General features: G+C 46.2%; 2 long non-coding RNA genes and 1 pseudogene across 6 annotated transcripts; all 3 read left to right on the top strand.

The window, feature by feature from the left end:
* Positions 1-959: 959 nt before the first annotated feature.
* Positions 960-25,354, top strand: LOC140598297 (uncharacterized). Of its 2 annotated transcripts, XR_012000590.1 has the most exons (4): positions 960-1,277; positions 20,390-20,572; positions 21,001-21,050; positions 22,910-25,354. It is a non-coding gene; the product is annotated as an uncharacterized lncRNA (long non-coding RNA). The 2 variants fall into 2 exon arrangements; XR_012000589.1 differs by lacking the exons at positions 20,390-20,572; positions 21,001-21,050 and having other exon boundaries at positions 994-1,277; positions 22,910-23,677.
* A 4,633-nt stretch (positions 25,355-29,987) lies between these two features.
* On the top strand, positions 29,988-55,661 carry LOC140598298 (uncharacterized). Of its 4 annotated transcripts, none has more exons than XR_012000594.1 (4): positions 29,988-30,291; positions 52,388-52,570; positions 52,999-54,196; positions 54,895-55,661. It is a non-coding gene; the product is annotated as an uncharacterized lncRNA (long non-coding RNA). The 4 variants fall into 4 exon arrangements; XR_012000591.1 differs by having other exon boundaries at positions 52,999-53,048; XR_012000593.1 differs by having other exon boundaries at positions 30,008-30,291; positions 52,707-54,196.
* Positions 55,662-62,213: 6,552 nt separating this feature from the next.
* LOC112931562 (cell adhesion molecule CEACAM3-like) overlaps positions 62,214-71,931 on the top strand; it is an 18,481-nt pseudogene continuing 8,763 nt past the window's right edge.

Below are 71,931 nucleotides of genomic sequence, written 5' to 3' on the forward strand. Positions count from 1 at the left end.
TGACTTAGACGTTTAAACAACTGAGCCTAAGAACTCTTTAAAAAAGATTTATTTATTTATTTATTTATTTATTTATTTATTTATTTGAGAGAGAGACAGAGAGAGAGAGAGAGAGAGAGAGGCAGAGACAGAGGCAGAGGGAGAAGCAGGCTCCATGCCAGGAGCCCGATGCGGGACTCCATCCCTTGGGCCAAAGGCAGGCGCCAAAGTGCCGAGCCACCCAGGGATCCCTGTTTTTTTGTTTGTTTGTTTGTTTGTTTTTGTTTTTTAATGAGTTCTACTTGGGGCCTGAGCCCACCATCCTGAGGAAAGAGTTTCATGCTCTGGGTATTCAGCAACCCGGTCGCTCCCTTTTCTTCTTCTTCTTTCTTCCTTTCCTCCTTAATTTCTTTCTTTCCTTCCTTTTTTTTTAATGTCACATCTTAGACTCTTTGGCTGTCCTGAATCCCTCAATCTGCCCCCTCCCACACAGCTGCTCCTCTACCCATCTTTCCATCCCTGCTCAGCCCTTCTCCTCCCACCTTGGCCCCTCAACTCCTGAGAATCCCTGGAGCCTCGAGCCTCTTCCCCGTTATGGACTCTGGAGGGGCTCAGAGCCCCATGAGCTGCCATGGGAGGCTGAAACGGGCTGGCTGGGAACACAGAATGAACCTCACCCACCAACACTTTGTATTGGTCACACCCAGAGCTTCCTCTTGGAAGGCAGGAAGGTTACAAGGGCCCCAGGGATCTTCACCCCAATTTCTTCCTTAAATCTGTGAAAAATTATGGGGAAAAACTCATAACATTACATTCCCTACCATTCACTGGGAACCAGGATACAGATGAGCAGGGGTATCAATATTCTCAGGGGCGTACAATGCATCTCTAGCACCTGCTCATTTTGTAACAGAAAGTCTGCACCCACAGTTTCCTGTTTGCTCCTCCCTGCCCCCACCGGCCCCACATGTCTTCTTTCTGTTTCTATAAATTTGACTATGACGGGCAGGACATACAAGTGGAATCATAGGGTATTTGTCTTGCTGCGACCTGCTCATTTCATGTGGCAGCGGGTCCAGAACTCACTTCTTCCTTAGGATCCTTCCAGCTCGTTCCACTGGAGCTGGATGCCGCATGATCTTTCTCTGTTCCTCTGTGCGTGGACACGGGGGCTGCTTCTACATCTTGACTCTTGTGAACAACACTGCGATGAACAGGGATGAGCGGGGATCCCTTCGTACTGTTGGCTTTCAGTTCTTACAGATGTAAAATGAGTAAGGAGATGGCTCCATCACACGGTAAGTCTATTTCTTAATTTGGAGGAAACCCGGCACCGTGTTCCAAGCTGATGTCTGATGTGCCATTTTACTTTTTCACTAACATTTGCCAGGGTTCTGATTTCTCCAGATCCTCACCAACACACATTAATTTATGGTATTTGGGTTTGGGGTCCTTTTGCTTATTGTTTTTTTTTTTTTAATTTTTATTTATTTATGATAGTCACACACAGAAAGAGAGAGAGAGAGAGAGAGAGAGAGAGGCAGAGACACAGGCAGAGGGAGAAGCAGGCCCCATGCACCGGGAGCCCGACGTGGGATTCGATCCTGGGTCTCCAGGATCGTGCCCTGGGCCAAAGGCAGGCGCCAAACCGCTGCGCCACCCAGGGATCCCTTGCTTATTGTTGTTGATGGTGACTATCCTGATGGGTGTGACTTGATATATATTTGTGTTCGATTTGCTCTGTGTAATGATTAGCGATGTTGAGCGTTTCCTCAGAAGCTTGGTGGCCACTGTATACCTTTGGAGAAATGTCTCTTTGACATTTTTGCCCATTGTTGATTTTACTGATTTTTTTGTATACCTTTTTATTGGAGTTCCATTTGCCAACAATAGTATAACACCCAGTGCTCATCCTGTCAAGTGCCCCCGTCTTTACTGATTTTTTATGTATTAAAATATTTATTAAAAATTGTATTTATTAATGAGTGCCTGGGTGGCTCAGTGGTTGAGTGTCTACCTTGGCTTCATGTCATGATCCTGGCATCCTGAGATGGAGTCCCAAATCGGGCTTCCCACGGGGAGCCTGCTTCTCCCTCTGCCTAAGCCTCTGCCTCTGAGCATGTCTCTCATAATACATAAATAATCTTTAAAAATATGTTATGTATTTATTTGTTAGAAAGAGGGCACGAGAGGGCGATGAGCAGAGGGAGAGGTAGAAGCCAACTCAATGCTGGGCACAGATCCAAATGAGGCAGGCTCAAACTACCAGGACAGCCTGAGGACCTCCGAGGTGCTCTGGGGAGGGTCATTCCACTCACATCCTTTCCCCTCCGCAGGGTTTCTCCTGACCCAAGGGGCGCGTTCTCATGAGCCCTCTGAATTTCACCATCACCCATCCCAACATGGGTCCCTTGAAGATGAGTTTGCGGGGAGCTGTCCCTACCCCCAGCTCAGTCCTCAAGAGGCTGGCTCTACCCTGGTCAAATGTGGGATATATGCCTTACAAGTGGTAGAGATGCTTTCAACCAGTTCAGAGTTCTCTGTGACTGACTTTGAACTTCTCCGGGAAAGATGACACATCCCCAGAGCCTCCTGGGCTGCCGTGTCCCAGACCATCAGCCTTGGAAACCACCTCCACCCCCATCCTCCATTCAGCAAATATCACCCAGGTTGCGTACCCATCCCTCCCCAACCCCTGCCAAGCCATGGAGCTCTCTATCTAATCACCCTGGTTTTCCCTCCTCTTCTTCGGTGCCTTGCAACAGACCCTAAGCCACACAGGGTTAGAAGGAAATCAGCCTAGGATGGAGCAGTAAGGCTGCAGACATGCCATTGTCTGAAAGGAACTTTATTTGCTCAGTATGTGAAAAAAGAAAGAATCGAGGCTGCGAAAACAAACACGCAAACAAACAAATAAAAAAAAACAAACTGTACTGAAATCAAGGGGGCAGCCCGGGTAGCTCCGCTGTTTAGCGCCCGCCTTTGGCCCAGGGCGTGATCCTGGACACCCGGGATCGAGTCCCACGTTGGGCTCCCTGCATGGAGCCTGCTTCTCCCTCTGCATGTCTTTGACTCTCTCTCTCTCTCTCTCTCTCTCTCTCTAACTCTCTCTCTGTCTCGGATGAATAAATAAAATCTTGAAAAGAAAAAAAGAAATCTGGGAGACATAGATTGAAGAAGAACCAAATGTGCTCTGGGGGCTGTGGGGGTGTGGGGCTCAATAGATGAAGGTAACACCATAGGCTTGTAGAAGTTCTTCTGAAACAATTAGGATCGATGCAGCATAAATAACCGGCTTTGCCACATAGAGATGGTGTCACTGGGTGGAGTTCAGCGAAATAAGCTTCCTTGTGACAACTGTGGCCGAACGGAGCTGTGTGTCGGTTGGTACAGGCTGCAAGTTCATGTGACATCCAGACGTGGTAGCGGATAGGATCAACTTGTACATTGGTCTCCGGCCTCCATGTCAGGCTGCTGAGCATTAGGGTTTCAGTATCAATGTTTGCACCCACAGTTGTGAGCCAGTGTTGTTTGTGAGAGGATAGAATGGGCCAGGCTCGATGAGAGCGGAGCGTGCACACAAGCCCCCAGTGGCAGGAGATAAGCGAGGAAAGTCCTTTGCTCTCCTCCGGGTGCCAAGTATCCCCCCAACGAATGCAGGGTGAGTAGGTGTAAGAGTAGCTAAACGACAACCACAGCTGTGGGCTCAGAAACCATCTTTTTGTGCAGAAAGTAATATAGCTTATTGAGGAAGACTTCAACAATGAGATTGTGTATAATGGACGCAAGAGAACTCAGGACATAAATAAGGGTCTTCTTCACCATAAACTGGCACATCTTTTTGAAGCAACCCAGGAGCTTCCATTGGTTCTCCAGTAATGTCAAGGACAATGCAGGAACATAACTTCTTATCTTGGCCAGGACAAAGGTAGCTACAACTTCCACCATTAATTCTGTGAACCACAGTTTGATATTGAGCATAACTGACCTGTTACAGAACATAGGCAGTGTCCCCTTGTGTTCTTCGGTCCCAAGGAGGATGTGAAGCCTCGAGACCAGCCTTTAATAGTCACTGCTATAGAGTAGGAGCTGGGGACGAGTTCTCGGTGTCTCTTTTCTAGAGGAGTCGTGCCAGTTTAGAATTATCCTTTCCGTTTATAAAGCTTGTGAGCCCTCTGAAAATAGGTTGAAATAGGTCCTAAAAGTAGTACAAATCAGTTTATTGGTAAATTCATATGACTACAAATAATTTACAAATGATATGAGAAATCAATGACCCTGTGGCCTTTTTATAGGCTCCACAAATGAAAAGAAAATCACTCCACCAATAAAAATAACCCCATAAAGTTTGAAATCGGATATTTTTTCTTTTGAAATCGGATGTTTTTTATCTCAAACATCTCAATCGGATGTTTTTATCTCAAACATCTCAATCGGATGTTTTTTATCTCAAACATCTCAATTTGCTATTTTTTTAATCAGATGAGTTTTATCTCAAACATCAATTGGATGTTCTTTATCTCAAACATCTTGGATGGTCTTTTTTTTCTTTTTTTTTTTTTCTTGGATGTTTTTTATCTCAAACATCTCAGATGTTTTTTATCTCAAACTTCTCAATCAGATGTTTTTTATCTCAAACATCTCAATTGGATATTTTTTATCTCAACAAAAGCCATTGTCTTTTTTTCCCCTTATGCCTCCTAATATTGCTTCTTGTGAGAGGGTTGAAAAAAACCCCTTGTCCTCTTGTTTATACATATTTTGGCAAAATGTAGGTATTTTCAGTTTCAATATTTTGTGAAAAACTTCAAAAAACCCTGTTCTTTATCACACACACAAGCTGGCCAAATACAGGATTCATCGTGACAATATTTTGTGAGAAGCTTCAGATAACCTTGTCATTTTTATACATATCATAGTGATACATAGGTACCTTTTGTTCCAATATTTTGTGAAAAGCTTCAAAAAAAAAATCCCTCTCCTTTTCTACACATATCCTGGCCAATATAGGTATCTTTTGTGACAATATTCTGTGAAAGGGTTCACAAAACCCTGTCCTCTTTTTTCCGCATATCTCGGCTGAACCTAGGTATTTTTTTAATACCATTTTGTGAAAAAGATTTCAAAACCTTGTCCTCTGTTTTACACGTTTCCTGGCTGAACCCAGTTATTTTTTGTGACAATTTTTATGTGTGACAGGCTTTCAGAAACCATATCGTCTTTTATACATGTATCCTGGTCTAACATAGACATTTTTTTGTGACAAGATTTTGTGAAAGGCTTCGAAAACCCAGTCCTCTTTCCTACACATATCCTGGGCGAACGTAGATATTTTTTGTGGCACTTCTTTATGACAGGTTTCAAAATCTCTGGCCACATTTTTACGTATATCCAGTTTTTAAAAATTGAGATTTTATTTATTTATTTATTTATTTATTTATTTATTTATTTATTTATTTATTTGAGACGGAGAGAGACGTAGTGGGAGATGCACTGTCCCTGTGGGGAGCCTAATGGGGACTCTTTCCCAGAAGCTCGGGAACAGGGCCTGAGCGTCTCCTCAACCACTGAGCCACACAGGTGCCCCACATACATCTCTATTGTTACATGTCAGTCTCCTTCACTTTAACTGCTGGCTAGGATCCCACCGTAGGAGTAAACTCGTTGCACTCCTGAAAGGCTGCGAGTTGAAACCAGTGGTTTGGGGCATCCCCGGTGGCGCAGCGGTTTAGTGCTGCCTGCAGCCCGGGGCGTGATCCTGGAGACCCTTGATCAAGTCCCACATCAGGCTCTGCATGGAGCCTGCTTCTCCCTCCGCCTATGTCTCTGCCTCATTCTCTCTCTGTGTCTCTATGAATAAATAAATAAAATCTTAAAAAAAAAAATAAACCACTGGTTTGACTATCACAGCTAGATTTCCGCATCCTGGAACATGTTTTCTTCCACACGGGCTGAAGAGTTTCCCTAGGAGATGTATTCATGCCCCAAAGTAAGAATAGTTGGGCAGGCCGGGTGGCTCAGCAGTTTAGTGCCACCTTCAGCCCAGGGTGTGATGCTGGAGACCCGGGATCGAGTCCCTCGTGGGGCTCCCTGCATGGAGCCTGCTTCTCCCTTTGCCTGTGTCTCTGCCTCTTTCTCTTTCTGTGTGTGTGTGTGTGTGTGTGTGTGTCTGTTTCTGGTGAATAAATAAAATCTTGAAAAGAAAAACGAAAGAAATCAAGGAGTTACAGATTCAAGAAGAACGAAATATGCTCTGGGGACTGAGGGGTGAGGAGCTCAATTGATGAAGGTAACACCATAGGCTTGTAGAAGTTGTTCTGAAACAATTAGGATGGATGCAGCATAAATAACCGGCTTTGCCACATAGAGATGGTGTCACTGGGTGGAGTTCAGCGAAATAAGCTTCCTTGTGACAACTGTGGCAGAACAGAGCTGTGTGTCGGTTGGTACAGGCTGCAAGTTCATGTGACATCCAGACGTGGAGGCGGATCAGACCAGCTTGCACTTTGGTCTCCGGCCTCCATGTCAGGCTGCTGAGCATTAGGGTTTCAGTATCAATGTTTGCACCCACAGTTGTGAGCCAGTGTTGTTTGTGAGAGGATAGAATGGGCCAGGCTCGGGGAGAGCGGAGCGTGCACACAAGCCTCCAGTGGCAGGAGATAAGCGAGGAAAGTCCTTTGCTCTTCTCCGGGTGCCAAGTATCCCCCCAACGAATGCAGGGTGAGTAGGTGTAAGAGTAGCTAAACGACAACCACAGCTGTGGGCTCAGAAACCATCTTTTTGTGTAGAAAGTAATATAGCTTATTGAGGAAGACTTCAACAATGAGATTGTGTATAATGGACGCAAGAGAACTCAGGACATAAATAAGGGTCTTCTTCACCATAAACTGGCACATCTTTTTGAAACAACCCAGGAGCTTCCATTGGTTGTCCGGCCATGTCACGAACAATGCAGGAACATAACTTCTTATCTTGGCCAGGACAAAGGTAGCTACAACTTCCACCATTAATTCTGTGAACCACAGTTTGATGTTGAGCATAACTGACCTGTTACAGAACATAGGCAGTGTCCCCTTGTGTGCTCCGGTCCCAAGGAGGATGTGAAGCCTCGAGAGCCTGCCTTTAAGAGTCACTGCTATAGAGTAGGAGCTGGGGACGAGTTCTCGGTGTCTCTTTTCTGGAGGAGTCGTGCCAGTTTAGAATTATCCTTTACGTTTGTAAAGCTTGTGAGCCCTCTGAAAATAGGTTGAAATAGGTCCCAAAGTAGTACAAATCAGTTTATTGGTAAACTCATATGACTACTAATAATTTACAATTGATATGAGTCATCAATGACCCTGTGGCATTTTATACCTCCACAAATGAAAAGAAAATCACTCCAGCAATAAAAATAACCCCATAAAGTTTGAAATCGGATATTTTTTTTTTGAAATCGGATATTTTTTATCTCAAACATCTCAATCGGATATATTTTTAATCAGATGAATTTTATCTCAAACATCAATTGGATGTTCTTTATCTCAAACATCTTGGATGTTTTTTTTTTTCTTTTTTTTTTTTCTTGGATGTTTTTTATCTCAAACATCTCGGATGTTTTTTATCTCAAACATCTCAATCGGATGTTTTTTATCTCAAACATCTCAATTTGATATTTTTTTAATCAGATGAGTTTTATCTCAAACATCAATTGGATGTTCTTTATCTCAAACATCTTACATGTTTTTTATCTCAAACATCTCAATCCGATGTTTTTTATCTCAAACATCTCAATCGGATGTTTTTTATCTCAAACATCTCAATTTGATATTTTTTTAATCAGATGAGTTTTATCTCAAACATCAATTGGATGTTCTTTATCTCAAACATCTTGGATGGTCTTTTTTTTCTTTTTTTTTTTTTCTTGGATGTTTTTTATCTCAAACATCTCGGATGTTTTTTATCTCAAACTTCTCAATCGGATGTTTTTTATCTCAAACATCTCAATTGGATATTTTTTATCTCAACAAAAGCCATTGTCTTTTTTTCCCCTTATGCCTCCTAATATTGCTTCTTGTGAGAGGGTTGAAAAAAACCCCTTGTCCTCTTGTTTATACATATTTTGGCAAAATGTAGGTATTTTCAGTTTCAATATTTTGTGAAAAACTTCAAAAAACCCTGTTCTTTATCACACACACAAGCTGGCCAAATACAGGATTTATCGTGACAATATTTTGTGAGAAGCTTCAGATAACCTTGTCATTTTTATACATATCATAGTGATACATAGGTACCTTTTGTTCCAATATTTTGTGAAAAGCTTCAAAAAAAAAATCCCTCTTCTTTTCTACACATATCCTGGCCAATATAGGTATCTTTTGTAATAATATTCTGTGAAAGGGTTCACAAAACCCTGTCCTCTTTTTTCCGCATATCTCGGCTGAACCTAGGTATTTTTTTAATACCATTTTGTGAAAAAGATTTCAAAACCTTGTCCTCTGTTTTACACGTTTCCTGGCTGAACCCAGTTATTTTTTGTGACAATTTTTATGTGTGACAGGCTTTCAGAAACCATATCGTCTTTTATACATGTATCCTGGTCTAACATAGACATTTTTTTGTGACAAGATTTTGTGAAAGGCTTCGAAAACCCAGTCCTCTTTCCTACACATATCCTGGGCGAACGTAGATATTTTTTGTGGCACTTCTTTATGACAGGTTTCAAAATCTCTGGCCACATTTTTACGTATATCCAGTTTTAAAAAATTGAGAGTTTATTTATTTATTTATTTATTTATTTATTTATTTATTTATTTGAGACGGAGAGAGACGTAGTGGGAGATGCACTGTCCCTGTGGGGAGCCTAATGGGGACTCTTTCCCAGAAGCTCGGGAACAGGGCCTGAGCGTCTGCTCAACCACTGAGCCACACAGGTGCCCCACATACATCCCTATTGTTACATGTCCGTCTCCTTCACTTTAACTGCTGGCTAGGATCCCACCGTAGGAGTAAACTCGTTGCACTCCTGAAAGGCTGCGAGTTGAAACCAGTGGTTTGGGGCAGCCCAGGTGGCGCAGCGGTTTAGTGGCGCCTGCAGCCCGGGGCGTGATCCTGGAGACCCTTGATCAAGTCCCACATCAGGCTCTGCGTGGAGCCTGCTTCACCCTCCGCCTATGTCTCTGCCTCATTCTCTCTCTGTGTCTCTATGAATAAATAAATAAAATCTTAAAAAAAAAATAAAGAAACCACTGGTTTGACTATCACAGCTAGATTTCCGCATCCTGGAACATGTTTTCTTCCACACGGGCTGAAGAGTTTCCCTAGGAGATGTATTCATGCCCCAAAGTAAGAATAGTTGGGCAGCCCGGGTGGCTCAGCAGTTTAGTGCCACCTTCAGCCCAGGGTGTGATGCTGGAGACCCTGGATCGAGTCCCACGTGGGGCTCCCTGCATGGAGCCTGCTTCTCCCTTTGCCTGTGTCTCTGCCTCTTTCTCTTTCTGTGTGTGTGTGTGTGTGTGTGTGTGTGTGTGTGTGTGTGTTTCTGGTGAATAAATAAAATCTTGAAAAGAAAAACGAAAGAAATTAAGGAGATACAGATTCAAGAAGACCAAATGTGCTCTGGGGACTGTGGGGGTGAGGAGCTCAATTGATGAAGGTAACACCATAGGCTTGTACAAGTTCTTCTGAAAGAATTAGGATGGATGGGATCCCTGGGTTGCGCAGTGGTTTGGCGCCTGCCTTTGGCCCAGGGCGCGATCCTGGAGATCCGGGATCGAATTCCATATCAGGCTCCTGGTGCATGGAGCCTGCTTTCCCTCTGCCTATGTCTCTGCCTCTCTCTCTCGCTCTGTGTGACTATCATAAATAAATAAAAATTAAAAAAAAATTAAAAAAAAAAAGAATTAGGATGGATGCAGCATAAATAACCAGCTTTGCCTCATAGAGATGGTGTCACTGGGTGGAGTTCAGCGAAATAAGCTTCCTTGTGACAACTGTGGCAGAACGGAGCTGTGTGTCGGTTGGTACAGGCTGCAAGTTCATGCGACATCCAGACGTGGAGGCGGATCAGACCAGCTTGCACTTTGGTCTCCGGCCTCCATGTCAGGCTGCTGAGCATTAGGGTTTCAGTATCAATGTTTGCACCCACAGTTGTGAGCCAGTGTTGTTTGTGAGAGGATAGAATGGGGCAGCCTCGGGGAGAGCGAAGCGTGCACACAAGCCCCCAGTGGCAGGAGATAAGCGAGGAAAGTCCTTTCCTCTCCTCCGGGTGCCAAGTATCCCCCCAACGAATGCAGGGTGAGTAGGTGTAAGAGTAGCTAAACGACGACCACAGCTGTGGGCTCAGAAACCATCTTTTTGTGTAGAAAGTAATATAGCTTATTGAGGAAGACTTCAACAATGAGATTGTGTATAATGGACGCAAGAGAACTCAGGACATAAATAAGGGTCTTCTTCACCATAAACTGGCACATCTTTTTGAAACAACCCAGGAGCTTCCAGTGGTTGTCCGGCCACGTCACGAACAATGCAGGAACATAACTTCTTATCTTGGCCAGGACAAAGGTAGCTACAACTTCCACCATTAATTCTGTGAACCACAGTTTGATATTGAGCATAACTGACCTGTTACAGAACATAGGCAGTGTCCCCTTGTGTGCTCCGGTCCCAAGGAAGATGTGAAGCCTCGAGACCAGCCTTTAATAGTCACTGCTATAGAGTAGGAGCTGGGGACGAGTTCTCGGTGTCTCTTTTCTGGAGGAGTCGTGCCAGTTTAGAATTATCCTTTACGTTTGTAAAGCTTGTGAGCCCTCTGAAAATAGGTTGAAATAGGTCCTAAAAGTAGTACAAATCAGTTTATTGGTAAATTCATATGACTACTAATAATTTACCTATGATATGAGTCATCAATGACCCTGTGGCCTTTTTATACGCTCCACAAATGAAAAGAAAATCACTCCACCAATAAAAATAACCCCATAAAGTTTGAAATCGGATATTTTTTCTTTTGAAATCGGATGTTTTTTATCTCAAACATCTCAATCGGATTTTTTTTTAATCAGATGAGTTTTATCTCAAACATCAATTGGATGTTCTTTATCTCAAACATCTTCGATGTTTTTTATCTCAAACATCTCAGTTGGATGTTTTTTATCTCAAACATCTCAATTGGATGTTTTTTTATCTCAACAAAAGCCATTCTTTTTTTTCCCCTTATGCCTCCTAACATTGCTTCTTGTGAGAGGGTTGAAAAACCCCTTGTCCTCTTGTTTTGTTTTTTTTTTTAATTTTTGTTTATTTATTTATGATAGTCACACAGGGAGAGAAAGAGAGGCAAAGACATAGGCAGAGGGAGAAGCAGGCTCCAGGCACCGGGAGCCCGACATGGGATTCGATCCCGGGTCTCCAGGATCGCGCCCTGGGCCAAAGGCAGGCGCCAAACCGCTGCGCCACCCAGGGATCCCATTGTCCTCTTGTTTATACATATTTTGGCAAAATGTAGGTATTTTCAGTTTCAATATTTTGTGAAAAACTTCAAAACACCCTGTTCTTTACCACACACACAAGCTGGCCAAATACAGGATTTATCGTGACAATATTTTGTGAGAAGCTTCAGATAACCTTGTCATTTTTATACATATCATAGTGATACATAGGTACTTTTTGTTCCAATATTTGGTGAAAAGCTTCAACAAAGAAAAACAAACCCATCTTCTTTTCCACACGTATCCTGGCCAAATATAGGTATCTTTCGTGACAATATTTTGTGAAAAGTTCAAAAAATATGTCCTCTTTTTTCCACATATCTTGGCTGAACATATGTATTTTTAATACTATTTTGTGAAAAAGACTTCAAAACCTTTTCCTCTGTTTTACACGTTTCCTGGCTGAACCTCGTTATTTTTTGTGAGTATTTTTGTGTGTGACAGGCTTTCAGAAACCATATCCTCTTTTATACGTGTATCCTGGTCTAACATAGACATTTTTTTGTGACAAGATTTTGTGAAAGGCTTCGAAAACCCAGTCCTCTTTCTTACACATATCTTGGCTGAATGTAGGTATTTTTTTGTGACAATAGTTTGTGACAGGTTTCAAAACCTCTGGCCACATTTTTACGTATATCCTCTTTGAAAAAATTGAGATTTTATTTATTTATTTATTTATTTATTTATTTATTTATTTATGAGAGACGGAGAGAGAGAGGTAGAGGGAGAAGCAGTCTCCCTGTGGGGAGCCTAATGGGGGACTCTTTCCCAGAAGCTCGGGAACAGGGCCTGAGCCCTGCTCAACCACTGAGCCCCCCAGGTGCCCCACATATATCCCTGTTGTTACATGTCAGTCTCCTTCACTGTAACTGCTGGCTAGGATCCCACCGTAGGAGTAAACTCGTTGCACTCCTGAAAGGCTGCGAGTTGAAAGCACTGGTTTGGCTATCACAGCTAGATTTCCGCATCCTGGAACATGTTTTCTTCCACACGGGCTGAAGAGTTTCCCTAGGAGATGTATTCATGCCCCAAAATAAGAATCGTTGGGCAGCCCGGGTTGCTCAGCAGTTTAGTGCCGCCATCAGCCCAGGTTGTGATCCTGGAGACCCGGGATCGAGTCCCACATGGGGCTCCCTGCATGGAGCCTGCTTCTCCCTCTGCCTGTCTCTCTGCCTGTCTCTTCTCTCCCTCTCTCTCTCTCTGTGTCTCAGAAATAAATGAATAAAATCTTAAAAAAATAAACCTACCAAACCAAGGAAGGCTATTTCTGGTTCTGGAGCAAGGGCATCCTTCATGAGAATAGATATTTCCAGATTCTCTCTCTGAGGGGTTCTACTAATTCACCCATCTACAATGAAAATAGAAGAATTTTAGTTTCCTAGATCCTCACCACACTTGGTCATGTAATAAGGCCCTGGATACTACACACTCTTTGCCTTGCCTTAGGAGAACAAGTTCCCGGAATACAAAGTGTGAGGGGGACTCCTGGGTTGTTCAGCTGTTGAGCCCCTGCCTTTGGCTCCGGGAGTGATTCTGGAGTCCCGGAATCCAGTCCCACATCGGGCTCCCTGTATGGGGCCTGCATCTCCCACTTCCTGTGTCTCTGCCCCTCTCTTTGTGTGTCTCTCATGAATAAATAAATAAAATGTAAAAAAAAAAAAACAAAGTGTGAGGACAACTATATATTGCTGTAGGAAACAAAAATTCAGTAACTTTTGATGGCTCTCATTTCACTATAGAATTTTTGCAGCCTTCAGGGGGAAAACATGGAGTGGGTAAGTACCTCTCTTGAAAAAGCCACTTGGAATCCACTCTTCTTGTGAAGATTTAAGCCCATGTCTCTCAGTAATTAGAGGGCAAGCTACACAAGAAGGGTATAGAATATTGGAGCAGTGCAAGCAGCTTGGCCTGTATATACATAAAATGCTGCAATACAGTTTTTCTTTTTTTTTCTTTTTTTTTCTTTATTTTTTTATTTTTTTTCAATACAGTTTTTCCAAGCAAACAAGGCAACTTTATGAATATTTGCCACATACTACACCAAAGAGCAACTTTCAGTAAATACTCATAGATGTAATGCTCTGTAAACTCTGTGCTATGAAGTCAGAAGTCCGATTACAAGGATGTCTAGAACATCACCATCTGAATGGAAACCACCTTTTAAAAAACTTGTGCTTGAAGGAGAAATTATAACGGCCATTTCAAAATTTGTAGAACTCAAAGTAAAAATACTTTCCTTAGGGACACCTGGGTGGCTCTGTGGGTTAGGCGACACTTGATTCCAGCTCAGATCTTGATCTTAGGCTCCTAGATTAAGCCCACCATTGGGCTCCACACTGGCCATGGAGCCTACTTAAAAACAAAACAAAACAGCTTTCTTTAGAACACATAGGATGCAACTGAGGTGGGCTTCTGAGCAAATTTAAAACACGAAATTGCTTAATAGGAAAGGATGAAAGGTTGGTTGTTTTTGAGATAATGATCCACTGGTTGAAGTAAGAGAAGGAACGAAGTCAAAGGAAAAAGAACGTAAGAGGTGAGCAAGAAATACAAAATTCTAGATATGGTTCTTCTGACCGCGTGATCAGGAAAAAAAAAAAAGAAGCAATGTGCAGGAAGCAATGTTAGGAATCAAAAAGGGAAAAAAAAGACAATGGCCTTGAAAGAGATGATGAACATTTTGATTTCAAGCTTTGGTATCCATTTGTGGAGTGATTACCTACAAAAAAGGACCAAACTGGGTCAAAATGGAAGAAAAGCATGAATAGCCGTATGAGACATCCAACAAACTGAGTTTTACTATTTTGGAACTGTTTCAACTGGTAGGAGAGATTTTTAAACATTCATGACTCCATTCTACTCTGACGCATACTCCTCCAGAAAAGAGAAAGAGAAAACATGTCCCCAGCTCTTCCTGTGGGGTACAGTAACTTTGAACCCCAAACCAGAAAAAATACAGCAAGGAAAATACCAGGCCCAAGTCAGCACATACAAACATCCTTCAGGACTCGGAGACACAATGCAGAAATGAATGAAACAGATAATGTGCATGGAAATGTAGGGTTTATTCTAGGAATATAGTAGTTTCACAGGAGAAAATCAGTGTCATTCATGGCATTAATGGTTTAAAGGAGGAAAACCATGTGAGTTCTTTGAAGATGCATTAAAAAAAAACAAATGCCTCTACCTAAAATTCTAGTTCCATTGATGGTAAAACTCAGTAAACCTGAAATTAAAAGGAATTACCTTCATCTGATATAGGGTACGTCCAAAATGTTACAGCAAATGTGGTATTAAGATCAGGGGCAAGGCTCGGGGACTGCCATCTCCAGGAAGGGTGTTTAGGGGGACTTGCCATACAGCAAGACAGAAACAGAAAAGGAATGGCTTGAGAAGGAAAAATGCAGAAACAGTGTCCTAATTCACAGGTGGGATCGTTGCCTAGATCAAAAACTCAGAAGAATGAGACAAATTATCAGAATCAAAACTGAAGTTTACCATGAATGCCTCACCATGTGTGAGGCTCAATGGCATGGCTTTATAAGAGCACCTGTGATTTCTTAAAAAAGATTTTATTTGTTTATTTGAGAAAGAGAGTGAGCAAGAGAGAGTGAGAGAGCACAGCAGGGGGAGCAGCAGAGGGAGAAGGAGAAGCAGGCTCCCCACGGAGCAGGGAACCCAATGGAGGCACGGAGGGGCTGAAGGGAGTCGTGCGATCATGACCCGAGCCTAAGGCAGTTGCCCAACAGATTGAGCCACTCACATGCGCCCCGCACATGTGATTTTAAATAATATTTGTAATGGCAATCTGAGAAGAAACAGATTTATTCTTTATTTAGAGCAGGAAACTTAGCTGAATGTGAAAGCTTGGCTGTGAATTAGCAATAGGTAACAGATGACAAATAACAGAAAAGAAAGGAAGAGAAACCAAAGAGTATCAGTAAAGGGAGGACTTAGTTGGGTGGAATAGCTGTTCTCCCCAAATTATCTGGACAATTATGAATCTCCAATAGCATTGTAGTTGCTTTCTTTAAGTGGGCAAGCCAATTCTAAAATTAAATAGCATAACAGAGGGCCTCAAAGAAGAGTAATGAGGTGGCAACTGCCCTGCTAGGTGTCAAGATGGACCACCAAGAGCCACACTGTTTCAAACTGGTGCTGTGTCTCCACTGGCGAAGGGAATACAAACTCAGGCACCCCTCCTACACGGACAGAGAAACTTCATAAGGGAGATTGTTTGACAGGTAAGGTGTGCAAAGGAGGCATTTTTCTCAAAAATGATTCTGAAAAACCGGTCTCACACACACGGCCTTGGGAAAATATTCTAAAGTAGGGTGAAAATGCACTAATGCAAAGGTAGAAGAAATGATTTCCACTATATAAAAATTCGTATCTACTTAAGAAAGGACACTCTAAGGAAAGAACAAAGACCAGCCAGACTGGAAGAAGGGTAGAACACATGGCTGGCAAAGAATGACATCCAGAATATATAAAGACCCTTACAATGCAACAAGGAAAAGGCAACGCAAGAGAAAGGCTGCAATTGTTACCCCCAGGAATGTGTGTGTGTGTGTGTGTTTGTGTGTCTGTGTGCATGTGTGCAGGCAGACATGTACAGAGGAACATTCGTAGAGGCAGTATTGATACAACAAAAGAAAACATTTTTTTAAAATCCCAAATGTTCACAAGTAGCCAATAGGAGGGAAAGAGAATGTGCCAATAAGTTCATTCAATGGGAACCATATAGCAATGAAAATGCCCAACTCACATCGAGGCACCTGCAAGAGTGATTCTGGGGAACATAGTTTTTTAAAAAAGATTTTATCTATTTATTTGGCAGAGAGAGAGAGAGAGAGAGAGAGAGCAAGCAAGTACAAGCAGGGGGAGCAGGAATTGGAGAAGCAGACTCCCTGCTCAGCAGGGAGCCCGATGCGGGACTTAATCCCAGGACCCCAGGATCTGGACCTGAGCCCAAGGCAGATGCTCAACCAATTGAGTCACCCAGATGTTATGGGGAACATAATTTTGACTGAACAGAGCAAGTAGCAGAAAATCCAATGTAATTTCATTTTTATGAAAGTCAAAAACACTCAAAATGAAATATATGGTTTTTAAGAAGATAGGGTGTGAAAAAAAATCAACTGTAGGGATGGGGCATATTTTGCACAATGCAGCTGCAAGTGGGGTGGATTGGGGGTGGGGCTGGCTGGGAACACAGGAATGGTGGGGTGCGGGTTCTCTTCTTCCTTAAGCTGAGTGAAGACACAGAGTGAGGCCTTTTCTTTAAATTATTGCTCTCCACACCCAGCACAGCTGGTATAAGCAATTACTTTGAATATCTCCAATACTCAAGAGGAAAACAAGAAAAAGTTTGTAGGTTTTTGCTGTTAAGAAGGAAAAGCTCCAGTATAGATTCCTACAAATACTGAGCAAACCTTGAGCCTACACTCATGATAATCAACCGAATTCTACTAAACATGTGCTTTACAACCAAGAATCATAACATTTGAGAAGAATCCATAAGGAGATAGGAAAAGGGGGGAATGGAGGAGAAAGTAGGTGGCCAGTGCACACACATCTGAGGAGAGCCAGCTGAGGCAGGTCCCGGAGCAACCGCCCGAGGTAGAAATGGAACCCGTGAGTGCTGGAAACCTCGTGTAAAAGCGTAGATGGAAACTTCTCAACATCCTTCTGACACCCAGGGATTCAGGCAGATGGCTGATGAACTCCCATGGAAAGGGTGCAGTCAACTGAAAAAAGACTTCCCAGAAATTCACACACACACACACACACACACAGAAATGGAATGTGTCTGTTAAATAATTGGACTGTAACTGATGAAAAAAATAAATGATCTGGAAGATACAACTGAGGAAATCAACCATGAATCCGGGAACAAACATGGGGTTGTGAAAGAGAAGTGCTTGGGGAGATGCACCCATTTGTTTAGTGCCTGACGGGTGCCAGGTGGTATGCGCGGGACTGATCCCGGCTACTTTAGTCTTTAGGCAGCCTAGGAGGATGTGAATGTGCCCCTTTCCCAGTTTCCTCTGCGTGTCAAAGGATTTTTATATTTTTTTAGAGTTAGGGTTGACTTTTATCAAATAATTTTATTAAAAAATTTTTTTTAAAAATAATTTTATTAAATCTATGGAGGTAAGTAATTTTCTCCTTTATACTGTTGATGTGGATTGCTACATTCTGATATTGAAACACATCTGCATTCTTTTTTTTGCTTTGTAGAGAGAGAATGAGTGCAGCAGCGGAGGGGGCAGAGGTAGAGAGAGAGAATATGAAGGAGGCTCCACGCCCAGTGTGGACCCAAAGTGGGGCTTGATCTGATGACCCTGAGATCATGACTTGAGCTGAAATCAAGAGTCAGATACTTAACCAACTGTGCCACCCAGCTGAGCACCTCCACTTTTTAAAAAAACACACTTAAAAAATAAAATAAAAAATAAAAAAACACACTTGCATTCCTGATAGATATCCTATTGGTCATGGTAACTTTTTTGTCTCTACGTTTTTTTATTATTAATTCTGCACTTGGTTTTCTAATGTTTCCTTTGATTTTGTACATGTATTTGTAAGTGAAATCGGCCTATAATTTCTTGCCTGGTTTTCTAACCTCATACACCGAATTGGGAATGATCTCCTTTTACTACTTTTTATTCCCTGTTGGGATTTGTTGAGGATTATTTTTACTTGAAGATTTATTAACTCACCCATAAAACCATTGGGTCCTGATATTGTTCTTTTTTGGTGGAGGCTTATTAGTGGCTCTCATTTTAATTTCTTTAATGGTTATTGCTCTACTCATATTATCCATTTTGTTCTGAGGTCAGTTTAGGTAATTTACATTTATCTAGAGAACTGTTCATTCATCCATATTTGTAAATACATTGGCATAGGTTTTGTGGTCATCTCCTGATAACGTTTACAATCTCTTTCGTATCTCTGTGATAAGTCCTCAAAGATTTTTATCAATATATCAATAGATCCCTTTCTTTTTAACTTTTTATTTACTTTTAAAAAGATTTTTATTTATTTATTCATGAGAGACAGAGGGAGAGAGAGAGAGAGAGAGAGAGGCACAGGCACAGGCACAGGGAGAGGCAGGCTCCATGCAGGGAGCCTGATGTGGGACTCAGTCCTGGGTCTCCAGGATCATGCCCTGGGCTGAAGGCGGCGCTAAACCACAGAGCCACCCAGGCTGCCCCCCTTTCTTTTTTTTAAATATTTACTTATTTATTTGAGGAGGATAGGGGAGAGAGAGAGGAAGAGAGAATCTCCAGCAGACTCCATGCTGAGTGGGGAGCCCAACATGGGGCTCTATCTCACAACCCTGAGATTGTAACTTTAGCCAAAGCCACGAGTTGGGCACTTTTTTTTTTTTTGAGTTGGGCACTTATCTGCACCATCCAGGTACCTCTCAGTTGGTCCCTTTCTCTGTTTTTCTCTCCTTCTCTCTCTGTCTCTCTGAACACCGTGATTTAGTGGTGAATGGTACATGGTAGAGGAAAACTCCCAACGAAGATTCTCTCCTGGACAGACTTTAGTCAGGTTCTCTGAGTCTCTTCCTTGACTAGGCCTGACCATGTGCTTTAGGTTCAGACTGAACGAGAAACCTGCTAAGTCAGTTGAGCCAGAATCCTCCACCCTTGCTATCTGACCAAATTCCTCATGTCCCAGCATCCCATAGGTAGTCTGTGATCACTCTGGCCTGTCTTCAGTAAAAGCCCTGTTGGGTCAGTTTAGCAAGAATTACTCTACCTTCCCGGTAACTTTCCATCCACTGACCATCACTCGGTGCTGCCCCTTGGCTCTAATTCCCCACTCTTCTTGTTTTTGAAGTGGTGTCCAATCTGTCTCCCCCACTGCAAACTCACTGTAGTAGGCTGCCTCAACAAAGTGTGCCTCACTGTCCTAATGAGTGTTGGAATACTTTTTTTGGTAACACATGGAAACAAATAATGACAATATGATTGATGAGGGCTAGAAGAAAGTGCATGACAGGAGCTCTGTGGTTTCTAGGTAATCACTCAGGGGCATTTAAAGGTTTCAGAATTTGGAAAATATTGAGAATAGTGAGAAGATGTTATTTAGAGTGGACCAAAAGACTGGGGAAATAACAGGTGGGGGAAACTGAGAGAAATTACCCCATCAGCATGGGCAAAGCAAGTGAGGACCCCACAGAACAAGTGTCAGAAGAGCTGAGATCTAATAAGCATTTCAACATTTCATGTCCAAAAGGTAGCTCTTTGGTAAAATTTCTCCCAAGTGTTTTCCCCTAAAATACTCAGTTTCCCAGGTCACAAACTGGAATCAATATTCCCTCTGTGTTGAACAAGCTCAAAGCTTCAGAAAGAGCAGTGAGGGCTTGCATTCTGAATGCACTTTTCTTCCTTTTCTTTTACTTTTTTAGTTTATTTTAAGGAGAGAGCTCACGAAAGTAAGTAGTGAGGCAGTGTGAAGGGACAGAGGGAGAGGGAGAGAACCTAAAGCAGACTCCCTGCTGTATATGGAGCCTGACGTGGGGCTGGATCCCATGACCCTGAGATCCTGACCTGAGCTGAAATCAAAAGTCAAATGCTTAATGGTCAGGGCCACTCAGACGAACCAATGGATGGACTTTTCAAGTGTGTGGAGGGACATGGGGGGCTCGATGGATGCCTTTCCAGAACTCTGTGGCCGGTGAAGTTTGTCCTGGGAGTTCTGATTGCTGTATTAGCAGGAAACCCGTCAGTGGGAGATACTTTCAACACAGCAGGGGCTGTTCCAAAACAGGAGTGATAATATTTTTGATCAAAAGCGAGAGTTCTGGGTGAAGCAGTGCAGTGGATGTTCCTCATAGCTAACTGTGGTGGAGGAAATAGGATAATTCATTCACTGTTCCAGTGTTTCCATGAATTAGTTGACAGGAAAATCCAAACCTTTAAACTTTGTTTCAGAAGCGACAAGTGAACATCATCAACAGAAAGAAGGCAGCTGATGGTCCGTTGTCAGCATGACTCTTTGGTCCAGACGAAGCTTCCAGTCTCTCGGGGTATGACCCCTGCCAGTGGGGGCGCAGTAACCTAGACTTAATTCCACTCATCAGAAGGAACATTGTACACTAGGACCCCCAGAGTCAGGTAGGTGCCCTGGAGGTGGGCTGTGTTCAAAATCTGAGCCCAACCATTTTTCTGGTTTGCTGGTCACCAGAGAAACCTGACCATGTTCCCTAGGCCCTGGCACTGCCCTGTCAGCTGTATCTTTCCATCTGTGCAGGATCCCATCATGAGCCCAAGGGTTCCGGAGGACGTGGTTGGTCACAGGGCTTCAAGGAGGAGCCACCACTGACTCTGTGAGCTGGCAGCTGTGTGCCGGGAGGCGGCACATGGACTGGGATCACCCCAACAGATGTTACTGGTTCCTGTTCTCCTTCCTGATTGTGTGAAGACAGATGGTGTTTACAGGGAGAAGGGGGGATGAGTCTTCTGACTACAGGAGTGTTTGCTTCTGTCGCTCCCCTGGTGGTGGTGGACCTTGATTTGTGTTTCTTGTGGTTTTGTTCTTTTAGTATCTTCAAGCTCCACGAGGAAAGGAAACAAAAGATCCTTGGGACAAAATGTAGGTTGGATTACTACTGTCTTTGTAGTTGGGCCCGTGAAGCACAGACATGCCAGTAATCTTGACGGCACACAATATACAAGCAAGACCGAAGGATGTGGGTGGTGAATGTGCCCCAACCAGTGACTCTGTGACTCTGTAGCTGCAACATCCAGGCTGTTCTGGCCACCAGCAGGGCTGTGGTCACACAGCACCACAGGCTGCAAGACAGAAAGGTGTTGCTCCAGCTGGGGCCTCACTCTGGTCCATGCATCTTGTCAGCACAATTTGTGAATCCTAGAGTTTCATAGATCAGAAGCCAATGATATAGCCAGTGATCACCCAAAATAATGTATTTATTTATTTATTTATTTATTTATTTATTTATTCATTTATTTAGGAGAGCGAGAGAGGGAGAGAGCATGGGCATGAGGAGGCGGAATAAGGGAGCAGAGGCAGAAGGAGAGAGAGAATCCCAAGCCGACTTTCCACTGGGGGCAGAGCCTGACACATGGCTCCATCCCAGGAGCCCTCAACCATGAGCTCAACACCCAAGTGCTCTGATAATCTCCCCATTTCAGGGCCAAATTAACACCTTTAATTCCCCATTGCCATGTCCAGTCACGCATTCACAGGCTGGGGAGCAGGCATGGACATCTCTGGGTGTAACTCTTCTGCCTACCGCACTCAGTTTCCACTGTCTCCTCCCTGGGGCCCTCTCCACCTGGTAAGCAGAGCGATACCACTAGAACAGCACCATGTAAGATAGATTATGTCACTTCTGGAAAATCAATAAATCCAAAACCAGTCTCTTTACGGACTTCTAGTGGCCCCATCAAATAAGGCACAGAGTCCCTCATGTGGCCCCCGGAGCCCTGCATGATGGGTCCCCAGGCTTCAGGCACACTGGCTGCTCCAGGATTGGGGGCAGGTGGGTGTGAATAGGGAGGGTGGGTCTCCCCAGCCTTTCACTCATGGAGGGATATTTCATTTCTTTTTATTGTGTGGTGAGGTCGTGAAGAGTTAAGCCTCCGGGTCATTTTCTCCCTGAAGACCTCCTCCATGTAGCTCTTTAGACGTTGTGCTAGCCTTCCTGTGATCATCGGCTCAGCACGTGCCAGCAGCTTTATATACTCGGCCTGTACCTTAGTGAAACAAGCCTGTGAGTGGTTGATCCAGCTGGACCAAAGAAGAACAGAATCTGGGATTACACCCTTGTCTGAAGTCCCCACTGTGGGAGGATGGCGAATAGTAGCTATTACCATATTGAACTATGATCCTTTTCTGCTATATTTTGAGGGGGGCTCAAAACCACAAGTAGTATTTTTGTCTCTAGGATTCACCTCTACATAACTGATGCCATATTTTGGTTTCGTTTTTTAAATTGTGATATAATTGACACACAATGTTATTGTAGTTTCTGGTACAACAGAACTAGTATTGAACAGAAAGCCTAGTTAATACCTGTTACCACACATTACAAAATTTATTTTTCTGTGATAAGAACTGTTAAGATCTACTCTCTTAGCAACTTTCAAATATGCCAAAAAGTGTTATTAACTGTAGTCCTCATGCTGTGCATTACATCCCCAAGACCTTTCTTATATTATAATCAGGTGTTTGTACCTTTTGAGGATCTTCACCATTACGTTTCCCATCCCACTCTGCTTCTGGCAACCACCTGTTTATTCTCTGTATCTGTGAACTTGTTTTTTTTATTTTTGTTTTTATGATCCACATATAAGTGAGGTCATATGGTATTTGGCTTTCTCTAAATTATTTCATTTATCATATAGTTCTGAAGGTCTATATATGGTGTCACAATTGGCAAGATTTCCTCCTTTTAATTAATTAATTAATTAACTTATTTATTTATTTAGAGGGAGCACGTGTAAGCAGGGGTGCCACAGAGCCAGGATAGTTGGATGTGAACATATGAAGAAAGACTCAGAATCTCACTGAATTTTCATCCGAGACCTGGACTCAGACCCTGAGGCTGCGGCAGGAGGCGCGGGAGCAGCAGCAGCGGCAGGCAGAGGAAGAAGCCCGGCGGGCCCGAGAGGCCCAGGCCTGGGCGCAGCTCAAGGAGCAGGAAGTGCTGCAGCTGCAGGAGGAAGCAAAAAATTTCATTACCCAAGAGAACCTGGAGGCACGGGTGGAAGAAGCATCGGACTCGCCGCCGAAGAGCTACAATTGGGCCATCACCAGGGAAGGGCTGGTGGTCAGACCACAGCATAAGGGCTCGTAAGGGTCCAGTAAGGACAGTGCCCACCCAGGGACCATGTGTGTATGGGGTAGGAGGGTTGGGCCTGATCTGGCATAGATCTGTTGATGCTGCTTAGGAAGAAGGAGGCTCAGCCTATTCCAGTGTCCTCCTCACATTCTGCCCTGCACCCACCACCTGGTTGGCAGTTCCCATACATACTGTCCTGTTCTACACCCATGTACGACTCAGCAAAGCAGCAGACCTTAGAGGTTTCCAGCTCGCAGTGGCGCGGAATGGACCACATTCCCCTCGATCAACTAGGTCATTTACCAAGTGTCATCAAGGACATGGACAGAGGTTGGCAAATTATAGTCCTTTGGCCCAATCTGTCCTACTGCCTGTTTTTGTAAATAAATTTTCTTGGAACACACACACACAAAAATGGACTCAGACGCATTGCTTTGTCACTTCCAGCTTTATTAAGAGAGCTAGCACATTGGCTATAGGAATGATTAACTTTGGGAAGCAGAGAAAAACACTTTAACTTCAAAGGGTGAAAGACTAGGCTATTGACTCAAGGAGGGGGAGTGGAGGAGCTGTATCTGGAGACAATGTAGCCAAGAGTCAGTGTGCCAACTCAGATCGTCACGTGTCCCCAGGGTGCCCAGGACTAGAGAAGCTCCGCAGCTGGTTCCCCATGCAGGGCGAAGGGCAGAGGGAGACAGGGAGAGAATCTCAAGCAGACTCCGAGCTGAGCTGAGCTGAGCTGAGCTGAGCACAGAGCCCAATGTGGGGCTCAATTTCAAGATTCCGAGATCATGACCTGAGCTGAAATCACGAGTTAGACATTTAACCAACTGAGCCACCAGGTGCCCCCAAATATCCTTCCTTTAAATAACTGAATAATATTCTGGGGCACCTGGGTGGCTGAGTCGGTGAAGCATCTGCCTTTGGCTTGGGTCATGATCCTGGGGTCCTGGGATCCACCACTGTGTGGGCTCCCTGCTCAGAGAGGCTTCTCCTTCCTCTTCTCCCCCTCTCCCCACTCGAGCTTTCTCTCTGCCAAAGAAATAAAATCCTTTAATAATTATTTAAAATAGCTGAATAACATTCCATTTTACAGACATACCACATTATCTTTATCGTTTCATCCATGAATGGACACTTGGAATTCTTTGCTTTAGTTTTACAGGTTAGGATAAAGAGGACTGATTCGCAAAGCTCCTGTAAACCGCAATGTGGCAACGATCTGTCCTACTGGTGGAATCAGTAGAATTATACTATTTTGGGAAATGTTTCTCAGATTCCCAGGGTTCTTGTAAATGACATAGGGCGAATTTTGGGAATAGAGATTTCTGGCGTGTATGTTCCTGTGGCCAAGTCTGCAATAAACACTTTCCTCTGAGTGGGAGGAGCTGCAGGGGTGTGGGCAGAAGGTGTGGGTGGGTCACTCTAGCACTGCGCAGGCAGGAAGATTAAGAAGAGGGATTCAATACAACAGGAACCCTCGCTTACTTGATATGGAGTCCTACCATGAATCCTTGAATGTAAAATAAGTATTCACTGAATGAGTCTCAAATTCCCTCAACCTCAGATATCGCATATGTGCAGGGGCTTCACACACACACACACACACACACACACACACACACACACACACCTCTCAGAACCTCCAGGATCCTGGACAGCTCCAGGCAGGCAGCTGCAGTGTAGGAATGGCCCATATGATGTCCCTGGGGCAGGTGTCTCTGAGGAGTGGGGACCTGCATGGAGGCTGGAGGGCACCGTGGAGCTGGGTGCTGACACGCAAGGGGGAAGCAGCATTGTGCCCGACAGAGCACATCTCTCTGCAGCAGCTGTGCACACAGGGTCCCCGGGGCCAGGCTGCCAGTGTCTTGGCCCCGATAGGAAACCTGTACTAGGGGATCCCTGGGTGGCGCAGCGGTTTGGCGCCTGCCTTTGGCCCAGGGCGCGGTCCTGGAGACCCGGGATCGAATCCCACGTCGGGCTCCCTGCGTGGAGCCTGCTTCTCCCTCTGCCTGTGTCTCTGCCTCTCTCTCTCTCTCTCTGTATCTCTCATGAATGAATAAATAAAATCTTTAAAAAAAAAAACCCCAAACAACACTTGTTGTTGTTCCTCTGCTCAAAGCTCTTCTGTTGCTCACCTGTGAATCACATCAAAACCCAAAGTCCTGAAAAAAAAAAAAAAACCCAAAGTCCTCCCCGCAGCCCACAGGTCCTACGTTGGAGCTACTAGGAATGCTGGTTTGCAAGAAGACGCCAGCAGGTCTGTCAAGTCTCGCCTGAGTCGAGAAAGTCTTGCAATGAAGAAAATGTCAGCGGAAATCAACAGGGCGCTTAGTGACGTGGACCGTCCGCCTTCTGGGCCAGGCTCCTCCCCTCCTTGCAGACAACCCTCTGAGTAGCACTGCCCCTACCCAACCTGGCTCCTGCCCATACTGTGCTGTCCTCCTCACCCCATGTGTTCCGGCCACAGGGGCTTTCTGACCCTTCCTCAACTCTCACGCAAGCTCGGGTCTCCCCCTGCTCCCCGGCATCTATTCCCTTTCCAGGAAATCATCTTTGTCTGGAGACTCGCAGGACTGCTCCCGCCCTCTCTTCCCATCTCAGATGTCACCCCACCATGAAGGATTTCTTTTTTTTTTTAAGATTTTATTTATTTATGCATCACACACACACACACACACACACACACAAACACACACAGACACAGAGGCAGAGACACAAGCAGAGGTAGAAGCAGGCTCCACGCAGGGAGCCCGACGTGGGATTCGATCCCGGGTCTCCAGGATCGCGCCCTGGGCCAAAGGCAGGTGCTAAACCGCTGAGCCACCCAGGGATTCCTCCAGTGAAGAATTTCATTGACTTTCCTATAGAAAGGAACAGGATCTCCCCGTGAAACCCTCACTCTATGTTCTTCACCCTATTTTGGTTCTCTGTTCAATGGCTTTAGAGGACAGAAATTCTGCCTTTTATATCTTTTTTCCCAGATAAAATTGACATGTAACGTTGGATTAGTCTAGGTGTACTGCACACTGATTCGATATATGTATACACTGTGAAGTGACCACCGCAATAAGCATAGTTAATGTCCATGACTTCGTGTAGTCATACTTTTTGCTCTTAGCAAATTTCAAAAATGCAATGCAGTATTTTTTTTAAAGATTTTATTTATTTATTCATGAGAGACACAGAGAGGGAGAGGCAGAGACATATGCAGAGGGAGAAGCAGGCTCCATGCAGAGACCCCGATGCAGGACTCCATCCTGGGACCCCAGGATCATGCCCTGAGCCAAAGGCAGACGCTCAACCACTGAGTCACCCGGGTGCCCCTGCAATGCAGTATCCTTAACAGAGTCACCACGCTGTGCATTACGCCTCTAGGACTTCTGCATCTGGAAGATTTGATCTTTTGATCACCTTTACTCATCCCCACCGCCCCCTGCCCCTCAGGCAAGGCAACCGCGGACAGTTCTCTGTCAGATTCCACCTGTAAGCAAGATCATAGAGTATCTGTCTCTCTTTGACTCGCTGGCTGCTCTTAGCACAATATCCTCATCCATGTTGTCCATCCATGTTGTCACAAAAGGCAAGAGTTTCTTCCTTTTTGTGGCTGAATAATATACCATCGTATGAGATCCCACCTTTTCTTTACCCATTTATTCCTCAACAGACTTTTAGGATGTTTCTGTCTCCTGCCCTTTGTGAATGATGCCGCAGTAAACCTGGAGGTGCAGGTATGTTTTTCAGGAGGTGATTTCATTTCTTTTGGTCATATACCCAGAAGTGGAACCGTTAGATCAGATGATAGTTCTATTTTTAATATTTGGAGGACTCACCGTATTGCTTTCTGTGGGTTTTTTTTAAGTTTATTTATTTATTTGAGAGAGAGCAAGAGAGTGAGCATGAGTGAGGGGGAGGGGCCGAGGGAGAGAGAGAGAATCCTAAGCAGACTGTCTCCACAATCAGTCCGGAGCTCAACTCTGAGCTCAGTCCCAGGAAGCTGAGATCATGACCCTGAGCTGAAATCAAGAGTCAGATGCTCAACTAATTGAGCCACCCTGGCACCCCCAACTCCGGGCACCCCTCTTTCTATATTTTTGGGTATTCCAAATTTTGGATATTAATCCCTTACCAGACATATGATTTAAAATGTCTCTCCCACTTGGTGGGTTGCCTTTTCATTTTCTCATGGTTTCCTTTGCTGTGCAGAAGCTCTTCAGCTTGATGAGGTTCCACTTATTATTTTTGACTTTCATTGCCATCCAAAAAACTCATTGCCAGGTCTGATGCCAAGGAACTTACTGCTTGTGTTTTCTTCTGGTAGTTTCATGGTTTCAGATCTTATATTCAAGCCTTTAATCCAATTTAACTGAATGCACATGGTGCTCCTGATGGAGCTCTCTCTCTCCTGGATCCACTGCTCCAAAATTGTTGACACGTTGTCGGGTGGTTGTAACAGGAGGGCAGTGCATGCTCTTGAGGGTGAAAACTCTTTACAATTGATCTAATTTGAGCCCATTGAATTCATACATCATTTCTGAATCTGAGTACTTTCACACCAAAGCAACTGATGGTGGGAGAAACATGTCCTCACCAGGGAAATTTGAGTTTATATTTCAAATAGTACATAGGGGCGCCCGGGTGGTTGAGCGTCTGCTTTTGGCTCAGATCATGATCCCAGAGTCCTGGGATTGAGTCTTGCATCGGACTCCCCACAGGGAGCCTGCTTCTCCCTCTGCCTGTGTCTCTGCTTCTCTCTGTATCTCTGATGAATAAATAAATAAAATCTTAAAAAGAAATTTACAGGGCAGCCTTGATGGCCCAGCGGTTTGGCACTGCCTTCAGCCCGGGTTCTGATCCTGGAGACCCGGGATCGAGTCCCACATCGGGTTCCCTGCGTGGAGCCTGCTTCTCCCTCTGCCTCTCTCTCTCTCTCTCTGTCTGTCATGAATAAATAAATAAATAATCTTTTAAAATAAATAAATAAATAAATAAATAAATAAATAAATAAATAAATAAATAAAAAATTTATAGGAAAGGATCCAAGAACATACAGTGGAGGAAGGGCATGTAATATCTTCAGAAAAGGCAAAGGTTTTCTTAAACACAAGGGAGCTTCAAAGGCCACACAGAACACCAGACTCAGGAATCTTCCAACCTGCTCATCTAAGTTGTCGCCCTCATCATCTCCTGTCCTCATTCTTTTTTTTTTAATTTTTAATTTTATTTATTTATACATTTTATTTATTTATTCATGAGAGACACAGAGTGAGAGAGAGAGCAGAGACATAGGCAGAGAGAAACAGGCTCCATGCAGGAAGTCCAATGTGGAACTTGACCTGGGACCCTGGGATCATGCCGTGAGCCAAAGGCAGATGCCCAACTGCTGAGCCATCCAGCCCTCCCCTCATTTTATTTATTATTATTTTTTAAAATATTTTATTTATTTATTCATGAGACCCACACACACACACACACACACACAGAGGCAGAGACATAGGCAGAGGGAGAAACAGGCTCTATGCAGGGAGCCACACGTGGAACTCGATCTTGGGACTCCAGGATCATGCCCTGGGCTGAAGGCAGGTGCTAAACTGCTGAGTTTTAATGAGTATTCGTATTTATTTTATTTTTATATTAAAAGAGTATTTTAAATTAGGCTCCATGTAAGCATAGCACCCCACAGGGGGCTTGAACACACAACCCTGAGACCAAGACCTGAGCTGAGTTCATGACTTAGACGCTTAAACAACTGAGCCTAAGAACTCTTTAAAAAATATTTATTTATTTATTTATTTATTTATTTATTTATTTATTTGAGAGAGAGACAGAGAGAGAGAGAGAGAGATAGAGAGAGAGAGAGAGGCAGAGACAGAGGCAGAGGGAGAAGCAGGCTCCATGCCAGGAGCCCGATGCGGGACTCCATCCCTTGAGCCAAAGGCAGGCGCCAAAGTGCCGAGCCACCCAGGGATCTCTGTTTTTTGTTTGTTTGTTTGTTTGTTTGTTTTTGTTTTTTAATGAGTTCTACTTGGGGCCTGAGCCCACCATCCTGAGGAAAGAGTTTCATGTTCTAGGTATTCAGCAACCCGGTCGCTCCCTTTTCTTCTTCTTCTTTCTTCCTTTCCTCCTTAATTTTTTCTTTCCTTCCTTTTTTTTTAAATGTCACATCTTAGACTCTTTGGCTGTCTTGAATCCCTCAATCTGCCCCCCTCCCACACAGCTGCTCCTCTACCCATCTTTCCATCCCTGCTCAGCCCTTCTCCTCCCACCTTGGCCCCTCAACTCCTGAGAATCCCTGGAGCCTCGAGCCTCCAGCCTCTTCCCCGTTATGGACTCTGGAGGGGCTCAGAGCCCCATGAGCTGCCATGGGAGGCTGAAACGGGCTGGCTGGGAACACAGAATGAACCTAACCCGCCAACACTTTGTATTGGTCACACCCAGAGCTTCCTCTTGGAAGGCAGGAAGGTTTCAAGGGCCCCAGGGATCTTCACCCCAATTTCTTCCTTAAATCTGTGAAAAATTATGGGGAAAAACTCATAACATTACATTCCCTACCATTCACTGGGAACCAGGATACAGATGAGCAGGGGTATCAATATTCTCAGGGGCGTACAATGCATCTCTAGCACCTGCTCATTTTGTAACAGAAAGTCTGCACCCACAGTTTCCTGTTTGCTCCTCCCTGCCCCCACCGGCCCCACATGTCTTCTTTCTGTTTCTATAAATTTGACTATGACGGGCAGGACATACAAGTGGAATCATAGGGTATTTGTCTTGCTGCGACCTGCTCATTTCATGTGGCAGCGGGTCCAGAACTCACTTCTTCCTTAGGATCCTTCCAGCTCGTTCCACTGGAGCTGGATGCCGCATGATCTTTCTCTGTTCCTCTGTGCGTGGACACGGGGGCTGCTTCTACATCTTGACTCTTGTGAACAACACTGCGATGAACAGGGATGAGCGGGGATCCCTTCGTACTGTTGGCTTTCAGTTCTTACAGATGTAAAATGAGTAAGGAGATGGCTCCATCACACGGTAAGTCTATTTCTTAATTTGGAGGAAACCCGGCACCGTGTTCCAAGCTGATGTCTGATGTGCCATTTTACTTTTTCACTAACATTTGCCAGGGTTCTGATTTCTCCAGATCCTCACCAACACACATTAATTTATGGTATTTGGGTTTGGGGTCCTTTTGCTTATTGTTGTTGTTTTTTTAAATTTTTATTTATTTATGATAGTCACACACAGAAAGAGAGAGAGAGAGAGAGAGAGAGAGAGAGAGGCAGAGACACAGGCAGAGGGAGAAGCAGGCCGCATGCACCGGGAGCCCGACGTGGGATTCGATCCTGGGTCTCCAGGATCGCGCCCTGGGCCAAAGGCAGGTGCCAAACCGCTGCGCCACCCAGGGATCCCTTGCTTATTGTTGTTGATGGTGACTATCCTGATGGGTGTGACTTGATATATATTTGTGTTCGATTTGCTCTGTGTAATGATTAGCGATGTTGAGCGTTTCCTCAGAAGCTTGGTGGCCACTGTATACCTTTGGAGAAATGTCTCTTTGACATTTTTGCCCATTGTTGACTTTACTGATTTTTTTGTATACCTTTTTATTGGATTTCCATTTGCCAACAATAGTATACCACCCAGTGCTCATCCTGTCAAGTGCCCCCTTCTTTACTGATTTTTTATTTATTAAAATATTTATTAAAAATTGTATTTATTAATGAGTGCCTGGGTGGCTCAGTGGTTAGTGTCTACCTTGGCTTCATGTCATGATCCTGGCATCCTGAGATGGAGTCCCAAATCGGGCTTCCCACGGGGAGCCTGCTTCTCCCTCTGCCTAAGCCTCTGCCTCTGAGCATGTCTCTCATAATACATAAATATTCTTTAAAAATGTTTTATGTATTTATTTGTTAGAAAGAGGGCACGAGAGGGTGAATGAGCAGAGGGAGAGGTAGAAGCCAACTCAATGCTGGGCACAGATCCAAATGAGGCAGGCTCAAACTTCCAGGGCAGCCTCAGGACCTCCGAGGTGCTCTGGGGAGGGTCATTCCACTCACATCCTTTCCCCTCCGCAGGGTTTCTCCTGACCCAAGGGGCGCGTTCTCATGAGCCCTCTGAATTTCACCATCACCCATCCCAACATGGGTCCCTTGAAGATGAGTTTGCGGGGAGCTGTCCCTACCCCCAGCTCAGTCCTCAAGAGGCTGGCTCTACCCTGGTCAAATTTGGGATATATGCCTTACAAGTGGTAGAGATGCTTTCAACCAGTTCAGAGTTCTCCGTGACTGACTTTGAACTTCTCCGGGAAAGATGACACATCCCCAGAGCCTCCTGGGCTGCTGTGTCCCAGACCATCAGCCTTGGAAACCACCGCCACCCCCATCCTCCATTCAGCAAATATCACCCAGGTTGCGTACCCATCCCTCCCCAACCCCTGCCAAGCCATGGAGCTCTCTATCTAATCACCCTGGTTTTCCCTCCTCTTCTTCGGTGCCTTGCAACAGACCCTAAGCCACACAGGGTTAGAAGGAAATCAGCCTAGGATGGAGCAGTAAGGCTGCAGACATGCCATTGTCTGAAAGGAACTTTATTTGCTCAGTATGTGAAAAAAGAAAGAACCGAGGCTGCGAAAACAAACACGAAAACAAACAAATAAAAAAAAACAAACTGTACTGAAATCAAGGGGGCAGCCCGGGTAGCTCAGCTGTTTAGCGCCCGCCTTTAGCCCAGGGCGTGATCCTGGAGACCCGGGATCGAGTCCCACGTTGGGCTCCCTGCATGGAGCCTGCTTCTCCCTCTGCATGTCTTTGACTCTCTCTCTCTCTCTCTCTCTCTCTCTCACTCTCTCTCTGTCTCGGATGAATAAATAAAATATTGAAAAGAAAAAAAGAAATCTGGGAGACATAGATTCAAGAAGAACCAAATGTGCTCTGGGGGCTGTGGGGGTGAGGGGCTCAATTGATGAAGGTAACACCATAGGCTTGTAGAAGTTCTTCTGAAACAATTAGGATGGATGCACCATAAATAACCGGCTTTGCCAAATAGAGATGGTGTCACTGGGTGGAGTTCAGCGAAATAAGCTTCCTTGTGACAACTGTGGCAGAACGGAGCTGTGTGTCAGTTGGAACGGGCTGCAAGTTCATGTGACATCCAGACGTGGTAGCGGATAGGATCAACTTGTACATTGGTCTCCGGCCTCCATGTCAGGCTGCTGAGCATTAGGGTTTCAGTATCAATGTTTGCACCCACAGTTGTGAGCCAGTGTTGTTTGTGAGAGGATAGAATGGGCCAGCCTCGGGGAGAGCGGAGCGTGCACACAAGCCTCCAGTGGCAGGAGATAAGCGAGGAAAGTCCTTTGCTCTCCTCCGGGTGCCAAGTATCCCCCCAACGAATGCAGGGTGAGTAGGTGTAAGAGTAGCTAAACGACAACCACAGCTGTGGGCTCAGAAACCATCTTTTTGTGTAGAAAGTAATATAGCTTATTGAGGAAGACTTCAACAATGAGATTGTGTATAATGGACGCAAGAGAACTCAGGACATAAATAAGGGTCTTCTTCACCATAAACTGGCACATCTTTTTGAAACAACCTAGGAGCTTCCAGTGGTTGTCCGGCCATGTCACGAACAATGCAGGAACATAACTTCTTATCTTGGCCAGGACAAAGGTAGCTACAACTTCCACCATTAATTCTGTGAACCACAGTTTGATATTGAGCATAACTGACCTGTTACAGAACATAGGCAGTGTCCCCTTGTGTGCTTCGGTCCCAAGGAGGATGTGAAGCCTCGAGACCAGCCTTTAATAGTCACTGCTATAGAGTAGGAGCTGGGGACGAGTTCTCGGTGTCTCTTTTCTAGAGGAGTCGTGCCAGTTTAGAATTATCCTTTCCGTTTATAAAGCTTGTGAGCCCTCTGAAAATAGGTTGAAATAGGTCCTAAAAGTAGTACAAATCAGTTTATTGGTAAATTCATATGACTACTAATAATTTACAAATGATATGAGAAATCAATGACCCTGTGGCCTTTTTATAGGCTCCACAAATGAAAAGAAAATCACTCCACCAATAAAAATAACCCCATAAAGTTTGAAATCGGATATTTTTTCTTTTGAAATCGGATATTTTTTATCTCAAACATCTCAATCGGATGTTTTTTGTCTCAAACATCTCAATTGGATATTTTTTTAATCAGATGAGTTTTATCTCAAACATCAATTGGATGTTCTTTATCTCAAACATCTTGGATGGTTTTTTTTTTATTTTTTATTTTTCTTGGATGTTTTTTATCTCAAACTTCTCAATCGGATGTTTTTTATCTCAAACATCTCAATCGGATGTTTTTTATCTCAAACATCTCAATTGGATATTTTTTTAATCAGATGAGTTTTATCTCAAACATCAATTGGATGTTCTTTATCTCAAACATCTGGCATGGTTTTTTTTTTTCTTTTTTTTTTTTTTCCTGGATGTTTTTTATCTCAAACTTCTCAATCGGATGTTTTTTATCTCAAACATCTCAATTGGATATTTTTTATCTCAACAAAGGCCATTGTCTTTTTTTCCCCTTATGCCTCCTAATATTGCTTCTTGTGAGAGGGTTGAAAAAAACCCCTTGTCCTCTTGTTTATACATATTTTGGCAAAATGTAGGTATTTTCAGTTTCAATATTTTGTGAAAAACTTCAAAAAACCCTGTTCTTTATCACACACACAAGCTGGCCAAATACAGGATTTATCGTGACAATATTTTGTGAGAAGCTTCAGATAACCTTGTCATTTTTATACATATCATAGTGATACATAGGTACCTTTTGTTCCAATATTTTGTGAAAAGCTTCAAAGAAAAAAATCCCTCTTCTTTTCTACACATATCCTGGCCAATATAGGTATCTTTTGTGACAATATTTTGTGAAAGGGTTCACAAAACCCTGTCCTCTTTTTTCCACATATCTCGGCTGAACATAGGTATTTTTTTAATACCATCTTGTGAAAAAGATTTCAAAACCTTGTCCTCTGTTTTACACGTTTCCTGGCTGAACCTAGTTATTTTTTGTGACAATTTTTGTGTGTGACAGGCTTTCAGAAACCATATCCTCTTTTATACTTGTATCCTGGTTTAACATAGACATTTTTTTGTGACAAGATTTTGTGAAAGGCTTCGAAAACCCAGTCCTCTTTCTTACACATATCCTGGGCGAACGTAGGTATTTTTTGTGACAATTCTTTATGACAGGTTTCAAAACCTCTGGCCACATTTTTACGTATATCCAGTTTTAAAAAATTGAGATTTTATTTATTTATTTATTTATTTATTTATTTATTTATTTATTTATTTATTTGAGACGGAGAGAGACGTAGTGGGAGATGCACTGTCCCTGTGGGGAGCCTAATGGGGACTCTTTCCCAGAAGCTCGGGAACAGGGCCTGAGCGTCTGCTCAACCACTGAGCCACACAGGTGCCCCACATACATCTCTATTGTTACATGTCAGTCTCCTTCACTTTAACTGCTGGCTAGGATCCCACCGTAGGAGTAAACTCGTTGCACTCCTGAAAGGCTGTGAGTTGAAACCAGTGGTTTGGGGCATCCCCGGTGGCGCAGCCGTTTAGTGGCGCCTACAGCCCGGGGCGTGATCCTGGAGACCCTTGATCAAGTCCCACATCAGGCTCTGCATGGAGCCTGCTTCTCCCTCTGCCTGTGTCTCTGCCTCTCATTCTCTCTCTGTGTCTCTATGAATAAATAAATAAAATCTTAAAAAAAAAAAATAAAGAAACCACTGGTTTGACTATCACAGCTAGATTTCCGCATCCTGGAACATGTTTTCTTCCACACGGGCTGAAGAGTTTCCCTAGGAGATGTATTCATGCCCCAAAGTAAGAATAGTTGGGCAGGCCGGGTGGCTCAGCAGTTTAGTGCCACCTTCAGCCCAGGGTGTGATGCTGGAGACCCTGGATCGAGTCCCACGTGGGGCTCCCTGCATGGAGCCTGCTTCTCCCTTTGCCTGTGTCTCTGCCTCTTTCTCTTTCTGTGTGTGTGTGTGTGTGTGTGTCTGTGTGTTTCTGGTGAATAAATAAAATCTTGAAAAGAAAAACGAAAGAAATCAAGGAGATACAGATTCAAGAAGAACCAAATGTGCTCTGGGGACTGTGGGGGTGAGGAGCTCAATTGATGAAGGTAACACCATAGGCTTGTACAAGTTCTTCTGAAAGAATTAGGATGGATGGGATCCCTGGGTGGCGCAGTGGTTTGGCGCCTGCCTTTGGTCCAGGGCGCGATCCTGGAGATCCGGGATCGAGTCCCACGTCGGGCTCCCGGTGCATGGAGCCTGCTTCTCCCTCCGCCTGTGTCTCTGCCTCTCTCTCTCTCTCTGTGTGACTATCATAAATAAATAAAAATTTAAAAAAAATTAAAAAAAAAAGAATTAGGATTGATGCAGCATAAATAACCGGCTTTGCCTCCTAGAGATGGTGTCACTGGGTGGAGTTCAGCGAAATAAGCTTCCTTGTGACAACTGTGGCAGAACGGAGCTGTGTGTCGGTTGGTTCAGGCTGCAAGTTCATGTGACATCCAGACGTGGAGGCGGATCAGACCAGCTTGCACTTTGGTCTCCGGCCTCCATGTCAGGCTGCTGAGCATTAGGGTTTCAGTATCAATGTTTGCACCCACAGTTGTGAGCCAGTGTTGTTTGTGAGAGGATAGAATGGGCCAGCCTCGGGGAGAGAACCGAGCGTGCACACAGGCCCCAGTGGCAGGAGATAAGCGAGGAAAGTCCTTTGCTCTCCCCCGGGTGCCAAGTATCCCCCCAACGAATGCAGGGTGAGTAGGTGTAAGAGTAGCTAAACGACAACCACAGCTGTGGGCTCAGAAACCATCTTTTTGTGCAGAAAGTAATATAGCTTATTGAGGAAGACTTCAACAATGAGATTGTGTATAATGGACGCAAGAGAACTCAGGACATAAATAAGGGTCTTCTTCACCATAAACTGGAACATCTTTTTGAAACAACCCAGGAGCTTCCATAGGTTCTCCAGTAATGTCAAGGACAATGCAGGAACATAACTTCTTATCTTGGCCAGGACAAAGGTAGCTACAACTTCCACCATTAATTCTGTGAACCACAGTTTGATGTTGAGCATAACTGACCTGTTACAGAACATAGGCAGTGTCCCCTTGTGTGCTCCGGTCCCAAGGAAGATGTGAAGCCTCGAGAGCCAGCCTTTAAGAGTCACTGCTATAGAGTAGGAGCTGGGGACGAGTTCTCGGTGTCTCTTTTCTGGAGGAGTCGTGCCAGTTTATATTATCCTTTACAAAAAAAAAAAAAAGAAAAGAAAAAAAAAAAGAATTATCCTTTACGTTTAAAAAGCTTGTGAGCCCTCTGAAAATAGGTTGAAATAGGTCCTAAAAGTAGTACAAATCAGTTTATTGATAAATTCATACGACTAGGGATCCCTGGGTGGCGCAGCGGTTTGGCGCCTGCCTTTGGCCCAGGGCGCGATCCTGGAGACCCGGGATCGAATCCCACGTCGGGCTCCCGGCGCATGGAGCCTGCTTCTCCCTCTGCCTGTGTCTCTGCCTCTCTCTCTATCTCTCAGTGACTATCATAAATAAATAAAAATTAAAAAAAAATTCATACGACTACTAATAATTTACAATTGATATGAGTCATCAAGACCCTGTGGCCTTTTTATAGGCTCCACAAATGAAAAAAAAATCACTCCACCAATAAAAATAACCGCATAAAGTTTGAAATCGGAAATTTTTTTTTTTGAAATCATATGGTTTTTATCTCAAACATCTCAATTGGATGTTCTTTATCTCAAACATCTTGGATGTTTTTTATCGCAAACATCTCAGATATTTTTTATCTCAAACATCTCAATCAGATGTTTTTTAACTCAAATATCTCAATCAAATTTTTTTTTCAATCAGATGTTTTTTATCTCAAACAGCTCAATGGGATGTTTTTTATCTCAAACATTTCAATTGGATGCTTTTTTATCTCAACAAAAGCCATTGTCTTTTTTCCCCTTATGCCTCCTAACATTCCTTCTTGTGAGACGGTTGAAAAAAACCCCTTGTCCTCTTGTTTATACATATTTTGGCAAAATGTAAAATATTTTCAGTTTCAATATTTTGTGAAAAACTTCAAAAAAACCCTGTTCTTTATCACACACACCAGCTGGCCAAATACAGGATTTATCGTGACAATATTTCTGAGAAGCTTCAGATAACCTGGTCATTTTTATACATATCATAGTGATACATAGGTACTTTTTGTTCCAATATTTTGTGAAAAGCTTCAAAAAAAATCCCTCTTCTTTTGTACACATATCCTGGCAAAATATAGGTATCCTTTGTGACAATATTTTGTGAAAGGGTTCACAAAACCCTGTCCTCTTTTTTCCACATATCTTGGCTGAACATAGGTATTTTTTTAATACTATTTTGTGAAAAAGATTTCAAAACCTTTTCCTCTGTTTTACACGTTTCCTGGCTGAACCTAGTTATTTTTTGTGACAATTTTTGTGTGTGACAGGCTTTCAGAAACCATATCCTCCTTTATACATGTATCCAGGTCTAACATAGACATTTTTTTGTGACAAGATTTTATGAAAGGCTTCGAAAACCCAGTCCTCTTTCTTACACATATCCTGGGCGAACGTAGATATTTTTTGTGACAATACTTTGTGACAGGTTTCAAAACCTCTGGCCACATTTTTACGTATATCCTCTTTTAAAAAATTGAGATTTTATTTATTTATTTATTTATTTATTTATTTATTTATTTATTCATTTATTTATTTATGAGAGACTGAGAGAGAGAGGTAGAGGGAGATGCAGTGTCCCCTGGGGAGCCTAATGGGGACTCTTTCCCAGAAGCTCGGGAACAGGGCCAGAGCGTCTCCTCAACCACTGAGCCACACAGGTGCCCCACATATATCCCTATTGTTACATGTCCGTCTACTTCACTTTAACTGCTGGCTAGGATCCCACCGTAGGAGTAAACTCGTTGCACTCCTGAAAGGCTGCGAGTTGAAACCAGTGGTTGGGGCAGCCCCGGTGGCGGAGCGGTTTAGTGTTGCCTGCAGCCTGGGGCGTGATCCTGGAGACCCTTGATCAAGTCCCACATCAGGCTCTGCATGGAGCCTGCTTCTCCCTCTGCCTGTGTCTCTGCTTCTCATTCTCTCTCTGTGTCTCTATGAAAAAATAAATAAAATCTTAAATAAAAAAAAAAAAAAGAAACCACTGATTTGGCTATCACAGCTAGATTTCCGCATCCTGGAACATGTTTTCTTCCACACGGGCTGAAGAGTTTCCCTAGGAGATGTATTCATGCCCCAAAGTAAGAATAGTTGGGCAGCCCGGGTGGCTCAGCAGTTTAGTGCCACCTTCAGCCCAGGGTGTGATGCTGGAGACCCGGGATCGAGTCCCACATGGGGCTCCCTGCATGGAGCCTGCTTCTCCCTCTGCCTGTCCGTGTCTCTGCCTCTTTCTCTTTCTGTGTGTGTGTGTGTGTGTGTGTGTGAATTAATAAAATCTTGAAAAGAAAACCGAAAGAAATCAAGGAGACACAGATTCAAGAAGAACCAAATGTGCTCTGGGGACTGTGGGGGTGAGGAGCTCAATTGATGAAGGTAACACCATAGGCTTGTAGTAGTTCTTCTGAATGAATTAGGATGGATGCAGCATAAGTAACTGGCTTTGCCACATAGAGATGGTGTCACTGGGTGGAGTTCAGCGAAATAAGCTTCCTTGTGACAACTGTGGCAGAACGGAGCTGTGTGTCGGTTGGTACAGGCTGCAAGTTCATGTGACATCCTGACATGGAGGCGGATCGGACCAACTTGCACATTGGTCTCTGGCCTCCATGTCAGGACTGCTGAATGTTGTGCCCAAGATCGCAAGTGCCAGAAACCACCAAGGAGCCAACCCCGATGCCACTGCTCGAGGGTTTGTTAGCAAGCTCGAGCTTGGGTCCAAGTATACCTATCACAGCGGAGCAGGGACTTGGACCCCAAAGGTTGGTTACAGCTGGGTTTTTGGGCTGGTCCAGGGGATTTCCAGAAGGGGTGGAGGAATTTTTTTTCATTGTGATATGGGACTTTCTATCAAGAGCCTTCTGCAGTTTTTCCTATAAGTGAAGTGTGGTAATGTTCAGCCCTTGGTCTCAGAGGCCTGAGATGCCTGCCGAGGCTAAGGTGGCTGTACTGGTGCTAACGCTAAACTTGAGGTGGAAGGGCCTTAATTTTCTCGGCTTCCATATTTCCCCCTCTCAGAGGAACCTAAGGAAGGACCCAATCATGGGTCCAGGTTGCTCTCAGTAACAAGGTCCATGGTTGGTATTGCTGTGTGAGTACCATGATGTGAAGTGTGCGGACTCTGTCTTGGACAAAAGTAACTAATCTATTGATAACGCAGGGCCCGAAGGTAAGGAGAAGGAGGATAGTGAGGGGCCCGGCTCGGGTGGACAGCAAGGTCGTGAGCCAGGGGGAATGATCGAACCAAGATTCGAACCACCTTTGTCGCTGTTCTCGTTCCCGTTTACATCTAGCCAAACCTTCTCTGACTTTTGCCATAGATTCCCGGACTATTCCTGAGTGGTCAGTAAAGAAGCCACATTCCTCGTTTAAGGCAGCACATAACCCCCCTTGTTGTAAGAAGACTAAGTCTAATCTCCTTCTGTTTTGAAGGACAACCTCAGACAAAGATGTTAGGGAGTCTTGGAGGTGGGAAATAGAGGTTTCTACCCATTCTATGCCTAGATGGACTGCTGCTCTGAGGCTGTCATAGTGGGGGTTGGGTACGGCGAGTGAAGCAATCCCTGTCCCTGCACCTGCTAACCCGATTCCCAACAGCGATGGTGATAGCCGAGATGGGCTCTCCTCTATCCGTCTGTGGGTACCGGCTCATCTGAGTGGTAGATAATTGTAGGAAGTAGCTGAACTAGCACACAGAAACCCTTTGTCAGATTTAGAATCTGACCATGAAAACAGGGGGTTAGGCCTGTAGAACATGCCCACCGACCGTCTTGAGGAGGTAGGTGGTTGTCTAGGCAAGATATAGATTTTGTCTCATTACATATGGACTGGTATTGGGGTGATGGGGTGCCTATACAGAGCCCCTGGCCTGACATTGCTTGTAAAGTGAGTCCTAGAGTCTTTTGATGCCATCTCCAGGCATTAGGGCCGGAGGTTGTACTGACAGAACATCGCAATTCCCTCATAGAAGAGAGGCCGGATGTCAGAGCAGAGCCCGCAAGATCGGGTAAGATTGGGCTGGTTGCATGAGGAACCTGTAAGCTTGGAACATCAGGTCCCAAAGTGGATGCTGAGAGGGGCTGAGGAAGGGAGGGTCTTGTGGGAAGGAGGCCGGGACGGGAGTGATAGTGTGTGCGTCAGGGCTTTTTGGTCCTAGAGTCAGTGTCCTTCTCGGCCTTTCGCAGGGCTAGAATCTTGGTAGGTCCTGCTTTGGGGGGTGAAAATGGTTTTAGCCAAGGAGGGGGATTCTCGATCATGTCCTGCCCGGTCAGGATGTAGGGCACCTGGTTAGGGTGGTCATCAGATTTATTCCTGAAGTTCACGGACTTAACCTGTAAGATAATAGGAGCTGGAAAGTTCCTTGTAGGGGCCACCCCACCGCAAAGGTTGGCCATTCTGACATGCAGCAAGCTTGAAAGTCTTCTCTCCGCATGTCTGTGCTCAGGTGATGAGCTCTTTCCCTAACGTGGGAGGAGTGGGAGAGCTTAAGAGACAGGGGGGTGGTTTGTGTCTGCCCCATTATGTCCCCAGTCCACACCAAGGCCCAGACATTATGACAGTTAACAAAGACACGGCCAGACAGACAAGCGCACACACAGTTAACAAGGACACGGTACAAACGTTCCGGGGCGGCCGCGGAGACAAACAGAAGGTAAACCGAAGGGCTGGCAGCCGGCCCTCCTCACAGATGGGGACTTCGTCCTCCCGGCGGGGGCAAGGGACGTCTCCCAAGACCCCCGGGCCACGGCCCACCAGCGCGTCCGCCTAAGCCGGTGTCAACCTAACACACATTGGAACTCCGACAGGTAGAAATACAGTATAGAGCTCCCAGAGAATATGCGCGAAGGTGGAAAATTTGAGCGCGCTCACCCCGCGTGGGACCCTCCGGGTCGGGCCTGGGGGCCTCCCTGACCCGGACTGCCCGCAAATGTTGTGCCCGAGATTGCGAATCCCAGAAACCACCAAGGAGGCGACACCGATGCAAGCACAGGAAGGTTTATTAGGAAGCTCGAGCCTGGGTCCTCGTATACCCGACACAGAGGTGCAGGGACTTGGGCCCCGAGGGGGGTTCCAGCTGGATTTTATGGGGTGGTCTTGGGGATTTCCAGAAGGGGTGGAGGAATTTCTTAGGCTCTGGTTTCATTCCAATATGGGACTCTCGGTCAAGGGTGTTCTGTGCTTTCTCCTGTAACTGAAGGAGGGTAGAGGCCTGTTCACAGGGGCCTGAGGTGGCTGGTGAAGCTTGGAAGGCTGTAGGTACTAGTGCTAATGCTAAACTTGAGGTGCAATGGCCTTAATTTTCTTGGCCTTCTCTCCCTCTCTCCCTCTCTCTCTCTCTCTCTGTGTGTGTGTGTGTTTGTGCGTGTGTGTGTGTGTGTCTGATGAATAAATAAAATCTTGAACAGAAAAACAAGAAATCTGGGAGACACAGATTCAAGAAGAACCAAATGTGCTCTGGGGGCTGTGGGGGTGAGGGGCTCAATTGATGAAGGTAACACCATAGGCTTGTAGAAGTTCTTCTGAAACATTAGGATCGATGCAGCATAAATAACCGGCTTTGCCACATTGAGAGGGTGTTACTGGGTGGAGATCAGGGAAATAAGCTTCCTTGTGACAACTGTGGCAGATCGGAGCTGTGTGTCGGTTGGTACAGGCTGGAAGTTCATGTGACATCCAGACGTGGAGGCGGATCAGACCAGCTTGCACTTTGGTCTCCGGCCTCCATGTCAGGCTGCTGAGCATTAGGGTTTCAGTATCAATGTTTGCACCCACAGTTGTGAGCCAGTGTTCTTTGTGAGACGATAGAATGGGGCAGCCTCGGGGAGAGCGGAGCGTGCACACAATCCTCCAGTGGCAGGAGATAAGCGAGGAAAGTCCTTTGCTCTCCTCCGGGTGCCAAGTATCCCCCCAATGAATGCAGGGTGAGTAGGTGTAAGAGTAGCTAAACGACAACCACAGCTGTGGGCTCAGAAACCATCTTTTTGTGTAGAAAGTAATATAGCTTATTGAGGAAGACTTCAACAATGAGATTGTGTATAATGGACGCAAGAGAACTCAGGACATAAATAAGGGTCTTCTTCACCATAAACTGGCACATCTTTTTGAAGCAACCCAGGAGCTTCCATTGGTTCTCCAGTAATGTCAAGGACAATGCAGGAACATAACTTCTTATCTTGGCCAGGACAAAGGTAGCTACAACTTCCACCATTAATTCTGTGAACCACAGTTTGATATTGAGCATAACTGACCTGTTACAGAACATAGGCAGTGTCCCCTTGTGTGCTTCGGTCCCAAGGAGGATGTGAAGCCTCGAGACCAGCCTTTAATAGTCACTGCTATAGAGTAGGAGCTGGGGACGAGTTCTCGGTTTCTCTTTTCTAGAGGAGTCGTGCCAGTTTAGAATTATCCTTTACGTTTATAAAGCTTGTGAGCCCTCTGAAAATAGGTTGAAATAGGTCCCAAAGTAGTACAAATCAGTAAATTTATATGACTAGTAATACTTTGCCTATGATTTGAGTCATCAGTGATCCTGTGGCCTTTTTATAGGTTCCACAAATGAAAAGAAAATCACTCCATCAAATAACCCCATAAAGTTTGAAATTGGATGTTTTTTTTTTGAAATCGGTGTTTTTTATCTCAAACATCTCAATCAGATGTTTTTTATCTCAAACATCTCAACTGGATATTTTTTTTTTCAACTGGATGTTTTTTTATCTCAACAAAAGCCATTGTCTTTTTTTCCCCTTATGCCTCCTAACATTGCTTCTTGTGAGAGGGTTGAAAAAAAACCTTGTCCTCTTGTTTATACATATTTTGGCAAAATGTAGGTATTTTCAGTTTCAATATTTTGTGAAAAACTTCAAAAAACTCTGTTCTTTATCATACACATAAGCTGGCCAAATACAGGAATTATCGTGACAATATTTTGTGAGAAGCTTCAGATAACCTTGTCATTTTTATACATATCATAGTGATACATAGGTACTTTTTGTTCCAATATTTTGTGAAAAGCTTCAAAAAAAAAAAAAAAACAAACCCATCTTCTTTTCTACACATATCCTGGCAAAATATAGGTATCTTTCGTGACAATATTTTGTGAAAAGTTCAAAAAATCTGTCCTCTTTTTTCCACATATCTTGGCTGAACATAGGTATTTTTTTTTAATTTATTTATTTATGATAGTCACAGAGACAGAGAGAGAGGCAGAGACACAGGCAGAGGGAGAAGCAGGCTCCATGCACCGGGAGCCCGACGTGGGATTCGATCCCGGGTCTCCAGGATCGCGCCCTGGGGTGAAGGCAGGCACCAAACCGCTGCGCCACCCAGGGATCCTGTATTTTTTTAATACTATTTTGTGAAAAAGACTTCAAAACCTTGTCGTCTGTTTTACACGTTTCCTGGCTGAACCTAGTTATTTTTTGTGAGTATTTTTGTGTGTGACAGGCTTTCAGAAACCATATCCTCTTTTATATATGTATCCTGGTCTAACATAGACATTTTTTTGTGACAAGATTTTGTGAAAGGCTTGGAAAACCCAGTCCTCTTTCTTACACATATCTTGGCTGAATGTAGGTATTTTTTTGTGACAATAGTTTGCGACAGGTTTCAAAACCTCTGGCCACATTTTTACTTATATCCTCTTTTAAAAAATTGAGATTTTATTTATTTATTTATTTATTTATTTATTTATTTATTTATGAGAGACGGAGAGAGAGAGGTAGAGGGAGAAGCAGTCTCCCTGTGGGGAGCCTAATGGGGGACTCTTTCCCAGAAGCTCGGGAACAGGGCCTGAGCCCTGCTCAACCACTGAGCCCCCCAGGTGACCCACATATATCCCTGTTGTTACATGTCAGTCTCCTTCATTTTAACTGCTGGCTGGGATCCCACCGTAGGAGTAAACTCGTTGCACTCCTGAAAGGCTGCGAGTTGAAAACACTGGTTTGGCTATCACAGCTAGATTTCCGCATCCTGGAACATGTTTTCTTCCACACGGGCTGAAGAGTTTCCCTAGGAGATGTATTCATGCCCCAAAATAAGAATAGTTGGGCAGCCCGGGTTGCTCAGCAGTTTAGTGCCGCCTTCAGCCCAGTTTGTGATCCTGGAGACCCGGGATCGAGTCCCACATGGGGCTCCCTGCATGGAGCCTGCTTCTCCCTCTGGCTGTCTCTCTGCCTGTCTCTCTTCTCTCCCTCTCTCTCTCTGTGTCTCAGAAATAAATGAATAAAATCTTTAAAAAAATAAACCTACCAAACCAAGGAAGGCTATTTCTGGTTCTGGAGCAAGGGCATCCTTCATGAGAATAGATATTTCCAGATTCTCTCTCTGAGGGGTTCTACTAATTCACCCATCTACAATGAAAATAGAAGAATTTTAGTTTCCTAGATCCTCACCACACTTGGTCATGTAATAAGGCCCTGGATACTACACACTCTTTGCCTTGCCTTAGGAGAACAAGTTCACGGAATACAAAGTGTGAGGGGGACTCCTGGGTTGTTCAGCTGTTGAGCCCCTGCCTTTGGCTCCGGGAGTGATTCTGGAGTCCCGGAATCCAGTCCCACATCGGGCTCCCTGTATGGGGCCTGCATCTCCCACTTCCTGTGTCTCTGCCCCTCTCTTTGTGTGTCTCTCATGAATAAATAAATAAAATGTAAAAAAAAAATACAAAGTGTGAGGAAAACTATATATTGCTGCAGGAAACAAAAATTCAGTAACTTTTGATGGCTCTCATTTCACTATAGAATTTTTGCAGCCTTCAGGGGGAAAACATGGAGTAGGTAAGTACCTCTCTTGAAAAAGCCACTTGGAATCCACTCTTTTTGTGAAGATTTAAGCCCATGTCTCTCAGTAATTAGAGGGCAAGCTACACAAGAAGGGTATAGAATATTGGAGCAGTGCAAGCAGCTTGGCCTGTACATACGTAAAATGCTGCAATACAGTTTTTCCAAGCAAACAAGGCAACTTTATGAATATTTGCCACATACTACACCAAAGAGCAACTTTCAGTAAATACTCATAGATGTAATGCTCTGTAAACTCTGTGCTATGAAGTCAGAAGTCCGATTACAAGGATGTCTAGAACATCACCATCTGAATGGAAACCACCTTTTAAAAAACTTGTGCTTGAAGGAGAAATTATAACGGCCATTTCACAATTTGTAGAACTAAAAGTAAAAATACTTTCCGTAGGGACACCTGGGTGGCTCTGTGGGCTAGGCGACACTTGATTCCAGCTCAGATCTTGATCTTAGGCTCCTAGATTAAGCCCACCATTGGGCTCCACACTGGCCATGGAGCCTACTTAAAAACAAAACAAAACAGCTTTCTTTAGAACACATAGGATGCAACTGAGGTGGGCTTCTGAGCAAATTTAAAACACGAAATTGCTTAATAGGAAAGGATGAAATGTTGGTTGTTTCTGAGATAATGATCCACTGGTTGAAGTAAGAGAAGGAACGAAGTCAAAGGAAAAAGAACGTAAGAGGTGAGCAAGAAATACAAAATTCTAGATATGGTTCTTCTGACCGCGTGATCAGGAAAAAAAAAAAGAAGCAATGTGCAAGAAGCAATGTTAGGAATCAAAAAGGGGAAAAAAAGACAATGGCCTTGAAGGAGATGATGAACATTTTGATTTCAAGCTTTGGTATCCATTTGTGGAGTGATTACCTACAAAAAAGGACCAAACTGGGTCAAAATGGAAGAAAAGCATGAATAGCCGTATGAGACATCCAACAAACTGAGTTTTACTATTTTGGAACTGTTTCAACTGGTAGGAGAGATTTTTAAACATTCATGACTCCATTCTAATCTGACGCATACTCCTCCAGAAAAGAGAAAGAGAAAACATGTCCCCAGCTCTTACTGTGGGGTACAGTAACTTTGACCCCCTAACCAGAAAAAATACAGCAAGGAAAATACCAGGCCCAAGTCAGCACATACAAACATCCTTCAGGACTCGGAGACACAATGCAGAAATGAATGAAACAGATAATGTGCATGGAAATGTAGGGTTTATTCTAGGAATATAGTAGTTTCACAGTAGAAAATCAGTGTCATTCATGGCATTAATGGTTTAAAGGAGGAAAACCATGTGAGTTCTTTGAAGATGCATTAAAAAACCAAACGCCTCTAACTAAAATTCTAGTTCCATTGATGGTAAAACTCAGTAAACCTGAAATTAAAAGGAATTACCTTCATCTGATATAGAGTATCTCCAAAATGTTACAGCAAACGTGGTATTAAGATCAGGGGGCAAGGCTCGGGGACTGCCATCTCCAGGAAGGGTGTTTAGGGGGACTTGCCATACAGCAAGACAGAAACAGAAAAGGAATGGCTTGAGAAGGAAAAATGCAGAAACAGTGTCCTAATTCACAGGTGGGATCGTTGCCTAGATCAACAACTCAGAAGAATCAGACAAATTATCAGAATCAAAACTGAAGTTTACCATGAATGCCTCACCATGTGTGAGGCTCAATGGCATGGCTTTATAAGAGCACCTGTGATTTCTTAAAAAAGATTTTATTTGTTTATTTGAGAAAGAGAGTGAGCAAGAGAGAGTGAGAGAGCACAGCAGGGGGAGCAGCAGAGGGAGAAGGAGAAGCAGGCTCCCCACGGAGCAGGGAACCCAATGGGGGCACAGAGGGGCTATGGGGAGTCGTGTGATCATGACCCGAGCCTAAGGCAGATGCCCAACAGATTGAGCCACTCACATGCGCCCCGCACATGTGATTTTAAATAATATTTGTAATGGCAATCTGAGAAGAAACAGATTTATTCTTTATTTAGAGCAGAAAACTTAGCTGAATGTGAAAGCTTGGCTGTGAATTAGCAATAGGTAACAGATGACAAACAACAGAAAAGAAAGGAAGAGAAACCAGAGAGTATCAGTAAAGGGAGGACTTAGTTGGGTGGAATAGCTGTTCTCCCCAAATTATCTGGACAATTATGAATCTCCAATAGCATTGTAGTTGCTTTCTTTAAGTGGGCAAGCCAATTCTAAAATTAAATAGCATAACAGAGGGCCTCAAAGAAGAGTAATGAGGTGGCAACTGCCCTGCTAGGTGTCAAGATGGACCACCAAGAGCCACACTGTTTCAAACTGGTGCTGTGTCTCCACTGGCGAAGGGAATACAAACTCAGGCACCCCTCCTACACGGACAGAGAAACTTCATAAGGGAGATTGTTTGACAGGTAAGGTGTGCAAAGGGGGCATTTTTCTCAAAAATGATTCTGAAAAACCGGTCTCACACACACGGCCTTGGGAAAATATTCTAAAGTAGGGTGAAAATGCACTAATGCAAAGGTAGAAGAAATGATTTCCACTATATAAAAATTAGTATCTACTTAAGAGAGGACACTCTAAGGAAAGAACAAAGACCAGCCAGACTGGAAGAAGGGTAGAACACATGGCTGGCAAAGAATGACATCCAGAATATATAAAGACCCTTACAATGCAACAAGGAAAAGGCAACGCAAGAGAAAGGCTGAAATTGTTACCCCCAGGAATGTGTGTGTGTGTGTGTGTGTGTGTCTGTGTGCATGTGTGCTAGCAGACATGTACAGAGGAGCATTCGTAGAGGCAGTATTGATACAACAAAAGAAAACATTTTTTAAAAATCCCAAATGTTCACAAGTAGCCAATAGGAGGGAAAGAGAATGTGCCAATAAGTTCATTCAATGGGAACCATATAGCAATGAAAATGCCCAACTCACATCGAGGCACCTGCAAGAGTGATTCTGGGGAACATAGTTTTTTAAAAAAGATTTTATCTATTTATTTGGCAGAGAGAGAGAGAGAGAGAGAGAGAGCAAGCAAGTACAAGCAGGGGGAGCAGGAATTGGAGAAGCAGACTCCCTGCTCAGCAGGGAGCCCGATGCGGGACTTAATCCCAGGACCCCAGGATCTGGACCTGAGCCCAAGGCAGATGCTCAACCAATTGAGTCACCCAGATGCTATGGGGAACATAATTTTGACTGAACAGAGCAAGTAGCAGAAAATCCAATGTAATTTCATTTTTATGAAAGTCAAAAACACTCAAAATGAAATATATGGTTTTTAAGAAGATAGGGTGTGAAAAAAATGAACTGTAGGGATGGGGCATATTTTGCACAATGCAGCTGCAAGTGGGGTGGGTTAGGGGTGGGGCTGGCTGGGAACACAGGAATGGTGGGGTGCGGGTTCTCTTCTTCCTTAAGCTGAGTGAAGACACAGAGTGAGGGCTTTTCTTTAAATTATTGCTCTCCACACCCAGCACAGCTGGTATAAGCAATTACTTTGAATATCTCCAATACTCAAGAGGAAAACAAGAAAAAGTTTGTAGGTTTTTGCTGTTAAGAAGGAAAAGCTCCAGTATAGATTCCTACAAATACTGAGCAAACCTTGAGCCTACACTCATGATAATCAACCGAATTCTACTAAACATGTGCTTTACAACCAAGAATCATAACATTTGAGAAGAATCCATAAGGAGATAGGAAAAGGGGGGAATGGAGGAGAAAGTAGGTGGCCAGTGCACACACATCTGAGGAGAGCCAGCTGAGGCAGGTTCGGGAGCAATCACCCGAGGTAGAAATGGAACCCGTGAGTGCTGGAAACCTCGTGTAAAAGCGTAGATGGAAACCTCTCAACATCCTTCTGACACCCAGGGATTCAGGCAGATGGCTGATGAACTCCCATGGAAAGGGTGCAGTCAACTGAAAAAAGACTTCCCAGAAATTCACACACACACACACACACACACACACACACACACACACACACACAAATGGAATGTGTCTGTTAAATAATTGGACTGTAACTGATGAAAAAAATAAATGATCTGGAAGATACAACTGAGGAAATCAACCATGAATCCAGGAACAAAGATGGGGTGTGTGAAAGAGAAGTGCTTGGGGAGATGCACCCATTTGTTTAGTGCCTGACGGGTGCCAGGTGGTATGCGCGGGACTGATCCCGGCTACTTTAGTCTTTAGGCAGCCTAGGAGGATGTGAATGTGCCCCTTTCCCAGTTTCCTCTGCGTGTCAAAGGATTTTTATATTTTTTTAGAGTTAGGGTTGACTTTTATCAAATAATTTTATTAAAAATTTTTTTTAAAATATAATTTTATTAAAAATAATTTTATTAAATCTATGGAGGTAAGTAATTTTCTCCTTTATACTGTTGATGTGGATTGCTACATTCTGATATTGAAACACATCTGCATTCTTTTTTTTTTGCTTTGTAGAGAGAGAATAAGTGCAGCAGTGGAGGGGGCAGAGGTAGAGAGAGAGAATATGAAGGAGGCTCCACGCCCAGCGTGGACCCAAAGTGGGGCTTGATCTGATGACCCTGAGATCATGACTTGAGCTGAAATCCAGAGTCAGATACTTAACCAACTGTGCGACCCAGCTGAGCACCTCCACTTTTTAAAAAAAACACACTTGCATTCCTGATAGATATCCTATTGGTCATGGTAACTTTTTTGTCTCTACGTTTTTTTATTATTAATTCTGCACTTGGTTTTCTAATGTTTCCTTTGATTTTGTACATGTATTTGGAAGTGAAATCGGTCTATAATTTCTTGCCTGGTTTTCTAGCCTCATTAACCGAATTGGGAATGATCTCCTTTTACTACTTTTTATTCCCTGTAGGGATTTGTTGAGGATTATTTTTACTTGAAGATCTATTAACTCACCCATAAAACCATTGGGTCCTGATATTGTTTTATTTGGTGGAGGCTAATTAGTGGCTCTCATTTTAATTTCTTTAATGGTTCTTGCTCTACTCATATTATCCATTTTGTTCTGAGGTCAGTTTAGGTAATTTACATTTATCTAGAGAACTGTTCATCATCCATATTTGTAAATACATTGGCATAGGTTTTGTGGTCATCTCCTGATAACGTTTACAATCTCTTTCGTATCTCTGTGATAAGTCCTCAAAGATTTTTATCAATATATCAATAGATCCCTTTCTTTTTAAATTTTTATTTACTTTTAAAAAGATTTTTATTTATTTATTCATGAGAGACAGAGGGAGAGAGAGAGAGAGAGAGGGAGAGAGAGGCACAGGCACAGACACAGGGAGAGGCAGGCTCCATGCAGGGAGCCTGATGTGGGACTCAGTCCTGGGTCTCCAGGATCATGCCCTGGGCTGAAGGCGGCGCTAAACCACAGAGCCACCCAGACTGCCCCCCTTTCTTTTTTAAAAATATTTACTTATTTATTTGAGGAGGGGAGAGAGAGAGGAAGAGAGAATCTCCAGCAACATGGGGCTCTATCTCACAATCCTGAGATTGTAACCTTAGCCAAAGGCACGAGTTGGGCACTTTTTTTTTTCTTTGAGTTGGGCACTTATCTGCACCATCCAGGTGCCTCTCAGTTGGTCCCTTTCTCTGTTTTTCTCTCCTTCTCTCTCTGTCTCTCTGAACACCATGATTTAGTGGTGAATGGTACATGGTAGAGGAAAACTCCCAACGAAGATTCTCTCCTGGACAGACTTTAGTCAGGTTCTCTGAGTCTCTTCCTTGACTAGGCCTGACCATGTGCTTTAGGTTCAGATTGTACGAGAAACCTGCTAAGTCAGTTGAGCCAGAATCCTCCACCCTACTATCTGACCAAATTCCTCATGTCCCAGCATCCCATTGGTAGTCTGTGATCACTCTGGCCTGTCTTCAGTAAAAGCCCTGTTGGGTCAGTTTAGCAAGAATTACTCTACCTTCCTGGTAACTTTCCATCCACTGACCATCACTCGGTGCTGCCCCTTGGCTCTAATTCCCCACTCTTCTTGTTTTTGAAGTGGAGTCCAATCTGTCTCCCCCACTGCAAACTCACTGGAGTAGGCTGCCTCAACAAAGTGTGCCTCACTGTCCTAATGAGTGTTGGAATACTTTTTTTGGTAACACATGGAAACAAATAATGACAATATGATTGATGAGGGCTAGAAGAAAGTGCATGACAGGAGCTCTGTGGTTTCTAGGTAATCACTCAGGGGCATTTAAAGGTTTCAGAATTTGGAAAATATTGAGAATAGTGAGAAGATGTTATTTAGAGTGGACCAAAAGACTGGGGAAATAACAGGTGGGGGAGACTGAGAGAAATTACCCCATCAGCATGGGCAAAGCATGTGAGGACCCCACAGAACAAGTGTCAGAAGAGCTGAGATCTAATAAGCATTTCAACATTTCATGTCCAAAAGGTAGCTCTTTGGTAAATTTTCCCCCAAGTGTTTTCCCCTAAAATACTCAGTTTCCCAGGTCACAAACTGGAATCAATATTCCCTCTGTGTTGAACAAGCTCAAAGCTTCAGAAAGAGCAGTGAGGGCTTGCATTCTGAATGCACTTTTCTTCCTTTTCTTTTACTTTTTTAGTTTATTTTAAGGAGAGAGCTCACGAAAGTAAGTAGTGAGGCAGTGTGAAGGGACAGAGGGAGAGGGAGAGAATCTAAAGCAGACTCCCTGCTGTATATGGAGCCTGACGTGGGGCTGGATCCCACGACCCTGAGATCATGACCTGAGCTGAAATCAAAAGTCAAATGCTTAATGGTCAGGGCCACTCAGACGACCCAATGGATGGACTTTTCAAGTGTGTGGGGGGGACATCGGGGACTCGATGGATGCCTTTCCAGAACTCTGTGGCCGGTGAAGTTTGTCCTGGGAGTTCTGATTGCTGTATTAGCAGGAAACCCGTCAGTGGGAGATACTTTCAACACAGCAGGGGCTGTTCCAAAACAGGAGTGATAATATTTTTGATCAAAAACGAGAGTTCTGGGTGAAGCAGTGCAGTGGATGTTCCTCATAGCTAACTGTGGTGGAGGAAATAGGATAATTCATTCACTGTTCCAGTGTTTCCATGAATTAGTTGCCAGGAAAATCCAAACCTTTAAACTTTGTTTCAGAAGCGACAAGTGAACATCATCAACAGAAAGAAGGCAGCTGATGGTCCGTTGTCAGCATGACTCTTTGGTCCAGATGAAGCTTCCAGTCTCTCGGGGTATGACCCCTGCCAGTGGGGTCGCAGAAACCTAGACTGAATTCCACTCATCAGAAGGAACGTTGTACACTAGGACCCCCAGAGTCAGGTAGGTGCCCTGGAGGTGGGCTGTGTTCAAAATCTGAGCCCAACCATTTTTCTGGTTTGCTGGTCACCAGAGAAACCTGACCATGTTCCCTAGGCCCTGGCACTGCCCTGTCAGCTGTATCTTTCCATCTGTGCAGGATCCCATCATGAGCCCAAGGGTTCCGGAGGACGTGGTTGGTCACAGGGCTTCAAGGAGGAGCCACCACTGACTCTGTGAGCTGGCAGCTGTGTGCCGGGAGGCGGCACATGGACTGGGGTCACCCCCACAGATGTTACTGGTTCCTGTTCTCCTTCCTGATTGTGTGAAGACAGATGGTGTTTACAGGGAGAAGGGGGGATGAGTCTTCTGACTACAGGAGTGTTTGCTTCTGTCGCTCCCCTGGTGGTGGTGGACCTTGATTTGTGTTTCTTGTGGTTTTGTTCTTTTAGTATCTTCAAGCTCCACGAGGAAAGGAAACAAAAGATCCTTGGGACAAAATGTAGGTTGGATTACTACTGTCTTTGTAGTTGGGCCCGTGAAGCACAGACATGCCAGTAATCTTGACGGCACACAGAATACAAGCAAGACCGAAGGATGTGGGTGGTGAATGTGCCCCAACCAGTGACTCTGTGACTCTGTAGCTGCAACATCCAGGCTGTTCTGGCCACCAGCAGGGCTGTGGTCACACAGCACCACAGGCTGCAGGACAGAAAGGTGTTGCTCCAGCTGGGGCCTCACTCTGGTCCATGCATCTTGTCAGCACAATTTGTGAATCCTAGAGTTTCATAGATCAGAAGCCAATGATATAGCCAATGATCACCCAAAATTATTTATTTATTTATTTATTTATTTATTTATTTATTATTCATTCATTCATTTATTTAGGAGAGCGAGAGAGGGAGAGAGCATGGGCATGAGGAGGCGGAATAAGGGAGCAGAGGCAGAAAGAGAGAGAGAATCCCAAGCCGACTTTCCACTGGGGGCAGAGCCTGACACATGGCTCCATCCCAGGAGCCCTCAACCATGAGCTCAACACCCAAGTGCTCTGATAATCTCCCCATTTAAGGGCCAAATTAACACCTTTAATTCCCCATTGCCATGTCCAGTCACGCATTCACAGGCTGGGGAGCAGGCATGGACATCTCTGGGTGTAACTCTTCTGCCTACCGCACTCAGTTTCCACTGTCTCCTCTCTGGGGCCCTCTCCACCTGGTAAGCAGAGCGATACCACTAGAACAGCATCATGTAAGATAGATCATGTCACTTCTGGAAAATCAATCAATCCAAAACCAGTCTCTTTACAGACTTCTAGTGGCCCCATCAAATAAGGCACAGAGTCCCTCATGTGGCCCCCGGAGCCCTGCATGATGGGTCTCCAGGCTTCAGGCACACTGGCTGCTCCAGGATTGGGGGCAGGTGGGTGTGAATAGGGAGGGTGGGTCTCCCCAGCCTTTCACTCATGGAGGGATATTTCATTTCTTTTTATTGTGTGGTGAGGTCGTGAAGAGTTAAGCCTCCGGGTCATTTTCTCCCTGAAGACCTCCTCCATGTAGCTCTCTAGACATTGTGCTAGCCTTCCTGTGATCATCGGCTCAGCACGTGCCAGCAGCTTTTTGGACTCGGCCTCTACCTTAGTGAAACAAGCCTGTGAGTGGTTGATCCAGCTGGACCAAAGAATAACAGAATCTGCGATTACACCCTTGTCTGAAGTCCCCACTGTGGGAGGATGGCGAATAGTAGCTATTACCATATTGAACTATGATCCTTTTCTGCTATATTTTGAGGGGGGCTCAAAACCACAAGTAGTATTTTTGTCTCTAGGATTCACCTCTACATAACTGATGCCATATTTTGGTTTCGTTTTTTAAATTGTGATATAATTGACACACAATGTTATTGTAGTTTCTGGTACAACAGAACTAGTATTGAACAGAAAGCCTAGTTAATACCTGTTACCACACATCACAAAATTTATTTTTCTTGTGATAAGAACTGTTAAGATCTAATCTCTTAGCAACTTTCAAATATGCTAAAAAGTGTTATTAACTGTAGTCCTCATGCTGCGCATTACATCCCCAAGACCTTTCTTATATTATAATCAGGTGTTTGTACCTTTTGAGGATCTTCACCATTACGTTTCCCATCCCACTCTGCTTCTGGCAACCACGTGTTTATTCTCTGTTTTTATGATCCACATATAAGTGAGGTCATATGGTATTTGGCTTTCTCTAAATTATCTCATTTATCATATTGTTCTGAAGGTCTATATATGGTGTCACAATTGGCAAGATTTCCTCCTTTTAATTAATTAATTAATTAATTAATTAACTTATTTATTTATTTAGAGGGAGCACGTGTAAGCAGGGGTGCCACAGAGCCAGGAGAGTTGGATGTGAACATATGAAGAAAGACTCAGAATCTCACTGAATTTTCATCCGAGACCTGGACTCAGACCCTGAGGCTGCGGCAGGAGGCGCGGGAGCAGCAGCAGCGGCAGGCAGAGGAAGAAGCCGGCGGGCCCGAGAGGCCCAGGCCTGGGCGCAGCTCAAGGAGTAGGAAGTGCTGCAGCTGCAGGAGGAAGCAAAAAATTTCATTACCCGAGAGAACCTGGAGGCACGGGTGGAAGAAGCATTGGACTCGCCGCCAAAGAGCTACAATTGGGCCGTTACCAGGGAAGGGCTGGTGGTCAGACCACAGCATAAGGGCTCGTAAGGGTCCAGTAAGGACAGTGCCCACCCAGGGACCATGTGTGTATGGGGTAGGAGGGTTGGGCCTGATCTGGCATAGATCTGTTGATGCTGCTTAGGAAGAAGGAGGCTCAGCCTATTCCAGTGTCCTCCTCACACTCTGCCCTGCACCCACCACCTGGTTGGCAGTTCCCATACATACTGTCCTGTTCTACACCCATGTATGACTCAGCAAAGCAGCAGACCTTAGAGGTTTCCAGCTCGCAGTGGCGCGGAATGGACCACATTCCCCTCGATCAACTAGGTCATTTACCAAGTGTCATCAAGGACATGGACAGAGGTTGGCAAATTATAGTCCTTTGGCCCAATCTGTCCTACTGCCTGTTTTTGTAAATAAATTTTATTGGAACACACACACACAAAAATGGACTCAGACCCATTGCTTTGTCACTTCCAGCTTTATTAAGAGAGCTAGCAGATTGGCTATAGGAATGATTAACTTTGGGAAGCAGAGAAAAACACTTTAACTTCAAAGGGTGAAAGACTAGGCTATTGACTCAAGGAGGGGGAGTGGAGGAGCTGTATCTGGAGACAATGTAGCCAAGAGTCAGTGTGCCAACTCAGGTCTTCACGTGTCCCCAGGGTGCCCAGGACTAGAGAAGCTCCGCAGCTGGTTCCCCATGCAGTCGAAGGGCAGAGGGAGACAGGGAGAGAATCTCAAGCAGACTCCGAGCTGAGCTGAGCTGAGCACAGAGCCCAATGTGGGGCTCAATTTCAAGATTCCGAGATCATGACCTGAGCTGGAATCACGAGTTAGACATTTAACCAACTGAGCCACCAGGTGCCCCCAAATATCCTTCCTTTAAATAACTGAATAATATTCTGGGGCACCTGGGTGGCTGAGTCGGTGAAGCATCTGCCTTTGGCTTGGGTCATGATCCTGGGGTCCTGGGATCCACCACTGTGTGGGCTCCCTGCTCAGAGGGGAGTCTCCTTCTCCTTCTCCCCCTCTCCCCATTCGAGCTTTCTCTCTGCCAAAGAAATAAAATCCTTTATTAATTATTTAAAATAGCTGAATAACATTCCATTTTACAGACATACCACATTATCTTTATCGTTTCATCCATGAATGGACACTTGGAATTCTTTGCTTTAGTTTTACAGGTTAGGATAAAGAGGACTGATTCGCAAAGCTCCTGTAAACCGCAATGTGGCAACGATCTGTCCTACTGGTGGAATCAGTAGAATTATACTATTTTGGGAAATGTTTCTCAGATTCCCAGGGTTCTTGAAAATGACATAGGGCGAATTTTGGGAATAGAGATTTCTGGCGTGTATGTTCCTGTGGCCAAGTCTGCAATAAATACTTTCCTCTGAGTGGGAGGAGCTGCAGGGGTGTGGCCAGAAGGTGTGGGTGGGTCACTCTAGCCCTGGGCAGGCAGGAAGATTAAGAAGAGGGATTCAATACAACAGGAACCCTCGCTTACTTGATATGGAGTCCTACCATGAATCCTTGAATGTAAAATAAGTATTCATTGAATGAGTCTCAAATTCCCTCAACCTCAGATATCGCATGTGTGCAGGGGCTTCACACACACACACACACACCCCTCAGAACCTCCAGGATCCTGGACAGCTCCAGGCAGGCAGCTGCAGTGTAGGAATGGCCCATATGATGTCCCTGGGGCAGGTGTCTCTGAGGAGTGGGGACCTGCATGGAGGCTGGAGGGCACCGTGGAGCTGGGTGCTGACACGCAAGGGGGAAGCAGCATTGTGCCCAACAGAGCACATCTCTCTGCAGCAGCTGTGCACACAGGGTCCCCGGGGCCAGGCTGCCAGTGTCTTGGCCCCAATAGGAAACCTGTACTAGGCTGTGGAATTGGTAGTCTGGGTCCCAAATGGTTGGTTGGGATGGAAGTTGCTGGGGACATCCAAGGGAAATTTCTAATTCCCAACTCAAAAGCCTATGACTAGAAAATAAGAAAATACCCAGGGAATCACCATGACTTCCCAGGGCAACACTCTCCAGGTTTAAATTAGCAAGAATTTCCATCATTTTCCTGGTTACTGTCCCACATGTGATTCTGCAGACACGCAGAGTAGCTAACAATTGTCCCTGCATCTCTTCTTTGTTCGGGAGCTGCCATTTCCTGGCAAATGACTGACAGCCTCCAGGTTGGTGGGGACAGAGGTGCGATGACTGCTGGGAGGACCGGGGAGGTCGGGACAGCTGGGCACACTGAGCTACCCGGGTGTGATGGGGACAAGGAGCTGATGCAGGACTGGCTTGTGGAACAGGACTGGGGTGCCTTGGCTGGAAGCACCAAGGTGGGAAGTGAGCAAATGTTTGCAAGGAACAGGCTGGATTCTCCAGAGGACAACCTCTCCGTTAGCGAGTCAGCTGCAGCAGCACACGGGCTGGGTCCCACGTGTGTGTCCATCACCTAACCACTGCTACCTCCAGGAATTACAGTCTCCTTACCCACCTGCCCGAACTCACCTGTGCTCCTTCACTGTCCAAGTCTGAAGGGACTTTGGGGTTCTTTCCTGCACTGCAGTCAGAGGGTGGGGAGGCCAAGTTCCCCACACACAGCCCAGCAATGGTGTCCTGCAGAACCAGGCCAGGTGAGACCTCACTCTCCCAAAGTCTGGGGGCCTGACCTAGAGGAGGTGGTGAAGCCTGGATACCACCTACTCCCTCAGGCCCAGAGAGATCCTGTGCCCTGGTGAATGCCATACCTCTCCTGATTCTTCCAGGTAAGAAGGTTCTTGAAATACCCGGGAAGCCCTTCTGGAATGTTCCACAGAAGCCCTGCCAAGGCCCATAGCACAGATCCTTTAGGGACACAGGCTCACAGTCATTCCCCCAGGGCCCGTACGTGGGGCTGGAGCATCTGAGAGTCCAGCCTACATTGCCCGCTGTCCCTGCACCATCCCCTTGGCAATGCCTTGGACCTGAGGTTGGTTTCAGGTCACCAGCCCATTCTGACATCCTCTCATTGGAGGTTCTTCTCCGGGGACCCCTATTTCCGTCCCAGGAACTTCACCCTGAGTGAATGTAAAGAGCATTTGAGGGTTGGTAGTTGTGGCAATGAAAACACTTAGAATTGTCTCAGGAGATGGGAAAAGTGGACGAGAGTTCAGGGAGGGCCGTGGGTGTCCCCTTGTGGATTGCTCCTGCAGATGGAAGAGCAGAGCGCCCTGGAGAGGAGACTGTGGGGCTCAGCCTGGACAAAAGGGACATTCAGGTTCCCAAGGAGGCATATTGTTTTTTTTTTTTTAATTTACTTATTCATAGAGACAAAGCTAGAGAGAGAGGCAGAGACATAAGCAGAGGGAGAAGCAGGCACCATGCAGGGAGCCTGATATGGGACTCGATCCTGGGTCTCCAGGATCACGCCCTTGGCTGCAGGCGGCGCTAAACCGCTGCGCCACCGGGGCTGCCCCAAGGAGGCATATTGAACAGAGATTCATTTATGGCCGCCCAGGGCTCACCACCTGGAAGACTGGTTTTGCAAAGCGGGTAACCACAAATCAGAAGGGCACCCACCGGGTTATACTGGCAAGTCGGCTGAGGGAGAACTGTAGACATTGGGACGTAGAAACACGCATGAGCACAAATCTGTATGCGATGTCCTTAGACGGTGTTCGCTGATGTTCTCACCATTTGAGGGGCATCTTAGCAATGAATGCGCAGTCGTAGTACCATTTGGAAGAAATCTCAAGAAGGACATGAGGGGCACCTGTGCGCCTCGGTTGATGGACTCTTCATTTCAGCTCTGGTTGTGATCTCAGGGGTGAGACCCAGCCCCCAGTGGGGGGCTTGCTTGCTTAAGATTCTCTCTCTCCCTCTGGCCCCCTCCTTTCCCCTCACTTCCCAGGCTCTCTCTCTCTCTCTCTCTCTCTCTCTCATACATTATATCCCAGGAGTGTCTCTGTATCTTCAGAATCATATACTTTGGCATCATTCCCTAAATATGAGTCTACACTCCACAAAATGCACTTTAGTCGAGGACTGGCCAGTGTTGGTCTGGTTCCCAGCACCTGTGGGCTGACAGCACCCTGCCCTTCAACCCTGGGTCCCCTCTGAACCACGGGAGCCTCTGATGCTCCAACATTTAGAGGAGTGCTTTATCAATGTCCTCACCAAGCACCTGCCCACCTCTGGACTCTGCGGGGCTGGTGGCACAGGCAGCTGATTGGCAGGTGTGCCCCCCAGGCACCCCCAAGTGGCTGAATCCCAGCCATCACCAGAACCTCCTGCTCCTGGCCACAGGCAGTGTCCACAGATTGAGAAGTTCTGAAAGCACCGACCCACACTCAGCTCTCACTGGCAGCAGGTTGGAGCTCTGGAGCACAGCCCGCACCAGTTCTGCCCCGACCCCATGACCACCCAACAAGATGCAGCTGGATGGGACACGCAATCCCAGAACATGGGGGGCACCTTGGCTTGGAGGCGCTTTCTCAGGAGGCTGCCCTGATCCTATAACTGAGCCCTTCTCCAACCCAAAGGCAGTTATGTGAGGCTCATGGTTTTGGTCAGTTGGAGGCCCCAAGAGGGCCCAGACGTCTGCGCCAGGGAGGCGGTGCTGAGGCAGGGGAGGGCTGAAGACAAGGTTTGTCAAGATACCATCTGGGAGAGCAGGGCGGGGAGCCAGGGTGCAGGCCATCCGCCACTAAGCCCCTGATGAGAGATGGGACAGTCCTCTCCTTGGGCCCAGTGTGTCCTCTGAACAGACACTGCACCAGCCACAATGTCAGGGAGGATGAGACGGCAGCCAGGCCTGTGTCCAGGCGTCCCTGTCTGCACCCAGTAAGAGTAGGTCAATAAACACGGATGAAGGCGATAAGGAAAACTTAGAAGCATGTCAGCCACGTGTAACACCTGGCGGTCAGAGCTGTAGACCCAGGGCCCTGGCATCAGCATGGGGGGAGGCCACCGAGTGGGAAAGGCCATCCCTTTAGCCTGTGGGGCCTCTACCCCCTCCTAGATTCAGGAGGAAGGACAGGGGCCTCATTCAGTTAGAGGCCGGACTCCATTCATTCCAGAACATTGACACCCCCTCCCATTTACATCTTGTGAATGACTTCTCTCCCCAGAGGGCCTGGGTGGGCAGCCTGTGTCCCTCCTCTGCTCTCAGAGAACTGACCTGGCACAAATTCTGGATCACACCCCAGGTGGACTTACCACCAGGGGAGGCCAGAGCCCTACCCTGACCTCAAAAGATGTCAGGTGGCAACTCCTCATCCTGAGGGCCTCTGGTCTGTGGGGACACCTGCTCATTCCTTGAAATCTCGAGGACAGAGAGCTCCTTCTGTGGAGCACATCCCTGAGTGGATAATTCTCCTGACACAGGATCGGGAATCTTCTGGACAGTGCCAGTGCTCTCCCCAGACTCACCCTGCCCTGGGATGGACTCAGGCAGTCTAGGACCCACAGGAACCAGGACCCAGGCTGACCAGTCCCTCACCCCTGCCCAGGGCTCAGGGCCACTCACATCCTTTGGAGCCTCCTTAAGATCCTGGTGCAGCCCCCGGCATCGATACAGGGGTGACATAGTGACATGCAGACAACACCCAGGAAACCAAACCCTGAAGCTGGCTTTGGCTAAGGAGGTGGAGGAGGAGCTAATTTCCATCCGTTTCTCCAACAGACTCCCTGGTCCTTCCCACATGCCTGTTCTGTCCTGCTTACTCCATCTAGGGCCCTAGGAGCACCCCAATCTATCAGGAGTCCTTGTGCAGCCTACACTCTGCCTGGCAACAGACAATGGGAGACGCAGTGTGACCACAGGAGGATTTCCCCGGCAGACAACAGAGGATGCACAGGATTCTGAATCACATGGACAGTCTCTGGGCCAAGTTCTGCTCACAGGCACTGAGAGGGAGGGTCTCCTCAAAAACTCCCCTTGAGAACCAGGGTGCGTTGAACCACCTAACCGGCCGCCACCACCTACTGTTCCCAGGACATAGAGAAATCCACTTCTCATCTGGGATCTGAAATCCAGAGATACCTGGTACTGGGTCTGTGTCCCTAAAGCAGAGGCCAGGTTGGAGACACTGAGTGATGGACACTAGATCCTCACCAGTCATCACCCTGCCTGCCCCTTTCTCACCCCAGAGTCCTCTCTGTGACCTTGCTGCCAGGAGGAAGTCCATCCTCCCCAGAGCAGGTGAGATCACTGGGTTGACCCGTGCCCAGCTGGGCTTCTCTGTTACCAAGGGAAACGATCCCCTGGATCTGGGGACCCTGGGCTGTGTGTGTGGTGCCCACAGACTCAAGGCCAGGTCACAGCACAGGCCACTGAGGAAAGGGACAAGGGTCACCCTCTCAGGGAACCGGGTCCCCCTCAGCCCGGCTCTTCAAAGCCTGCTCCCCGGGGCCAGGAGCATCCGCGTCCCCTGGGAGCTGGTTAGATGCAGGCTCCGGGGCCCACACCACACCTGCGGAGTCAGATCTGCTTTTCCACAGGATCTGCGGACCCTCCCTCCGTGGGCACAGAGCAGAGGCGGCCCCGGCGCCACGTCCCGGGGTCTCAGCCTGGCTGCGCATCTGCTAAAGCCGCCTGTGCAGGGGTCACCTGGGCCTCCGCAGGCTTGATGACGTTCCCAGGTGATCCCCAGGCCCGGTGGGGGTGACGTCCCGGGACAGGCGCTCTGGAGGCGGCCCCGGGCTCCAGCTCTGCAGGGGGAAGCCCCAGGGCCAGGAGGGAGGGCTGTGGGGGCGCGGACCCTGCACCTCGCCCCCGAGCTGCGGGGCGCGCCCCGGACCCGACGCCCCGGGCTCGTGCTCGTGCCGAGCAGGCCGGGTGCGCGCTCGCGTCTGCCGGGAAATCCCAGCGGAAGACCGAGAGGCCTCAGCAGCTGCGGGGACCCTCGGGGACAGAGGATGGGAACCCGGGACCTGCCGTCGGGGCGGGGGGGGGCGGCGAGCCCCCGCCCGGCCCACGTGACCCGGCCCCGCCCCCAGAGGCGGCCCCGCGCGGAGGGGGAAGGACGCGGAGCTGCCGGGCGGGACCGCGGGGCCCGAGCGTCTGCGCGGCGGCAGCTGCTCTACCCCGGGCCGGACGGAGCGGGCAGCGGGCACCATGGAGCCCCCCTCGGCCTCTCCCCGAGCAGGGCGCGGCCCCTGGCGGGAGCTCCTGCTGGCAGGTGAGGGGCCGATCCCCTGGGAGGGGCGGGAGGTCGGGGGAGCGGCGGCCTGGGGCCTGGGGGAGGGGGGGGGACGGGGCTCCGCAGGGGACGGGGCGGCGGGCGGGGCGGGGGAGCCGGCTCAGCGGCGGGACGGCCTCGGGATCTGCAGGTGGGGGTGAGGGGCTGTGTCCCAAGGGCCTCCTCACCGGGACTCAGTTTTGCAACCTCACGGAAACCACACCCAGGGACCCCAAACCCTGCCCTTGCCACCACCCTGGGATCCTGACCCATAAGCGCCAGGCTCGGAGGGCCCTGGGGACGCTCAGCCCTGGGTATTTGCAGCCGGGCCACCCCGGGGTACAGCACAGAGCAGACCAGTCCCTGCACCCTGAGCTCACTTCTCTGGGAGGAAGACAGACCCGCAGAGACATCTGGAATGTCATGTCCGGTAAGGACAAGCCCCCTGAAGGGAACAGAGCAGGGAAAGGTCAGGACGTGAAGACAGAGGGTCATCATAGGAGGTGGTCAGGACAGGCTTCTCCCAGGGACCCCCTGAGTGTCACCAGGTATCTGAGGGCAGTGAGGGTGTGAGCCACACACATTTGAGGAAGAGCTTTGGAAACAGAAAATTAAATTGAGAATTTAAAATAACGTGGTCATGCCACTGACCTTGACCAACGGGAGACACACAGACACCAGATACACATGTCTGCTCACACCCCTCCCCTGAGGCTGGGGGATTAGGACCTGCTGTGTCTCCAGGGCCTCAGCTTTCTGTCCCAACACATAGGTCCAAACAATAATCCATCCCCTCTCTTCCTTCCTAGTCTCACTATTAACCTTCCAGAACTCGCCCACCACTGCCCAAGTCACGGTGGAATCTGTGCCTGTTGATGTTGCCGAAGGGAAGGATGTGCTTCTGCGTGTCCACAATCTGCCCGGGAATCTTCTAGGCTATGACTGGTTCAGAGAGGAAATTCTATCGTATCATATGTAGGAAACACACAAGTGATTACCTTGGGGCCTGCACACGAGGCAGAGAGACAGCCTACTCCAATGGATCCCTGCTGTTCCAGAACATCACCCTGAACGACATGGGGTACTACACCCTACAAATCATTAAGAAAAAATTTCAAATTGAACAAGTACTTGGACAGCTCCGTGTATTTCGTATTTCCTCTCTCATGTCTGGTGTCAGGTGGGGGGATTTCCACTACACACACACAGGAGTCACAGGCCTGCACTGGGCCTCCATCCCTCTCTGCATTATGTCCCAAGAGGGGTTCAAGCATTTCGTGGGGAACCCACACACAGTGGAGACATACTTCCTGGGATTGGAATTCCTTTCCTGGAATCCAGACTCTGTGATCATCTGACAAAGACCCTGCAGGACTCATTCAAGGCCAGGCCTGAGGGATCCTCCCCAGACCTCAGCCCAGAAAGCCTCTGCCCAGACCACTGTCTTGGACCCCTGATTCTGGTGACCCCGGGGAGTGTGTGCCAAGATGGAGTTGGGGCTCTTGGGCAGAGCCGACTGGGAACAAGGAATTCCTAACAACCTGAGCTGGTCACCAGCCACCTGTGGGCGAGTGGCAGGGCCTGGGCCTTCACCTGAGGCTCAGAATGGACAGCACAGACATAACAGGTCCCCAGTCCGTTGGCCAACTGCTGTGGGGGACTTGGGGTCTCCAGAGGAAAGGCAGTTCCTCAGGGAGCAACAGAGCAGTGAGATGCTCCTGGCAGTTCCTCCTCCACCCAGATTCAGGCCCAGGGAGCCCTCTCCTGTGGGGTGAGCAGGAACAGAGGCCATTTGATAGACCAGCTGCTATGGACAAAATTTAGATCAGGTATTTCAGGATGTTTAAAGGTTAATTCACAGGCCTGGCAAATAGACATCATCTACCATTATTCCTCTTGTATTCTGGGGAAACCAAGGCACAGGGATAAACAGTCACTAAATCGGGGTCACATAAACTGATGAGCAGCACATCAGTCACCCAAGTTCTCTCTGCAGACCCAGCCCCATCGTCTCCTCCATCAGTGGGAGGGATGTTGGTCTGGGCAGTGAGACCAAATGGAGGCTCACTCCAGTTTACTCTAGACCAGAATGACCTGCCTCAGCAATCAGAGGGAGAATGCCCCTGCCCCCCCACCCCCACCCCAAGGGGCTCATCCTCACCTGTCTGGGCTGGACTTGAAATCGGATTGTTTCCTGATGTGTTGCTGTGGCTCCCACTGGGGAGTAAAGGATGGGACTTGCCTTCCCCTCCTGACTCTGCACCTGAAACCAGCACAGGGTCCACGCGTAGCAGACTCAGTTGCTTTTGCTTAGGAGGGAAGGAGTGGATGGTGGGGGATTCTCTCCCGCTGGAGGGCAGGGAGCCTGTGTGGCCAGACCTCCTAGGATCCTGCACCCAGGATCCCTCTCTGAAGAGATGATGGATCATTCATCGCTCACCACCCCTGCTTCCTGCTCATCCTCTGGCTCTTCGCTTGGTGGTTGGACTCGGCTCTGCCATGTAAGGGGTCACTGCCTCATGTCACTCGTTATCAAACAGCCAGGGGGTGCTAGTCTCCAGGCCGTTGGGGGGGGGGCTGAGAAGTGAACTGACCTCTGGGCTTGTTCCTGGTGGACCTGGGTGTCATTTCTGCTCAGAACCCCATCTCCAGGGCAGGCTGTTATGTCTCTGATGAGCCAGGAGAGGTCCAGGGCTGCCTGTGACTCTGTCTGGCGTCTTCTCCTCTGACTCTGTAATCCACATTTGAGAAAGCCTGAAGTTTCAGACACACAGAGTTGGGGCTTCACTCTCCCTGAGCGCTCAGATAATCATGTTTTTGTTTTTGTTTTGTTTTGTTTTGAGGATACACAGATTTGCTTTATTCTTTTAAGGACTCTAGTTGGTTGAGTGCTGGGATATGTCACGTCTGATTCAAGATGCCTGTGGAAGGGGCACCTGGGTGCCTTAGTTGCTTAAGAGTCTGCTTTCGGCTCAAGTAATGATCCCAGGGTCCTGGATCGAGGTGTTGGTGGGGCTCTCTGCTCAGTGGCAAGTCTGCTTCTCCCTTTCTCTGCGCCTGATCCTCCCCCTTCTTGTGCGCTCTCTTTCTCTCTCAAATAAATTATATATATATATATATATATATATATATATATATATATATATATAGAGAGAGAGAGAGAGAGAGAGAGAGAGAGAGAGAGAGAGATGCCTGCTGAGGAATCACAGGTACCACACAGGGCAATGTTCTCTCTGTTGTCTGCACAGCGGAGTTACACAAACCCAGCATCACAAGCAACAACTCCAACCCCGTGGAGAATGCGGATTCTGTAGTGCTAACGTGTGAACCTCAGACTCAGAGCACAAGCTGCCTGTGGTCAATAAACAGTAAGAGTCTCCCGGACAGTCCCAGGCTGGAGCTGTCCCTGGACAACAGGACTCTCACTGTACATGGTGTCACAAGGAATGACACAGGACCCTATGAGTGTGAAACTCGGAACCCAGTGAGTGCCAATTGTAGTGACTAATTCACCCTGAATGTGCTCTGTTGAGTAACTTCCATTCCTACCTGGCCCAGCTGCCAGCTCAAGTCCACACAGCCAGAGACCAAGCCACATTCTTCCTTCTGGGGTCCACGTCCATGACCCTCAGCTGGACCCCCAGCCTGGCCATGGCTTCCTGTCCCCAGCAAACTTGGGCAGGCCCAGCCTAACCAAGACTAGGAGGGGGTTGGCTGCTCCTCCCTGGGAGGGTCAACAGCTTGGGAGGGGAAACAGCTTCATGTCTCAGACCCAGGCTCAGTGAACACAGGGAGCTTCTGGTTGGGATGTTTGAAAACAAGGTTGGGACCCAGCTCAGAGGGACACTGTGGCCCTTATACAGACGGGGAGCTTCCCTTTCCCTGGGATTATGTCACCTGTGGCTTTATTCTGTTTGCTCCAGATGGCCCCGACACACCCACCATTTCCCCCTCAGACTCCTATTACCATCTAGGGGGAATCCTCAGTGTCTCCTGCCGCACAGCCTCTAACCCACCTGCACAGTATTCTTGGCTTATCAGTGGGAGACCCCAGCCATCCACAAAGGAGCTCATTATCCCCAACATCACTGTAAATCATAGCGGATCCTATACCTAACTTATCTATCAGAATGGCACTTGCCTCAATAAGACCACAGTCAAGATTGTCACCGTCTCTGATAAGTGCATCCCTGGAGCATCTGCACTGAGCACTGATGTGAAGTTCTGTCTGCCTTTCAGAAAAGGGCCTAGAAGTTCTTTCCCATTTTCTTGTCATGAGCATATCCCAAATCTGTCCCTGAATGATCCCCTTACATGTCTGCAGGTGCTTCCTCCCCTTAGTCTTGTCTTTTTCATGGCCCCTTGCGTCCAGCCTGGAATGTGGGGAGAGGGTCCTCAGCTCCAGAAAGCCCTGCATAAAAGGGGGCTTTGCAAATGGGGCAGAAAGAAGGGTCCTCAGGGTCAGGTTGCCTTTTGTTGTTGAATTACAGAAGTGCTTTATATATTCTGAATATTAACCTTTTACCTGATAGGAGTTGCAATTATTTCCTTCTAACCCACAGGTTGCCCTCACTTTTCTTTGCAAAGTGAACTTTAGTTGACACACTATGTGACAGTGACATCTGGGCTCTCTCTACAGTGGGCTATTATGGACATTGCTGCTTTAAACTTTGGGGTACAGGTATCCCTTCAGATCACTACGTTTATATCCTTTGGGAAAATACCTAGTAGTGCAATTCCTGGGCCATAAGGCAGCTCTATTTTTAACTTCTTGAGGAATCTCCATACTGTTGTCCAGAGCGGCTGTACCAGCCTGCATTCCCATCAAGTGTAAGAGGGTTCTGCTTTCTCTGCATCTTCACCAACGTTTGCTGTTGCCTGACTTAATTTAACCATTCTCACTGGTGTGAGTTGGTATCTCATTGTAGTTTTGATTTGTATTTATTTCCCTGATGCCAAGTGATGTGGAGCATGTTTTCATGTTTCTGTTGGCTCTTGGTATATCTGCTTTGGAGCAATGTCTGTTCGTGAATATCCAATAGAATAAAAACAGTCTCCTCAAAAATGGTGTTGGAAAAATTGGACACCCGCACATAGAAGAATGAAATTGGACCGTGATCTTACACCATATACAAGGATAAACTCAAAATGGATGAAAGAACTAAATGTGAGACAGGAATCCTTCAAATCCCTAGAGAAGAACACAAACAGCAACCCCTTCGACCTCAGACGCAGCAACTTCTTGCTAGACACATCTCCAGAGGCAACAGAAACAAAAGCAAAAAGCAAAAACAAAAAGGAATTGGGACTTCATCAAGATAAAAAGCTTTGCACAGCAAGGGAAACAGTTGATAACCCCGCACCTCTCTGGCCCCCAGGAATCCCTACAGAATGGGAGAAGATATTTGCAAATATCAGATAAAGGGTTGGTATCCAAGATCTATAGGAACTCATCAAACTCAACACCCAGAAAACAAAGAATCTGGTCAAGAAATGGGCAGAACTCATGAACAGACATTTCTGTTAGTTTCATTTTGGGGTAGTTCATTCTTAGTATTAGCAACAGACTGATTTTATATGTCGATTATTTATTCTGCAAATTTGTTGAAATTGTTTATTGGTTCAGCAGTCTTTGGGGGGATCCTTAGGACTTTGGACGTATAGTTTCATGTCATCTAAAACAGACATAATTATACTTATTCCTTTCCGATTTGATTGCGTTGTGGGGCTTTTTTTCTCATAATTATTTTAGCTTGGATTTCTGAACTTTTTTTTTTTTTTAAGATTTATTTATTTATTCATGGGAGACACAGAGAGAGAGAGAGGCAGAGACACAGGCAGAGGGAGAAGCAAGCGCCATGCAGGGAGTCCGATGCGGGACTCGATCCGGGACTCGATCCGGGACTCGATCCGGGACTCCAGGATTACGCCCTGGGCTAAAGGCAGGTGCTAAACCGCTGAGCCACCCAGGGATCCCCTTCTGAACTATTTTGAATACAGGTGGTGAAAGTGGCATGTTTCTCTTCTATCTGATCTTAGAACAAATGCTTTCAGTGTTTCATCATGGAGTATGATGCTAGCTACGGGCATTTCATATAAGGCCTTCACTATGTTGGGGGTAGTTTTCTTCTATTCCTAAGAGTGCCAGTACTGTGTATACAGTAACCACTTCTCTACAGGAGGTTTTTGCCATGAGAGTGAATCCACAGGTCTGGAGGTGAAAATCTTTTTCAGAGTGAGAAATCCTGTAGATTGAAAAGTCTTGGATTCCTAAGGTTATGAAGACTGGGCAGGCTGTTCTCATTCCCTAGTAAATTATAACAACGTGGATGATGGGGCAGCCTGCATGGCTCAGCGGTTTAGCGCCGCCGTCAGCTCAGGGTGTGATCCTGGAAACCAGGGATCGAGTCCCACGTCGGGCTCCCTGCATGGAGCCTGCTTCTCCCTCTGCCTGGGTCTCTGCCTCTCTCTGTGTGTCTCTCATGAATAAATAAATAAAATCTTTATTAAAAAAAAAGACAGTGTGAATGCCTTCCCTATGTTACATAAAGCTATCTTGAACAGAGAGATGGAAGGGCTATGAGTCTTCCAATCCCAAACTACATGGAAAGATATATAAGGAAAGAAGCCTCATCTTTTAAAGTCACAAAAATTCAAGAAAAAAATCATACAGAATTCCATGGGAAAAAATTCCACCCGATGATGAGGATTCTGGACATGTCAATTTAAAAGAGGTTCCTAGTGCTGATACTACAGAGATGTCCAGGCAGAGCAGACACATGACTGAGGGCCAGAAGGGAATGTGAGGGCCAGAGGAGGAAGTAAAGCCCTCTCCTTACAGATCATCACCTGAACAAAGACCTTCATCGGATCTGAAGACAATGGGATCATCCCCTGGGTCACCATTACAGAGCTCACGGGGGCTTTAGAGTGGCCTAGATCTCAGAGGAAAGAGCACAGCCCTTGGCTCCAGGCCAACTCTCCTTCTGTTTCCCCCTGTGTATCTCCACAGAGCAAGTGGACCAGCCTTGTCTCCAGGCCAGAAATACCATAGTCATAGAACCTAATAACTCTGTGGTCCTGATCTCCACAAGTGACACTGGGGTCTCTATCCAGTGTTCCTTCAATGGCCAGAGTCTAAAGCTCATAAAGAGGATGAAGCTGTCCCAGGACAAGGGCACCCTGACCATATGCCCTGTCAGGAGGGAAGATGCTGGGAATTATAAGTGTGAAGTCTCCAAGGTGGTCACTTCCAGCAAAACTGACCCCCTCAGTGTGAGGAGGAGGTAGAGGCCTGCAAGACATCATGGATAAGATCCCCGGAATTAGACTTGCTTGTAGTATCTTGCTTCTGTTATGTACCAGCTCTTCAACCTTGGGCAAGACAATCTCCTGAACCTCAGTGTTCTCATCTTAAAAAACTAGAAAGAACAGGTGGATCTTAGGGCTGCTGTGAGGGTTGTTAATATGGGCTCATGAGATGAAATCCTGAGACAGTATCATGGTTAGATTTGGGGCTCAATAAAATTTAGTAGCTATTGGTTTTTAGTTATTAATGTTTTTGTTACTAGCTATAATGTCATGTGGATTTGAGATTCAGTGTTGTCTTATCACATTGCAGCTCTGTGACCTTCACTGATTTAGTTAAGCTCTTTCCACACTCAGATACTCATTTTGCACAGTGGGGATGACATCTGGCCCCCTCCAGGGCAGAGAAGCAACAGATGAGATAAATACAAAGTATTTCCCATGTGCTTTGCAGAGAACTGACCTCAAAAGCTATCATCTAATGTTATTCTCTTTAATCAGTGTTGAGTGGACAGGTAAGAATCTCCCTGTAAGAGCATCAGTGATGATGAAAGGGAGGACACAGGGGAAGAGGCATAATGTGAAAGGAAGATACACAGGACAGCTGTGCTGGTGCGGGGAACTACGTGAGGATTAGAGCAAGTCCAGGGTTTTACTTCGAGGAGCAGAAATGATGCAGCAGTCAAGGGGTCAGGACTGGTGACAACACATACACCACCCAGACCTCAGTGGCCTTGCCTTCCTCCCTAAGCATGCCCTTCCCTCTTGGCCCCTCCTGGTGTCCCCAGATTTGACCTCGGACGCATTCCCTTGACTTTTTCTTCTTATTTTGGATGAAAGACCACAGGCCTCCCTGTGGGAGGGCATTGTACTCGGCATTCTGCTCCGACCAGCGCTCAAGGCTGCCTTGGGGTGTCTCCTGCTCCACAGAAGGACTGGAAGGTACAATGGCATTTCCCACACGCTGATCCTGTCCCACAGCTGACTCCTGGGCAGGACGGAGACCCCATTCTGACCTAGGATTCTGGGCTGGCTCTTCCAGGCCTCCCAACTGCCCCCCGGATTTTCCCTCTCATTCCAACTGGCTCCTTCCTCATCAGCTGCAGACCTGGGCACTTCCTTCACAGCCTCCTCAGTTATAAATGAGAGACAATTGGGGAACAGCCCCTCAGGGTTGTCCTGATTACTTGGCAAACCTATAGCAATGCTGACAGGAGTAAGGGATCAGTAAACAGCACCTCCTGTGGTTTTTGTTTAGTCCACACACCTTGTGCATGGGATTTGTGGGCTCCAGATGTGAGAGAGATCCTGGGAAAGGTCACACAACAAAGAGTGGAAGAGCCTGACTGGCCAGGTGGGATCATCCCTCAAAATGGCAGATGCAAGAACCAGAGCCTCTGTTGTGGGAGACAAAAAACCTGGGTTCAACCATGGGGATGTCCTGGCATGTCCTTTGTGCCTCTTCCAGGCAAATGGAGATTGATGATGGCCAGTGTCACATTACAGCATCACCAGGCCTGAGGGGACTTGGTTCTGACCCCAGCAGGAGCCCCACATTCAAAGATCCAGTATCCCCAGGGCTCTCCGCTTGTCCTGAACATACAGCTGCAGCTTTGCTCCTTCGACTCATCAAACCCTCACGTTTGGTTCCTCTCCTGGGTCTTCCATCACTTTTCAGGACACTTTCTCCTAGACTCCCGTCAGCCTCCGAGGCTTCCTCTGTGGGCCCAGGACAGATGTGCTCCACGGCCTTTCTTTATCCCCTCTCCTGGGCCCTTGCTTTCCTAAACAGCAGTGGTGGAGAGAAGAGATCTCTAACTCCTACCTGCATGAGGATCCTCCTTGTCCCCAGCTGTGACCCCAAAGCTGTGACCTCACCCTGCTCCCATCACATGTGGTCTTTCCTAGGGTCACTGCCTGCCATGATCTCAAAGAGCTCCAGAGCCCAACATCCATCCCCACCCAGTGAGTATCTCTTCAGCCCAGAAGCAACTGGGATCCCTACTCCTGCCCCACAGTGTCCACTCCTGGATTCAACTCTGGGGGCTTCTGACCCTTTCTCTGGGGCTTCAGCACACAGGACCTCCACTGGCCATATTCCCTGACTTGTGGAATTTGGATCATAGGTTATAACCTGGCACTCATGAAGCCCTAAAATATCCTATGGGTCTTTCCCTGGAAGGTGCTCCTTCTGTGGTTCTCTGAGCACTGAAGACGTGTCCCTGACTGGGAGTG

The sequence above is a fragment of the Vulpes vulpes genome, chromosome 1 (assembly GCF_048418805.1).
Source record: "Vulpes vulpes isolate BD-2025 chromosome 1, VulVul3, whole genome shotgun sequence".
Taxonomy (NCBI): Eukaryota; Metazoa; Chordata; class Mammalia; order Carnivora; family Canidae; genus Vulpes; species Vulpes vulpes.